The sequence below is a fragment of the Nanorana parkeri genome, unplaced genomic scaffold, assembly GCF_000935625.1.
Source record: "Nanorana parkeri isolate BGI_ZX_2015 unplaced genomic scaffold, ASM93562v1 scaffold322, whole genome shotgun sequence".
NCBI lineage: Eukaryota > Metazoa > Chordata > Amphibia > Anura > Dicroglossidae > Nanorana > Nanorana parkeri.
The window spans coordinates 81,239-153,327 of record NW_017306590.1 but is presented as its reverse complement, the minus strand read 5'-3'; the positions used below and the strand labels follow the sequence as shown (position 1 = coordinate 153,327).

Below are 72,089 nucleotides of genomic sequence, written 5' to 3'. Positions count from 1 at the left end.
GAGCTAGGAACTCGAAATTGCACCTCAGCCCATTGCAAGAGTGCATGCTTGCGTGGCTTCCAGCACCTAGTTTTGCCATAAGGCACAGTGTAGGTATTTTTGCAAATTGCTTTTTGGCTGGTAATAAAGTGGACCTTCCTTTTGACAAGGAAGGCCCAATTTAATCCAGATTTATTTTAATTCTGACAGGGTCACTTTAAATGGATAAACTAGAAGAATGATATATTCAACAAAGGCAGATCTTCCATGATTATACACTCAATAACCTTGTATACCTTTTCCTGCTACAATGTTTACAGCAATCATTGGTAATTGTATTTAGGGGTCTATTTAGCAGTTTTCACCCAAGATTCACACAACTTTAACCCAATATTCACACATTCACCTAAATTCAATAATTATGTGAATCTTGGGTGAAAGTTTAATAAATCTTGGATGAAGACATTAACAAATAGACCCCTTAGTCAAAGATATGTTTTAAATGTACAATTTAAAGACAAGCAAAAGCCATGCAAACAGAAGAAAAGCTGTCCGCACACCGGATTGAGCTGCGATAGTTTATTTATTTATTAATACAGGTATTTATATTGCGCCGACAATTTACACAGTGCTTTACACGGTGCACATTCAAATCATACCCTGCCCTCAAGGAGCTTACAATCTAAGGTCTCCATCTCACATGCATACGTACAAGGGACCATTTAGACAGGAGCAAATTAACCTTCCAGCATGCCTTTGGAATGTAGGAGGAAACCAGAGTACCCAGAGGAAACCCATGCAAGCCCAGGGAGAACATTCAAACTCCTTGCAGACAGTGACCTGGCTGGGATGTAAACCAGGTACCCCCCGTGCTACATGTACCACATCCCTGGTGTCCTGCCCGAAGTCCGACCCTCTAACAGATTTTACGCAATCACGGGCTTAGTTGTAGAAATAACATTGATAAAAAAGGGAGCCTGACTTACTGTTATGTGAGAATTTACTTGGTTTGTCTACCTTGTCAAGCATTGGGTGGTGACCTGATAACTTGGGGCCTACTTTCTATACTTTTTATGCATAGATAGTATATGGTTAGTATATTGAATTTAGACTGACAGTGGTGATAATGAAATACATTACTTTGGGGTGCTTGTTGCAGCGACAGGTGGCAGATGTGCCTTAAGTGAGCTTGGCACTTCTCAAGCAACAAATGCATCATAACGCCTGCCAGACCCAGCTGAACACCCCATCCTGGCTCACCAGACCTGCTCAAAAACCAAATGCAAAAGATCCATCATTAAAGTGACATTAAACCCTCAGATTTTTTAACATAAAACAATAGTGTAATGTGTGCCTTACTGTAATCCATGGTTGTTTCCCTTCTCTTTGCTGCTCTTCCTTTTAAATCTGTATCTCTTCTCATGCAGGGCAGAACTTCTGTTTTGCAGCAGACTGCCTTGTCTCTGAAATGGATACATGGTGTCTGTGTGTTGGTTTGAAACCTGAGCCAGCACTACAGGAAGAGGCAACCAGCTGCAAAAGGAAGTTCTCCCCCAGCATGAGAAGACATGAGGATTTAAAAGGAAGAGCAGCAAAGAGAAGGGAAACAACCATGGATTACAGTAAGGTGCACATTACAGTATTGGTTTATGTAAAAAAATCTGAGGGTTTAATGTCACTTTAAAGATACCTTGGCACAGGTTGCAGCCAAAGTGACGCCTGCAAGCCCTGAGTCTACCTCCAAACAGCAGGCAGCATCTATCACTCATGGAGAGGATGATGAGGACAGGTGTGCAAGCTCTCCCTCATCAGTTAGATTTGTACCTGTCTAAAGGTGCCCATACACTGCACGATTATCGTACGATAATCGTATGCGATCGGTTTTTCGTACGATAATCGAGCAGTGTGAACGGAGACGTGCGACCGTTTCTACTGTACGGTCGCACGTCTTCTGTCGAACCAGCATGTTCGAAAACCAGCCGGGAATCGTACGATTCTCGGCTGGTTAGAACGGTGCTCGGAAGACAAATGCCGAACGGGCCGGTGTGCGCACGCGCACACTGCCCGTTCAGCATTGCGGTCATCGGAAGCCCGCCCCTCAGGGGGGCGGGCTTGCGATGATCGAGAGTGCGATTTGCCTGTCCAAGATAGGCAGATCGTACGTTTTTTTAATCCCTGTACAACTAAAGTCTTGCGATGGTTGTAGAGTGTATGGCCACCTTTAGTCCACTTCCACTCCAGACCATCAAGCCATTGAGTGCCAGAGCTGTTCTCCAACAGCGGGGAACTCACTTGCCTCCTTTATGTCTGCTCAAGCAGTTGGAGCTACTCAGCGCCACCTTCAATTCCCTTCATCCAGATGTGACTCAGACCCAGCTAAGTGATCTACCACCATAGCTTCAATTCCTGTGGCTACTTCTTCATGATTTTGGTCAGATAAGACTTTTTGCTGCTATGTGTGTTTTACCCATACCTCTCCCCCATTATTCAGACAAACCCCTCTTCCCTTCCTCTCTCCCCTTCCTCTTGTTGCCCTATCTTCTTTATGGTGCTACAATTACTGTATTTTACTTTTAAAATCCTACCCTATGCTCAGCGCCAGAACTTGAAATGAAACTCTCTCTTGTCGCTCATCCTGCAGCAGGATGTCTCTAATGGCATTCTGTATGGCGGTCTCTGATGGGTTGGCACCATATAATGCCAACCGCTCTCAAACTCGTTGCTGAAACAAGACTTCAACTGACCGGGGTCCAGCATCACCATCCCTCTGATCCATCTCGGCTAGTTCACTGATCAGGGTGGCCTTGTTCTTTGTCCCAGCGGTCCTTCCTCGGCTCTCAAGTAGGTCTTTCAGCGTGTCTCTCTTGCAGGCTGCATAGCTAGTCATTCCCTGTGGTGGTTTGGAGTGTCCCAGTAACTGGAGAGCAGATCCCACCGCTGCCACCAATGTAACGAGCCCCTTGCTCGCTCGGTTCCACTCTCCCGGCACTCCTCAGATTTCAGACTGCAGCATCTGATATTTAGGTCGTCTGATAATTCGCGATTCGATCTACAGCTATGTGCCGTTCGTATCCAGTGGTAATAGCTCAGAACAAACACCGGGCAGGCTGTATGTAAGTCCAAACAGGAATCTCCTTTATTGGATGCACACACACTTATATAAAACAACAGTTTGAAGGTGGCCCAACCGACCACCTTCCTATTGGTCAACTGCAAACTATCCTCCAGTCCTCACCTAGGTCCTCTAGGCCATGCAAATGAGGACTCGAAACAGGGCAAGCAGCGATTGGTCCCATATGTATAATGACACAGAAGTCTCAGGAGATAAAGTATTCCAAGGACCATGACACCTACCCTATGCTCAGCGCCAGAACTTGAAATGAAACTCATGAGGCCACAATCTAGTCCCACTTTCATGGAACAGTAACGCTGCTGTGAACACTGACCTACTGGTCTGGACTTTTGACCATTTATCTAAAAGCTCACTTCCAGGTCCATGTCCCTTCAAAGCTTTCAGGTCCTAGGGGCTTACTGACCATGGCACACTCAATCATATGCACTGGTTCTGTACCAGAACTGTTCCTTATTTACTCCCTTTTTGTTTATTTATTCTAGTTAACAGAAACTTTTCTTTGATTGGGGCACTTACATTATTTTCTAGACTCTCAAACCTCATTTATTATTTGCCCCTTTTACTAACAATTTTGCGCACAGTCACACACATGCTCTTATGGTCTCCCACCTCCCTTATTCCCTCCTAGGGCTTCTCACTATAATGACAGTGTGGCATTTGCCAAACATTTCGCATTGCAGGCCCTCCACTGTGGGTGTTACGCCACTTGGCTAGGCATAATACTGTATTATATTGACTTCATGTGAACAATGTATAACTATGTAGTAAAGTATATCACCAGCACACCAAAGTAAAATCTTCAACGAGTGTTGATTTTATTGATGTACACATATCTCATCATAAAGCAATGTTTCGGGGCCACTTGGGGTCTCTTCATCATGCCCGTTTTCCCCTTGTTTTTTGGGTGAATTCAGGACGCATAAAATTTCAGGGAGGTTTAATTATGTAAATCCACGTGTATATGTATATATATCAATCAAATTTGAGAAAACCTCCACTATGCGTTTCCAATCACTAAGCATACCGAGAAATACGTTTTCAAAAACAACCTTTTAGATGTCTTTGTGTAGCAGGCCTTTGTGCAGACTGCACGCTTATCTGTACAATTTCAGGAAACTCTGTCTGTCCCCAAGACTAGGGACACTCTGAGCTTCATCTCATTACCATACAATGCTTCTAGATCTTTAACCCTTTGTTAGGCTAGACAGTTTAAATCTAGTTTGCAACTGATAATGAGATCTACCAGCACAATACAGACAGGGTGAATTATCAGAAACATTACCTCCACAGTCCCCTTGCATTCCAGTAGAAAATTTTGTTTGGAGAAAAACATTTCTTTCAGAAAAGGGCAAGTAATAACAATTTTATTTTTTTTAAGTTATGCTATGATAATGGGAACATGTTACAAATACAAAATAGGTGTTGTCCCAATTGGCTGCAGAAGTGGAAATACACTTTAGGTCAGACCCATTCAGAGGCGGCTCTTTAATTAGGCAAATTAGGCGGTCGCCTTAGGCCTCGCGCTCCCGAGGGCCTCGCGGCCGTCTAGTTTGCTCTGTCAGGACGGCAGCCAGGTAGCGTTGTCAGCTCTCATCCACGTAGCTGTCAAACTGAGACTCTCAGTTTGACAGTGACAGGGCTGAGAGCTCATCCGTTACCTCGATCGTTGGTGCGGATCATCGGCTCGTCTTCCGCACGGAGCTCCGCCCACCAGCCAATAAGAAGAGACCTCACCCCTCCCATCCACCACACGAGGATCTCTGGCTGGGAGGGCGGAGTTTAACTGCAGAAGCTGATGGAGACGCCCTCAAGACACGGCCAGCACAGCACACACAGTACTGGAGTGGCAGCCTGGAGAGCCTTGTGGAAAGCAGGTGAGAGCACTGTGGAGAGCCCTGGTTTACACAGAACCCTGCTACCCTGGTGAGGCCCCCTCAGAGCCCTGGTGAGACAGCACAGATGCCTGGTTTGTGGGGTCTCACCAGGGCCCTGAAGGGGGCTAACCAGGCTGGTGAGAACCCACAGAACCTTGCTCCCCTGGTGAGGCCCCCTCAGAGCCCTGGTGAGACAGCACCGATGCCTGGTTTGTGGGGTCTCACCAGGGCCCTGAAGGGGGCTAACCAGGCTGGTGAGAACCCACAGAACCTTGCTCCCCTGGTGAGGCCCCCTCAGAGCCCTGGTGAGACAGCACCGATGCCTGGTTTGTGGGGTCTCACCAGGGCCCTGAAGGGGGCTAACCAGGCTGGTGAGAACCCACAGAACCTTGCTCCCCTGGTGAGGCCCCCTCAGAGCCCTGGTGAGACAGCACCGATGCCTGGTTTGTGGGGTCTCACCAGGGCCCTGAAGGGGGCTAACCAGGCTGGTGAGAACCCACAGAACCTTGCTCCCCTGGTGAGGCCCCCTCAGAGCCCTGGTGAGACAGCACCGATGCCTGGTTTGTGGGGTCTCACCAGGGCCCTGAAGGGGGCTAACCAGGCTGGTGAGAACCCACAGAACCTTGCTCCCCTGGTGAGGCCCCCTCAGAGCCCTGGTGAGACAGCACCGATGCCTGGTTTGTGGGGTCTCACCAGGGCCCTGAAGGGGGCTAACCAGGCTGGTGAGAACCCACAGAACCTTGCTCCCCTGGTGAGGCCCCCTCAGAGCCCTGGTGAGACAGCACCGATGCCTGGTTTGTGGGGTCTCACCAGGGCCCTGAAGGGGGCTAACCAGGCTGGTGAGAACCCACAGAACCTTGCTCCCCTGGTGAGGCCCCCTCAGAGCCCTGGTGAGACAGCACCGATGCCTGGTTTGTGGGGTCTCACCAGGGCCCTGAAGGGGGCTAACCAGGCTGGTGAGAACCCACAGAACCTTGCTCCCCTGGTGAGGCCCCCTCAGAGCCCTGGTGAGACAGCACCGATGCCTGGTTTGTGGGGTCTCACCAGGGCCCTGAAGGGGGCTAACCAGGCTGGTGAGAACCCACAGAACCTTGCTCCCCTGGTGAGGCCCCCTCAGAGCCCTGGTGAGACAGCACCGATGCCTGGTTTGTGGGGTCTCACCAGGGCCCTGAAGGGGGCTAACCAGGCTGGTGAGAACCCACAGAACCTTGCTCCCCTGGTGAGGCCCCCTCAGAGCCCTGGTGAGACAGCACCGATGCCTGGTTTGTGGGGTCTCACCAGGGCTCTGAGGGGGCCTCACCAGGGTAGCAGGGTTCTGTGGGGTCTCACCAGCCTGGTTAAACCCCACAGAGCCCTGGTAAGACCCCACAGGCCTGAGTGGGGCCTCATGTTTAGGTTTTGCCTAAGGCCTCGCAAACTCTAGAGCCGCCTCTGGACCCATTATTCCTTAAATAGCAGTGGATTACTAAGGAAGATTGTTGAAGAAAAAAATATAACTCTTCCAAAGTGCAAAACAGGATATTCTAATCTATTTCTGTCAATTGTACTGCTTTTCAGAATTTGTAAATCTTTTGACCAGTTTCAGGTTGTTCTTCATGCAGAACCACTATTTGACAATGAGCAAGACACCCACTTCATATCCTATGCATTCTTGAATGTTAATGGCCCTGGTTATAATATTGTAAAGGCCCTTTGTTTCAGTTATTTTTCTCTGGTTATATCAGCATTCTTAGTCACTGGCAGAACACTCCTAATACTGTGGGGACAATCACTCTGTGTCTAAACTCTCCCAACCCCCATCCAGTCCCCTTCCAGCAGCATTCGGTGACAGTCCGTCAGCTGTTACATGGCATCAAGTGTCTCCTCATAGAGATAGACTGATATATACAACACAACTGTCACATCCAAGAATCTCCTTCTACTGCGGCTGCTGCTGCTTTTACTTGGGTGCCTAAAATGAGGAAGCTATTCAGAGGTCCCCCTCCTGTCTATGAGCTGGAAGCACTTCTAGACAGCTACAAAGGGGGTACGCATCACGTGGACCAAGTCTTTCCCAACCTTTTCCTGGGAGATGTGTAAGTGGCAATGCCAAAGCATAATACAGGTCATAGCCAGCTAACTAATTCTATATAAAATCCATTTTGTCATTTTTCATCCCCATCTGCTAATAATAGTAAGATTCCATTAAAAAAAAACACAGCCTTGTCAGCTTATTACCTTGTCAGGCAGTATGCGTTCATTAGCAATTCTCTTTACTTTTTTTTTATTTACTTTTTTTTCATCAAGCATTTAAATGAAGTATTAGTGTTGACAAACTAGTATGCTGAAGCAGAGACTGTTTTCTGAAAAGATTTCACCAATGCATTTCCCAGTAGTGAAGACGTGTTCTGTATTTCATGCACCTGCTCTACCAGTGCTAGCTGAAAGTGATACCATGACTTAGTAGTTATTATTATTATTATTATTAGTTACCCTGACTTAGTAGTTGAGTGAATACGCAAGGCAAGTTCTTAGATGTTGGGTATTTTATGCAATGCATTCATATACTTTCTTTTCTATATGTGGCAGAAACATTGCAAGGGACAAAAAACAACTGAGGAAGATGGGCATCACCCACATCCTGAACGTAGCCCATGCCTCGTGGGAGTGCACAGATACTATGGAGTACGGTCCGTATATCCAATACTATGGCATCACTGCAGAAGATTGTCCGGAGTTTGATATTAGTGTGTTCCTACGCCCAGGGGCAAAGTTTATTCACAATGCCCTGAGTACACCTGGTGGTGAGTATTTAACAGCCCTATACATATTGCTTTATATATATATATATACACACACACACGCGTTTCTCAGCCCTTTTTCAGTCATGGCAAAAATAAAGTATGCAAATTCTCGAGGCCCCTTTCACATCAGACTCCCCCTTAAATCAGGAGGCCCACTTTACACATCAGAGTCCCCTCTCATGTTAGGAGCCCCACCATTACAACAGAGCCCCCTCTTTTAACATCACAAGCCCCCTTTACAAAGAGCCCCTTTTACATCGGGATCCGTCTTTACATCAGAAGGCCCACCTTCACATCAGAGCCCCCCTTTCATATGAAAGTACCCATTCACATCAGTGTTCCCCCTTCACATCAAGAGCTGCCTTTCACATGAGAAGCCTGCCTGCACCATGTAAAGGCATTATGCTGTGCAAGAACTTGAAGGCTTGGAGGGAAGAAGCCACCCCAGGGTGGCATGTCACCCGGATGAGGCAGGCGGTTCTATATACTGTAAATATAGACCACACTGAAACCACATAAGTAATCAACACAAAAAAATAGATGAATAGTACCAGCAACAGTAATATTGCACAATGAGATGTAAAATAATATTTGGCCTTTATTCACATCTCTCCAATGCGGGAGCACATGCGATGCCGCATGTGATCCCACATTGTATGTTGCAATGTTAGGTGCGCTGCATTATTTCCTAATGGCTCCGCAATGCACCTAGCCATCTCATACTGTATGTGCTGAATCGCACCACATCGTATGGTAACCTTTTACCATGCAATATGGTGCAATATGATTTTAAAAAAGTGCACACAATTTAGCTATGATAGGCAGCCCATTCAAATGAATAGGCTGCTTTACAGCAATGCACCCTGCAGCACACCTGCTGCAGAGGGTGAATGGGGGGATTATTATACAGCCAACAGGTGCAAGCTCTTATTCTGATGTATTTTGTGCTAGGCCGCACAGCACTTTCTCAAGGAAAAACAAAACAAAGAAAAGATGGATAAGTAAATAGGTCCATAGTAATGTTACGGTCACCTTCATGAGCTTAATTGTACAACCCCAATTCCAAAAAAGTTGGGACGCTGTGTAAAATCTACATAAAAACAGAATGTAATGATTTGCAAATTTTATAAACACAAATTCTATTCACAATAGAAAATATATCAAATGTTTGAACTGAGTAAATTTTCCATTTTAAGAAAGAAAAAAAAAGGTAATTTTGAAATTGATGGCAGCAACACGTCTCACAAAAGTTGGGACAGGGCCATATATACCACAATGTAGCATCCCCTCTTCTTTTAACAACACCCTGTAAACTTCTGGGAACTGAGGAGACCAGAGGAATGTTGTCCCATTCTTACCTGATATAGCATTCTTATTGCTCAACAGTCCTGGGTCTTCTTTATCGTATTTTTCGTTTCAAGATGCACCAAATACTTTCATTTGGTGAAAGGTCTGGACTGCCGGCAGGCCAGTTAAGCAACCTGACTCTTCTACTATGAAGCTATGCTGTTGTCATAGATGCAGTATGCATCTATATTGTAGAGCTGTATACATCTCAAAACTAGATAGAAAATGATAAAAATCCTTTATAGACAGCCTAATGCATGTATTGTTACATCTGTACTTTAAGAAGTGGTTATAGTATCTTTTTACCAGCAAAATGGGGATTTATGAAATCAAGCTGAAATCCTTCTGCTCCTGCTTTGCACTGCCCTGCTGTGTGATAATATTGATACATTGATAAAGCTCTAATGTTTTAAACCTTTTTTTGTAGGAAAAATTCTTGTGCACTGTGTTCTGGGTAAAAGCCGTTCAGCTACAATGGTCCTTGCCTACCTAATGATTTACCATCACTTCAATCTGGCAGATGCCATTCGCCATGTCTGTCAATACCGCTGTATTGCTCCTAACCGTGGATTCCTACAGCAGCTGCAACTGCTCGAGTTGGACTTAAACCACACACTTTGGAGATGCTATATGTTCTGATATCAGAAGAAGACGTGCAGCAACCACATCAAGTGGAGAACGTATGAATGTCCCAAAAAAATACTCGGGAGGCCTATGTCACAATCTTAGAAGGAAAAAAACATCCATTTTAAATTGCATTATAGCTGTATAGCATATCCTAATCCAAAACCAAAAATGAATATATTACCACTCACCAGCCCTTAGATGTGGTGGCTGCATTAGCTTTCTTTTTCCCTTTATTTTCATCTGGTAATCCTGTGAATAACACACTTCCCGTCTCTTCATGGCTACACTCATTTCTCCATTGTATCTAGCCATGGTTGTCACACAGGCTTATAGAAGTACTCTAGGAATTTTAAAAACATTCCCTTGCCTTGGGGTTACCCCTGCACTGTAAGGGCTAACTGCTTGTTTTGCCTAGGGGAGGTAAATATAATAGATATACTCACCTGGTTCCTCAGGGCTGCTAGACCGCTCCCCGCAGCCTCTTCCCCCTGGGCTCCGGTGGTCTAAGGACATCTAATGTAGGTCCATCTACTTGCATTAGACGCGTGGACGTCCAGGGACATTCCACAGCCAGTGTGGAAGGGGAGAGAAGTGATATGTCTGTGAAGGTTCTCATTCATGCCGGTCATGGTATATCTGTAAAAAATAAGTCAAGGCAACTGGACGTGCTGTATTTTTCTTGAAGACTTTTCACTGGTCATCCAACCAGCTTTCTCAATTCAGAAATTGAAGGGAGAGAAGTGAGCACGGAATGCTGCGGGACCAAGGATTGGGTAAGTAAATCTGCTTTATTTAACCCCCCCTAGATTAAAAAAAAACAGCAGTTAACCCTTGCAGTGTGGGTGGTAGCCCCACTGCAAAAGTATGTTTTTTTTAAATACCTGGAACTCTTCTTTAACCACCTTGGTACCGGATACATTTTGTAATTTTTGCACACGCATAGTACACACTGGATTTTTGCATAGAAAATGACCTTAAATCCCCAAACAAGTATATATTTTCTGAAAGCCGAGGCCTGAAAAATAAAATAAAAATGGTAGCTGCATTTGTTTTGTTACATGATATTTGTGCAAATGTTGTATATATTTTTAAGAGAAAAAAAAGGTAAATGAATTTTAGTGCACACAAACACAATAAAATACCTTTTTTTGGTAATATATAAAAAATGGGGTAAAAAGATACCAAACATGTCAAGCGGTAAAATTGTGTGTCCCATGCATTGGTGAAAAGCAATGGTTCTCAAAATTGCCCATAGGCGACATTTTAAAAGCCTATAGTGCTCCATCAGTTTAGGGTAAACAGCACATTATGGCCTTAAATAATTGCTCTCACTCCGACGGTCACGGTGATACCCAACATGTGTGCCACAGACGTCGTATACTTAGATATGCATGCCCTATGAATGTGTTTTCATTTGCATGCAGTACGGCGGTCATGAAGTCGTCAAATGGAAATGCCACCTTTTGCAAAAAAATAATAAATGCACACTTATTTATTTTTTGCATAGAAGCCAGTAAAGCATAGTAGATCGTGGGTGCAATGCTTTGGCTTCTGTAGACTTTCTCCCATCTAGGTCTGTACTAAGGTATGGACATTAAGCAACATGGGCAAGAGGTAGTGTCAATGGACTAGAAGTGTGGTGACATCACGGTGTCACCACATTCACAGTGGCGGAACTACCAGGGTCACAGAGGTCACGGCCGCGACCGGGCTCTGGAGTTCGGCCACTTGGAGGTGGCCCAGGTGGGGCCCTTCATGGGATTCTTGCATGGGGCCCTGAGGTCACTAGTTACGCCACTGCCCATTCACACCTATATTTCAGGTGCTTGCTTTGCTGCGCCTGTGTGTATGTGGACTGTTCATATCCCTTCGCACTCCTGACTGGAAACGTATCCCAGCTAATGATGGGTGGGTGCAGCAATGAAAGCAGATCTAAATTTGGAACCGAGTCCATAACAGTGCCGCAAAATGTTTGCATTTTGGAGTGCCTGTGATTTCTCCACTTAAATATTAGTATGTGTGGAGAGACACGCACACACAAGGATGGATCCATAGGATCCTGCAAGGGAAAGGAGACACCCTAAAACAGGATATCAGTGCAAGGCTCAGGGGGACCAGCTGATTCTGCAGGAAACTAACTTTTAAGCATCAAGGAGCAGTATCCATTTTAAGTGATGTAATCTGCATTTGAAATACTGTAGCTTAAAAACATTTTTACTTTAATATCACTTTACGTAATGTGATTTTATTAAACATGAACCCTTTTATTTATTTAATAATAATTGTCCTCGTAACAATTACAAGGCACAGGGAACTGCAGTAAACGATCCTTTGACTAGTTATTTATAGATTATGGAAGTCATGCTGGTGCTCTTTAACAATATATAAGCCCCTAAATGTCTCATTCACAAACAGTTTTTTTATAGGTGCATTAACTACCTTACACCTGTCACAAGATGATTATCATTGACATCCGGGATCCAACACATCCTACAAGGCAGTTAGCACGAGAGACAATTGGATTCTTGTACTCATCATAAAATCCTTCTCTTGGAGTTCATTGAGGGACACTGGACAATTGGGCTATACTGCCACCTGCAGGAGGATTTGGACACTGGCAAGAGTGACCAGCCTGGTTTAACCACTCCCAGCATGCCTCAGGTTTGTAACAAAGCAGCACTGAGCGTAAGACTATAAAACACAGAGGGATAGGAACTGTGTGCCTCAATTAACTCCAAGAAAAGGATTTTATGGTGATTACAAGAATCCCATTTTGTTTTTTGTCCCCTTAGGGACACAGGATTCAGAAACATTTGGAGCATCCAAAAGCAGTCTAACTGAGGTTGGGCAACACAGCAAACAAATGCTAATAGGCCCAAGTTGTCACGCTACTACTGATGTGAGCCCACAGGCAAGCAGGTGACACGGGATCCCCCAGGGCGTGGAATCTAAGGGCCAGCCGGTGTTCTGGCAGGGACCCCCTCACGGAGTTTGGACTTAGCTGCATGCTGACCCCAGGTCATGACCCCCAGGTTCACCCTGCTCGCAAGGAGAGTACCCAAAGTCACAGTGCACGATGGATGGATGGAGCAAAAAGAGAGCCGGATAACGAGCCACGGTCTGGGCGGGCAGCAGACAAATGTAAACGGGAGAACTAGCCGAGTCGGTACACAAGAGATCAGTCCACAAGTCAGATTAGGAATAATTGCACGGAAGGGGCTCAGGAACAAGTGTTGCTCAAGCAACCAGAAACTTGGTCTGAGTGGGATTTTAATAGGGAGGCTGGACAGGAAGTAGCAGGAAGGAAGGTATATTAACCATCAGGTGAAGCGGCTGATACCCAAAGCTGCTAAGTCAGTGCAGCAAGAGCAGAACAGCACTTGTGGAATTGAAACATGCACGTGTCACTCTGGGAGATACAACTGGGGGAGTCAATAATTGAGAAGTATCAGAGAGTTCTGATAGATCATAGACTTAAAAATAGCATGTGATGTCAAGCTGCAGTTTCTAAAGCAAGCAAATATTTTCTTGTATTAAAAAGCTATTAATGTTCACTTTAAGGTCATTCCAAAGTACAAGGGGGCACAAGAGGTTCAATCTCCACAAAACTAAAGGCTTCTTCACAGTTAGTGCTGTGAAAATATGGAATAGGCTACCTCAGGAATTAGTTCAAGACAGCTCAGCTAATTGTTTAAAAAAAAAAGCTGTATACATTCCTAAATGTACCAAATATAACTGAATATTACCATTCATAATTAATAACACCAGAGCTTTATCATGTAAATACTGTACATCAGTTTTGATTTTCTGCTCTGTACAGCAGAATTTTATTACTGTAAAAAGAATTATATCCTAGTTAGTTTGCAATTTGAACAAATTCGGAACCTGTTTCCTCAGAGTGGGCATCTTCCAAAGATCAGTTTAAAGGTGCCAGTATATGAGATGACAGTCTCTGGGTCTGGCTAGATGGAAAACTATATTATATTATATCTATTGCCATTTGCTGACAGATCTCAAGAAATTTAATTAAACGGGATGAAAGGAATGTCAGATCAACTCCAATAGCCTAAACAAGTACATCTTATGTGACCTTCATGTTACCTCTAAAGCAATCCCTTTAGGATAGAGCATAGAGGTGCTAGAGCTGCCACTGCTAAATAGGTACAGGCTCTGGGGCTGTTATCCTGGATTTATTACGGTACCTAGAATGAGCATCCAGTGAAATGTCTGAGCTCCTACTTATCATGCTTGGTCTCTAGGTCATCAGCATTTTAGGCTCTCCCAGACAAAGTATTGTTCTTCTATAGCCTCCTGTGGCTTAAACGTTGCATAAGCCATAATAATAAGCATAATTTATAAGCCATTAGAATGTAGTTATTGGTGGCCATGAGGAAAGGACTTCTGTAGTGTGATGGGAGTCCTGTCCCCCTAACTGTACTTTGTCTTATGGCAGGAGTGGCATGGAGGGTAATTCGGTCAAGTAATTTGGCCAGTGGTCAAAAGATGGAACAAGGAAGCGCTATATGAGGGGCTAGGAGTTGGGAGCTGCTGCACATTTGTGTGTTTTTGAGTTGTAAAGATGCAGTGTTCTGGTGAAGCCAGGCAGTGGGTGACTGGAGTTTGCCAATCCTGAGGGTATCAGAATTCTCCTCATACTAATAAGCACACATGGTCACAGATTAAACCATGAACAGGACTGTCAATTTACAGTACTACCGTATATAGAACAGCATAGGTGTATAATTCCTATTGAGAGCAGAAGGTTCTCTCATTGCCTGTTTGTGCCCTGCAGCTGGATTACAGAGCACTAGAGGGCACTAAAGCAGAAGTATTTGTCATTGTTATAATTGTTCTACAGCAAACTGTTTGAAGGGGACCTATCTGTGATCTGCACAGTTCTTAGTAATCCTAGTAAAAAAGCAACTTGCATTAAAAAGATCTACTGTCAAGTCGACATCTACACGTCCCTGTTAAATAAAGGGGGCACTGAAAGTTGTATTGTGAGTTGTCCAGGGCTACACGGAGTTCCTGACATACAGGCACACTCTATATTTAATACAGTACAAAAAGACAAATAAATACCTGCACACAAAATATTATTCTTATGTTTGTTTTAGTGCACAATGACTTTTGTAACTTTAAATTAAAAATGGCCCATTTGAAATAAAACAAAGTTACAAATCAAAAGTAAGCAATAAATTTCATTGATGCATACCGCACAACATTTTGTCTTGCTAACACTGCCTGTTTATGGTCATTGGCTGGGCCTGACATATAAGTTTTATAGAGTGCAGGCACCCAAAAAATGCTGTTATATATGTTGTAAAAGTATTGTTTCCAATTAAACACAGACTGCCAGACTTGTCCAACTATACAGGTCTTCTTCTCCTAATGACCCGTGAGAGTCAGTGGCGTAACTAGAACCTTCAGGGCCCCGGTGCAAGAAACCATGAAGCCCCCCCCCTCAACCCCCCACCGTCATGGCACCGCATGGTGAACAGGAAGGCTGCCGAGGTCCCCAGCAAGCGCGGGACCTCAGGCAGCCACTTGTTTAAAAATTTAGTGCTGGTGTTCTGTCCAGAACGCCGACCCAGTATCTGCGTTTGCGCACAGGTGGGATTAACGAGGAAACTGGCATTTATTTACAAAGTATTCGTTTGTAATTGTTAATTGTGATCATTAATAATATGCCGTCCATGGCAGTACATGATCGCTGGAATATTAACGGTCACAATTAACGATTTAAACGAAATACTTTGTGAATAAATCCCTGTTTCCTAGATAATATTGGTCTGTGCGAAAGCGAGTTGCTGAGGTCGACAAATTTGACTACGTCGGCGTTTCTAGTCTAGTATCGGGTCTAGTATCAGGGGCATTCCCAGTATTGGCACTGACTGGTGCATCCCTACTTAAAAATATAATGCATTGATGGGACTTGTAGTCCTACATAATTGGTGCTATTCTGCATTGCTGCATAATCATCATGCAGCAATGCAGAATACCACCAGCTATGCAGGACTACAAGTCCCAGCAATACATTATAATAAAAATCAGCAATGTTGAGTGCCACCAGAACCCCTTCCCACTCCAGACTTACCTTTCTTATCCTAAAGGGCCCTCTTCCGTGTCTCTGCGGCCAAGGGGCAGAGCTATGAGGAGAGGGTCCTCACGAAGCAGAATGTGCTGCCTGCAGCACATTCTGCAAGACTAGGGACAGCCTCTCTCTGGGGGGCCCTCTTCTTCCTCGCAATTGCGACCCTGGTAGTTCCGCCAGTGGTGAGAGTGTAATGCATTTCTGTTTAATCTTGGAGAGACAGTGGTCTGTCTGAAGGACACCCTACACCTGATAGCTGCTGTGCAAGGCATTGTTGAAAGATAACATAAAGCAGATTTCAAACAGAAATAACCTGAATGCTTTACAATACATTTAATTGGAGAAAATTTTTTTTTTTGTTAAAGTTTTCTATAAAAATAGTATAGGGCAGTATAGGGCATTTGTAAAACCTGAATCTCTACTCTTATCCCATATATTATTATATAATATAATTTCTAAATTCTACTATCACTACACAAATCAGCCTTTTCCTATGACGGTGGCATCGCATCTCTAGCACACAATTGGTCTTTCCTCTGTATCTCTCCTCCAGCACACACTCACATTGGTCTTTCCCGTGTATCCCTCCTCCAGCACACACTCACATTGGTCTTTTCCCTGAATCCCTCCTCCAGCACACACTCATATTGGTCTTTTCCCTGTATCCCTCCTCCAGCACACACTCACATTGGTTTTTCCCCTGAATCCCTCCTCCAGCACACACTCACATTGGTCTTTTCCCTGTATCTCTCCTCCAGCACACACTCACATTGGTCTTTCCCCTGTATCTCTCCTCAAGCACACACTCACATTGGTCTTTTCCCGTGTATCCCTCCTCCAGCACACACTCACATTGGTCTTTCCCGTGTATCCCTCCTCCAGCACACACTCACATTGGTCTTTTCCCTGAATCCCTCCTCCAGCACACACTCATATTGGTCTTTTCCCTGTATCCCTCCTCCAGCACACACTCACATTGGTCTTTTCCCTGTATCTCTCCTCCAGCACACACTCACATTGGTCTTTCCCCTGTATCTCTCCTCCAGCACACACTCACATTGGTCTTTCCCCTGTATCTCTCCTCAAGCACACACTCACATTGGTCTTTTCCCGTGTATCCCTCCTCCAGCACACACTCACATTGGTCTTTCCCCTGTATCTCTCCTCAAGCACACACTCACATTGGTCTTTACCCTGTATCTCTCCTCCAGCACACACTCACATTGGTCTTTTCCCTGTATCCCTCCTCCAGCACACACTCAGATTGGTCTTTCCCCTGTATCCCCCCTCCAGCACACACTCAGATTGGTCTTTCCCCTGTATCCCTCCTCCAGCACACACTCACATTGGTCTTTCCCCTGTATCTCTCCTCCAGCACACACTCACATTGGTCTTTCCCCTGTATCTCTCCTCCAGCACACACTCACGTTGGTCTTTCCCGTGTATCCCTCCTGCAGCACACACTCCCATTGGTCTTTCCCCTGTATACCTCCTCCAGCACACACTCACACCGGTCTTTCCCCTGTATCCCTCCTCCAGCACACACTCAGATTGGTCTTTCCCTGTATCCCTCCTCCAGCACACGCTCACATTGGTCTTTCCCTGTATCCCTCCTCCAGTGCACACTCCCATTGGTCTTTCCCCTGTATCCCTCCTCCAGCGCACACTCACATTGGTCTTTTCCCTGTATCCCTCCTCCAGCACACACTCACATTGGTCTTTTCCCTGTATCCCTCCTCCAGCACACACTCACATTGGTCTTTTCCCTGTATCCCTCCTCCAGCACACACTCACATTGGTCTTTTCCCTGTATCCCTCCTCCAGCACACACTCACATTGGTTTTTCCCCTGAATCCCTCCTCCAGCACACACTCACATTGGTCTTTTCCCTGTATCCCTCCTCCAGCACACACTCACATTGGTCTTTTCCCTGAATCCCTCCTCCAGCACACACTCACATTGGTCTTTTCCCTGTATCCCTCCTCTAGCACACACTCACATTGGGCTTTCCCCTGTGTGGGGAATTCCCTTTTGTAGGTGCAATTTCTGCCCTGTTGCTAGGACAGTAAGTGAAGAGAAATCTTCCCAGCGGGAAACAAAGAGCAAAATAAGGCTGACAGGGGTTTTAACACTCTCTACCTATCCAAATCTAAAAACAAAGTTTTGGCTATACATACACAACCATTAGAACAGGCCGTGTCTGCAAGTGTCTGAAATTCTAAGCATAACTTTTTCTATATACCTAGAGAGCACCAATCCTGGCCATTCACAAAACTCAGTGCTAGATTTGAGCTCCAAGTTGGAGCTCTATAATTTCTTCTTGTCATACCAGTGCCACCACATAATGCAGATATTTTAGTGGCCAACAGAGAATTGCTTGCATTGTTGCAGGAAGAACAGCCACAGCTGTGATTTAAAACTCAAGTTGAGAATTATATGCTTTGCTAATTGCAGTGTCTGCTTGAACATGCTTGTATTATCTGCAAGCCTATATTTTATAAACCCCTTTTTGCACTCAGGGCTACTTAGGCAAAAATGTGGACATGGAGCAATCATAAAATCAGTGAGCCTATCATTTTAAATCCATTAGGCGTTAAGGGGCATAGAGATAAAGATGTGAAAAGGAGCCAAAACTCCATTATTTTGTTATGTTGCAGCCTGATACTACAGTTGTTTTCTCCTTAATTTACACTCAGTACCCCATAATGACAAAGTGAAAACAGAATTTTAGAAATGTTTCCAAATGTGTGAAAAAGGAAAAACTTAAATATCACATTGCATAAGTATTCAGACCATTTGCAACAACACTCAATTTAGTTCAGGTGCCTCCCATTTATACACACAAGGGATTCTTATTGTATAACAAATAATATATCTCAACCACATATAAAGTATTACAATATCATTTTAATCTCATATGAAAAACAAACCATATTGAACTAACATTTAAAATACTAAAAACTGGCTTTCCCTTCAATAGCTTAGCAAGGTGATAGCGTGTTATACGATTACCCAACACGGGTGATGTAGATCCAGGGATAGTGGGTTAACGGCCGGTGTGTCTGTTGTATCTTTTTATAGTGTCCATCCATGTGATAGATGCCTCTGTAGCGCTCCAGCTTTGGCTATGATCCTTTGATATATTGTATCCATGCAGTGATTCGTGTCAAAATGTTATTAATCTCATTTGTATCTTGGGAACAATAATATAGACGACTTTGATGTCCACTTGAAAAGAAAGCATACCAGGATAGGAGCAATCTAAAAACACGGCTACAAGGATTAGAAGGTGACCCCCTGGTCAAAATGTAATACTTTATATGTGGTTGAGCTACATTATTTGTTATACAATAAGCTCTGTGGTGGGATCTCCCTTGTTTTTGAGGGATTAAGGATTCGATATGCCTCCCATTTATCTTGATCGTTGCTGAGATGTTTCTACACCTTGATTGGAGTCCACCAGTGGTAAATTAAATTGATTGGACATGATTTGGAGAGGCACACACGGGGGAGAAGAGCCTTAGAAAGAGAGGTGACCAATAACCCAAAGGTCACTCTGACTGAGCTCCAGAGATCCTGTGTGGAGATGGGACAAAGTTCCAGAAGGACAACCATCACTGCAGCTCTCCACCGATCTTTCCTGTATGGCGGAGTGGCTAGACAGAAGCCTCTCCGCAGTGCAAAACACATGAAAGCCTGCTCAGTTTGCAAAAACCAGCTGAAGGACTCTCATACTGTGAGATACAGGATTCTCTGGTCTAATGAAACCAAGATTGAACTGTTTGATCTCAATTCTAAACGTTATGTCTGGAGTAGGGCTGCAACAACTAATCGATTTTGAAAATAATCGTTAGCTGCAGCTCTAGTCTGGAGGAAACCAGGCAACCAACATCACCAGCCCAATTCCATCCCAACAGTGAAGCATGGTGGTGGTAGCATCATGTTGTGGGGGGTGTTTTTCAGAAGCAGGGACTGTGAGACGGGTCAGGGTTGAGGAAAAGCTGAATGGATCAAAGTACAGAGATATCCTCACTGAAAACTTGTTCCACAGCACTCAGGACCTCAGACTGGGCCGAAGGTTCACCTTCTAACATGACAACAATCCTAAGCACACAGCCAAGACACCACAGGAGTGGCTTGGGGACAACTCTGTGAATGTCCTAGAGTGGCCCAGCCAGGGCCCTGACTTGAACCCTATTGACCATCTCTGGAGAGACCTGAAAAGGGCTGTCCATCGATGGTCCCGTCCAACCTGACTGAGCTTGAGAGGATTTGCAAAGAAGAATGGCAGACAATCTCCCAATCCAGTTGTGCAAAGCTTGTCGCGTCATACCCAAAAAGACTGGAGCCTCTAATTGCTGCCAAAGGTGCTTCAACAAAGTACTGAGTAAAGGGTCTGAATACTTAAGTGAATGTGATATTTCAGTGTTTTCTTTTTAATAAATTCACTGAAATTCTGTTTTCAATTTGTCATTACGGGGTACAGAGTGTAGATTGATGAGAAAAACAAGAATTTAAACAACTGTAGTATCAGGCTGCAACATAACAAAATTAAAAAAAGTGAAGGGGGTCTGAATACTTTCTGAATGCACTAATATATATATAGTTATCAACTACTGTAGAAACCAATCCATTTTCAGTAGGTAGATCACTGGAATATTCTTTCTGATTAGCTGCTATAGATTACTATATATTGCTCATAGCATCAGCTCATTGCAGTACCCTCCCTCCCAGTCTGCCTATTATGATACCAGACAATAGATATACTCCAGTGCACATTATACAGTAAATTGGTAGGTGCAATTCCACTATCTAATAAAATACTCAAGTGCCTTTTGGGGGTATGACTGAAAAATACTTTCAGTACCTATTGATCCTGCCAGTAGGTCTGTGATTTTTTTTCCACTTCTTGTAACAGGGTTTCCTCTAGTGAAATCACTGCCACATTGTCAACCGGTGGACAGGTTTTCCTTAGATGGCTATGTAGGATTAAATAGAATTTAAGCAAGCAATAAACAGAAATAATGCGCAACTCTAGCTGACAATTTTTAAACAGTTACAGCAAAAAACAAAACACACCAGGTATTGCTAAGTACCCCCAGCAGTGTTTTATGGCTTATTCCAACCCTTGTAGCTGTCACTTTTACCATACAACTTGGTCTGCATGTACATTTGGAGAAAATTATAAATAAAGGCATGTAAAAATGAAAAGGGGAACTGATACTGTGTAGTATTGTTACAGGTATTCTATGCAGTTACCAGAATACAATTCTTTTTTGCTATAGTGGTGCTTAAATGAGCCTCAGTAGATATTCAACTCACGTGTCTCATTAAAAAGTCTAAAAAAGTTATAGCTAAAGGCCAAATAAATCTAAATGATCATTGTATATAAAAACCTAACATTTATATGTATACATGTATATTTACATATACACATAGACATATTTATCTGGTATAACTGATATCTCGAGCCAATGTTAGCTTCTGGTAGTGCAGCAATAAGAACAAAGTGAAACCTCCTGAGATAAAATTATCACGGATCAAAAATAGAAGCTAAGTAAGATTGCCCTGAGTCACAGTCCAAGTGTTTGGCCAGAGGATCCATCTTGTGATGGTGGAGCCGAAGGGAGTGTAGTGTGACAGTCAAGCACTTAGAAGAAAGAAAAACATCAGAAGAATTCATAGGACATTTGTTCTCAAACGACTGCTACGCAGAGGTTACAAGGTACAAAACCTCAATACACATAAAAATTCAGTACATTCTACAATACAAGTTACACTATCATTCTTGCTACCATAATATTCATATAAACTTCATATTTTTTTTAGAATTATTGACAAAGTTACACTGATGAAGTAAGGTCACCATTTTCTTAACAATACTATATTTTAGAAATAATGTGTTATCGGGAATTTCTACAATCTTATTAAAGTTTTTATTTTTCTAACAGTACAAACTACTGTTCCAAAAAGGATAAATATAGATACTAAAATAATAGATAATTTCTATTTAAGTATCTGGATATTTCCAGTAGGAGAGATTCAATATTTGCTTGATAGAGATTAGTAAACAGTGCAATATTTTGCATTTATGCTGACCTTTGGTCATAGGTACATTGCAGTCGGTGATCTGAAACTTATTTGTTGGTATCAATGTTTATTGGCAGTTTATCATGGATATAAAGTGATGAGCCACAGATTAATTTTAGGGATGGGTAATATAATACGGAAAATGTATGAACAGAAGACCTTGTTTGGACAAATGTACTGACCATATTTACAAGATTATTATCTATAGATCAGGGGAAAAGGAATCTTTTAGGGACAGATGTACAATTCTCATAATTGAAGATAATTATAAAAAAAAGAAAGGGCAATCGCCCCACCTCTCCTATACCAGGCCACATGCCCTCGACACTGGGAGGGTGCTTTTCCAGGGTCACCTCTGGAAAAGCACCTTGTCCCCGTGCTGATTGGGACAAGGGCCTCTTCCCCACAAGCCCTGGGGCGTTGGTTGTGGGGGTGTGGGCAGGGGGCTTATGCACATCAGGGTACCCCTTTAATAAAGGAGCACCCAGATGCCATCTCCCACCTTTGTGAATGAGTAAGGGGTACTTGTACCCCTACCCATTCACTAAAGGGAAAATTAAAATTGTACATAAAAAGTCGAGACGTTTGAAAAAATTCTTTATTTGAAAAAAAAACCAAAAGACATGTTTGTGACAAGTCTTTTATTTAAAAAAAAAAAATGGATCCACTGACGTAATCCATGGTCAATCACGAGGTCCAGCATTGTCCATGACGATGACTCGACGAAATAAAAAATAGAACAATAAAAAATTAATAGAAATATTTTTATTTTTTTTAAACCTACCGACCGCCGTCCCATCCACTCGCACGAACACCCGTCGCATAATGGCATTTTGACAGATGCAGGCAAAACAGAAACAATTAGGCAGAACTAGCGGTGACAAGTAGCTCCGCCCAACTGTGTAGTTTTACATCATCTGACAGGTGAGCCATGAGTGGGCAAAGTCATCATGACTTTGCCCACTCATGGCTCTTACAGAGTACTGAGCCCTGATTGGGCAAAGTCTTGCACCTGACCTGTGGTCAGGTGAAAGCCTTTAGCCAATTAGGGCTTCACAAGGTGCATTGTCTTATTGGGCATTTAGCAGTCGAACAGACCACCGAACACCCGAACTAGGAGAAAGTAGATTAGTTTCTCATGTAGAAAACATGCCACATCCCAAATGGAGATTGGTTGTAGCAGGCCCCGAGCAGTGGATCACTGAGAAGTAAACCCTAGCAACAGGTCCCCCTCTGGCTAGTTCAATAGGGGTTTGCTAATAGTCCCTGGAGAGCTACTAGGTCATCACACTCCAGGAGTTTCACATTATCTGAGGAAGAAAACGGAAAGAAGATGCAGAAAGGGCTTATAAATAAAGAAAGAGCTCAACCAGAACACATGGTAGCTAACTGCAGGGAGAATTGTGCAGCGTATAAATGGGGAAGCTGTTCAACAAAGCGAACAAAAGTACAGGCAGAAAATGAGGATGGGACCAATTGAACAAGTGGATAGAGATAGTAGATGTACAGTAGTGTGTATATACTACTTCTGCTGACTTGCTTTAAAAAGGTGCATTTCAGAAGTTGTCATTCCGTACTTAGTGAGTCACTGACCCAAAACTGGTATACAGTCTCGGGGGGCCCAACTTCACTGTCTGCATACCATTTCCTAGTAAGTTACTTGCAGCAAAGCAAAGGGAAGGATGATAGGGTTCAAACTTTAAAACATTTTAAAAACAAGTAGACAATGGCAGATCCCATATTTATATTCTGTGACATTCCCTGTTTGTAAAACCATTTATTCCCCTTATAATACTCCCTTAGGATGGCTGATGTCAAGTGTCACTATGAGCCCTTGCCTGTCCATGACCTGCAGCGACTTCTCTGGAGTCACAGATCATCCACAGGACATGTCAACCAAGTATGGCCAAAACTGTACCTGGGAGATGCGTAAGGAGACTGAGCATTCATCTTGATCCTTTTGCATCCTTTCTGTATATTGTCCCTGTAACAGTGTAAAGTGTGATGTCAAGTTTGTGCTTTCAAACCAATGTTTTGTACGTCTCTAGTAATGATTGAACCGAGGTGTCATCTGCTGTTAATTTATTAAAATCTATTGGTGCTTTGCTATTACCAATGCATGCTGTATGATCAGAAAAAGGGCATTATGACAATTTCAATAGTTTTAGCATAAGGTAAAGACAATCAAATTTAAAGAGTGTATTTATAATTGTACTGTAAAGACCCTGGGAACTGGGAAGTTGGACTATGATGGGGCAGGTGGTGTTGTGACCCTTGTTTGAGCCTATGGGGTTGATTTACTAACCTTATAAACACACCACGAACATGTATACACCTCTGTAGTGTGTTCCCTCCCAGCATGATCTATGGTGGAATCTAAACACCTTTGTAGTGTGTACACACCCAGCAGGTGTGTTGTGCAAAGCCCTGCATGAATTGCAAGGTGATGTTGTGTAAATTAGCTCTATGTTGTGTTGCTTGCGTTGATGAATGCAGGAATGTAAATGCATGAGCTAACCATTTTTGTCTAAACTGTGAAGCAGCATTATATATGCATCATGTGCATGATTTTTCCATATATGGCATTAGTGGAAATATGCTTTTAGAGACTTTTTGGTTGATAAATACGTTTTGCTGTGTGAAAATCACACGCACCTGGTGCGTGCGTGTGTTCAGGTTAGTAAATCACCCCCATTGTATTCCAATGGAATTTTGGGCTCTAGTTCACACCAGAGTGTTCAGTACCAGAGCATGTGGAAAAACTGCAGCAAGCCCTATTTTTTCTGCTCTGGAACTCCCCAAAACACATGCAAACGCATCAAAAAAGCATGCAAACACCCTGGAACTGCATATGCAGAAACTCATCCAGATCTGGTCCGGATTTAGTGTGAACAAGCCCTAATGGAAAAAGCTTTCAACCTTCAGACTGCAAAGACCTCCGGTAGGGCCAAGCTACACATGGGCTTGTACATACAGGTTCAGAGAAAGATCGGCCTTGTGGTACAGAGTAGGTTGTAGTTTCTGGATCACCTGCTGATCTAAGTCAAAAGGTGTATAGCTAAAATATGAATAGATGGCTAACATTGTTAGAATCCCGTTATTTAACAATATACCTATACTTTAAAAAATGGCATGTTTTCCCATTTGTATGTGTTGCTCTGTGTGCAGTATAGAAGTTGTGAGAAGTTGCTTTTCCTCAGATAAAGAATTATTCATAAGTAATTCTAATGAGCTCGCTTCACAAATTCCCTCATCCTCCTGCTTGCCGTGCCGGTTTCCAAAATTCCCAGCACTTAATCAAGCATGTATTCTCTTTTTGGTATTTTTGCACATAAATATATTAGTTATATTTAGAAAACATGCAGCCCTATTTATTCCTGAAGGTTTATAAGATTTAATACAGAATCTATCCCTTTAACTGCAAAGTACTTTATGTTCTGCAAACGGTTCTCTGTGTACCATAAACCTTAATGGGGTGTTTATTTTTATTTCAATCAGAAAATCATCTCATGTCTATGAAATACTAGAATACACTGCCAGCTGTCAGCTATTGGGGAATAATATTGCAACTACTGACATAAGGGCCTCAGTACAAAATTTGCTTGCAAGGCATTGTGCCACCTTGCTTCTTCATGAGTACCCAGCACTTTTGTCATTAGACCTGATTTGATATCCCATGACAAAGCACAGGGGATGCCTGGAGAAGTGTCCCAATGCCTGACCATTGTTTTTCCTGCATAGTTCTGCAATTCAGCACATTCATGCCACAGATGGGCAGTAAAGGGGGCATGTGAATGAACCTCACCCCTATCTTCTAAGGAGCAGGTCATTTATATCTAAAGTAAAACATCTGCAGAGCTTTCAACAGTTTTCTTTAATGTGACATTCAGTACCAGGCTTATTAAACAAAGATCTTTTAAAAGTGCTAATTGTCGCTTGTTTTACCTGCCAAACGATTTGTATTTCTGTCCATTCAGTTAGGAGGTATACACAGCTCCGCCACGCAACACAGCCTTTTTTGGCATGGAAAATACTTAAAGGGTTATAGCCGTACATCGGCTTGCTTCAGCTGTCTTTGGTTCAACCGAACATGCTCAGCATGTTCCGCTGAGCGGAAGTGCAGAAGGAGTTCGAGCCAACATCTGGATCAGCTGAGCCGAAGCTCCGGCTGCTCACTCACTGCCGTTCGCCCCTATTAACATAGTGAGCTACGGCTGATCCTTCGGCTAACTTTGTGAATAACCCTCTTAATTTTTCCTCCTTGCTGCATTTGCAAGTGCACCTGTGCCCAGACTATGAGCATTAAACTATTTTCATATTCTTAACAAGAAGCAAAAGAGATATAAAACAAGCCCTTACATACATCTTTAGCTGCTTTCTTGTAATGTCAAGTAATTAATTCCCAAAGATCAAGTTGGGTTTTAGTTAGTTTTTTAACAAATTAGACATATCTGCTGTATGTTCACATTATAAGGTTGGATTTCATAGGAAAAGCTGAGCTTTCTATGCTTCTATTTCTGAATTCATTTTTATTTTTATTTTGCCACAATGGCTTTGGCAATAGTGATAAATGGTGTCTTGTTTTAATGTGCATTTACTGCTTGTTCAAAATATGTAAATACTTTAGTATACATAGTCTGGGCACAGGCTCACTTTAAGAAATACTTACAGGCCTTGTCTCTTCCCCAGCCTGTGGCTAGACAGTTAAAGGAGAAGCAGAAAACCGATCAGCTTATCTCTCAGTGTCACTCTGCTCCTTCCTCCTAACCAGTGGCGTAACAATCACCATAGCGACCCAGGCAGCCGCCATGGGGCCCGTGTAAGCGATCTTGGAGGAGAAGGAGGCGGACAGAGGATCGGAGCAGACAGGTAAGAGGGCTTGTTCGTGAGATAAAAGCTGGGCGGGCCGGTGTGCGCAAGCGCACACTGCCCGTTTGGCATTGCGGTCATCGGAAGCCCGCCCCTCAGCAATCTGCCTGTCCAAGATAGGCAGATTGTACGTTTTTTTTAATTACCTTACAACCATCACAAGACAAAAGTCTTGCGATGGTTGTAAGGTGTGTGCCCAGCCTTAGTAACCAATTCTTTTTAATTTAGCCAATAAATTAAAAGTGAAACCTAACTGGGCAGATTTAATGAACAAGCCCTAAAATGATTGGTTATCAGTGATCACGAATATGTGATTGTGATGTTATTGTATTTGGAAAGGTTTCAGAGAGTTAATTGATTAACTTAGGTCAGGTTGTTTACTTCCTCTGATATACAGTATATAGCTGCATTCTGTAGCTTCATTTTTCTTTTCTCTAAGTCATTGTGGCTGCAACTTAGAAGAACTGGTTGTAGCTTTGTTTTCAGTATGTCTAACTATGTAACTATGTACATGGAGATGACTCCGAGTCTCAGCATGTTCTGTGCTTGCTGCTTTCTAAATACAAAGCTATGACTAACCATCCACCTATCAGTGACCACATGTACCCAAATCAAAAAATCAAGGTGCCCTTCCTCAAGAAAGCTTCCGTGATTCTTACCATTAGAGTTTGGTTTTATCATGTACCAAATGCTCTGCAAGTGCTCAGGAAATATTATCCAGAAGACAGTCTACCCCAGTGTCCAGTAGAATATAAAGGAAGGGCTGGCAAGCGGGGAAAGGGTGTAAATATCCTTAACAACTGAAGACTGGCAATGACAGGGTTAGGCAGCCAGGTTAATGCAGCACATTCTTAAGCACCTATTTATAAAATCTTGAAATAAGTTTTTTTGTGAAACATATCTATTCCTATACTTGCACTGATTTGTATATCTTTTCTGGCCAATTTCGGTATTTATTTTCATCATATTGAATCAGATAAAAAAGATTACAATAATTTTAAAGGCTCTATGTCTATTTGCTAAACATTTTCTAGTATTTAAACCTCTCTAAAAGGGGAGAAGCCACAAAAAGGACTTTCCTCAAGGTGGACTAATTTTTGCCAAGCTGCCTACTTTTCCACATTACAAAGATCAACATCAGCCCTTTGTAAGCTTGGGGAAACAAATGAAAATGTTCCATTAAATTGGTTAAAGTGTCCACTTTAAAGGGTAATCATGTCTGTCAAGTTTTCTACTGCTATGTTCCCATCCATGAGATTGCCCTGTTCATCCTTTCCCCAAATACACAACAGAAAGTAAGCAGAAATGTCCCCACAATGTTGAAGAATCCCACATTTCACAGGTGTCACCAAAAGAAGGGACTTAGGAAGATAACCCCTCTACTCCTGTTCCCATGACAACTACAAACATTTTAAATCCAATAACTTTAAAAAGAAGGTAAAACTCACTTACTTTGTTTCTCCATAAAATGGTCACCAGGACAAATACCGTGGCTGTATCACCCCTGTGGGGGCACAAGCAGCAATAGATACTGTAACTTGACAGGTCTAACCTTTCCCTGGACGATAGGAAATAACACTTCTGTTCTTGTGCTTGCTTTGTAAATATTGTGCTGCTTTAACATGAACCGTTTAACTATGATTTTCTCTGAGGCCACATGCAGTCAGCTTAATCTGATTCAACTAGTTATGCATACATTTCTTATACAGGTTTACTGCCAGAGATAAATCTGTTCTTCGTGAACTGGGGATCACCCACATAGTGAATGCTGCCTCTGGAAAATACCGCATCAACACTGGACCTGAGTTCTACAGAGACCTTAACATTGATTACTTTGGAGTAGAGGCAGATGATCATCCTTATTTTGACTTGAGTGTTCACTTCTTCCCAGTGGCACAGTTTATAAGGGCTGGACTGCAATCTCCTAATGGTAAATAAAAATAAAATGGCATAAGTAGGGTTGTCCTGTTAAGAAACTCCTTTCTTTTTCAGTTAATTCATGGATACAGTTATGTGAACTGCAGTGAAAGCTACATTAGGACATACAGTAAGTGGACCTTCATCACCTTTGTAAAACAAGAGTTAAAGCTTAGAAGAAGATGGAGAGCATAAAGGAAACCAATTGCACAGACTAAACCTTACATACTGTAGCTATCCATAATCTCACAACTGTAAGGCTTAAAGAGAATCTGTCTCTTTGCTCATTCTGGGCAAAGTGGCAAAGTCTCTTCATAGGTCACCTACCACCCACTGATACTTAACTTCCCTGTGCTCCCCTACATCATCATTGGTCTGTAGAAGCAGTAGTTTAATCCCTATGACAGTATTGAGGCCTGATGAATCCATCACTTCATCTGGAAGCACTAATGCAGACAAATTGAGTGGCACGGGAGTGCAGCAAGGGTGAGTATTAGTATATTGTGGGGGTGGGTTCCTGAACATAAGCACGTCTATAAACCGGCCCTTGAAGATAAAGCACTTATTTCATCTTGGCATAAAAACAGCTCACAAAACTGCTGATGCATTTCAGCCCGTACACTGGGCCGTAGTCATAGCTATTGTTGCTTGCTTTTATGAATCCAGTCCCCAGGAACGGATTGTCTACCGTGTAACATATGCCTCTTAGAAGGACTTACATCAGGGCGCCCGGGGCTTTAGATTCAGCCTCATATTCTATTGTTGTTTATATTGTCAAGTTCACCTCTTTGCAATATAACAGCACATACAGAATCATTATATCCAAACAGATGAGCCATGGTAACAAATGAACATCAATAAAGCTGCAGCTCCATTGCTCTTTATTTATTATCATGGCTCATCTGTTTCCAGGTCCATTCCTGGAGCACTGTGGAGGTTGGGGTTACCAGTGAAACTACAAAGAGCTCTTAGGCAATTTGAAGATACAATATATTTAAAAGAAACCAATGCTAAGAGAAACATTGGGGTCACCATTTCTGGCCTACATCTTAAAGTACTAGCTTCCTGACTATTTTTGGCCTTGAACGAGCACACAACAGCCAAAACCAGAGTGTATTCAGAATCCATGATCTGAATAATTGTGTTAAAAGTTAGTAATGACATATACTGATGAGGACAGCTTCCTATTAATAAATTACCACACTCGGTTCTCTTTTTCCATTGTCTTTTCAGGCAAGGTGTTGGTGCATTGCGTAATGGGGATCAGCAGAGCAGCCTCCCTTGCTCTTGCATTTTTAATGATATCTGAAGGGTTGAGTTTAGTTGATGCCATACATACAGTGAGCGAGCACCGAGGCATCGGCCCCAACCCGGGCTTTCTTGAACAACTGCGTCAATTGGATATAACACTGGAGATCAAGAGAAGAAGCCGGAGAGAATAGTTTAATGTATCACTTCAGATTTACTACTTTTACTACTATTGTCTATTATTTAAAAATCATTTTAGTTTAGCCTTTATTTCCAACACCAATTTTTAGCAGAAGATTTAGCATAACATCCTTTTTATATGAACTGGTAACCTTTTTCAAAATCAGAGGTCCTGCAGGGGGGTGAGGCCAGTGCAGAGTTTATCAATCTTTGTAGCAAACCAGCAACATGTCTCTTTCTTTGACTATAGATTTATCTGCCAAATAACAAAGGCACATTTTTTTTTCTATCAAAAGCTGTTGTGTGGCTCTCTGGAAAATGTATTTAGACAACAACAAAAAATGTAGAAAAGATTGGGATGTTTGGGGATTTATTCGTATATCAAGTATGATTCCAAGTATGTTTTACTGAAAAGATGGATAGATACAGTTTAATTAAAAAGTACACACACACACACACAGTGGAAGTCATTTCACAGGGAAATGTAAGGATTGTAAATGTCATGGCTCTTTGCCTGGCTCTCTATGATTCATCTGTAAGATATACATGTGTGATTATATAGCATACTGTACATGTTAGTGTATTCATTTAAATTATATTTGTTGAAACCATCTTGTCATAATCCTGTAGAAAATATTTGAGCAAGGTTTGTGCTATCTATATTTCATGATCTAGAACATGCGGGACACAGTTATATTTATCGCTGGTTTCAGAATATTTATGATATGTCCACATGAACATTTCAGTGTAAATAAACAATTTAATTCAGCACCAGTGTAATAATGATCTGAACATTCAAGCCCAGCATAAAATGATTCAGTAACAGATATCAATGAACCCAGTGACAAATAATGTAACATAAATATTATCAGTAAAAAAAATATTATTAGTGTGTGCTTTCATCTATGACAGTGAGGTAGGATAGAATTCTATTTTCCTCAAGCTAGCATCAATAAAATAAAATTCTATCCTGCTTTATTGTTGCAAATGAAAGTACACAATGCTCCAGAGCATTCTCAGGTTAGTATCTGTGTATATTACAAAAGTAGCCATACACACAACCACACATACACTTAGTGGCCAGATTATTATGACCACCCCCATCAGTACTTCATTGGGCTACGAGAGGACTTCGTAGGGCCGCCTCGTGACTCCACGAGATGTTGAAAGGTGATGCAAGGAATCTGACACTGCACTGTTGCCCTTCTGTTGTCTTGTACCAGTCTTGCTACTCTCCGTTCTGCACTAACATTGGCTAGTCGCTGACGGCCACAATTCGCACGTTCAGACCCAGATTTTCGGCTGATAGTCCAGTCTTTAAACACTTTAACAACAGCTGCTCTTGAACATTTAACGAACTCTGCTGTTTAGCTGATACTCGCTCCATGGCTCGGAGCGCCAACAATCATCCCACGTTCAAAGGCTGTTAAATCGCATTGTTTACCCATATCTTCAGAAAAAAATCACTTCTACTGTCGTGGTAAACAACCTGCTTCCCTATTTATAATGGTCTGGCCCTCTAGCAAGTTCAGCGCAAAATTATAGCTAATTATAGCTAATATGCCTGCATGTCAGGTGGTCATAATGATCTGGCAACTCAGTGTATTATGACAGGGTGTTATCTGCCAACCCTTGAGCCCATAAACTGGCCAGAGTTGTGTAGTGCAGCATTCCTGGTCTATAAAAAAGGGTAAGATACCCATTGCATCAGTGATTTTCCAGAAGTCTAGTTAAGATTATTATAATAAATTATTCATATGCAAAATATGATTCCAAGTGAATTTTTGGCCCAAAAAGTTAAAAGAATGCGCATCGGTGCTCAGACTGTGGACATTAAAGTATTTACATAGTTTTAACAAGCAGTAAAAGAGTTTTACGACAAGCCATTCCAGACCTCTCTAGCTGCTTTTACTGTGAAGTTATTCTGTCTTAAAGTGGCCATACACTGTACAACCATCGCAAGACCTTAGTCTTGCGATGGTTGTAAAGTAATAAAAAAAACGTACGATCTGCCCATCTTGGACAGGCAGATCTTACTTGCGATTTTCGCAAGCCCGCCCCGCTGGGGGGCGGGCTTCCGATGACCGCAATGCTGAACGGGCAGTGTGCGCGTGCGCACACCGGCCCGTTCGGCATTTGTCCCCCGAGCATGCCACAAACCAGCCGAAAATCGTGACATTTTCGGCTGGTTTTCGAACATGCTCCTTAGACAAAAGACGTGCGACAGTACAGTAAAAACGGTTGCACGCCTTCCATACACTTTGCGATGATCGTACGATCGAGGGATTTCCCGCGATTATCGTGCGATAATCGCACAGTGTATGGGCACCTTTAAATATTCTCAGATTAGAACAAAGACTCTGCAGTCAGGTTTGCATTGGTTTCTCATAGCTTACAAGCAGCTGTTTACATTAGAAGCATGGCAGGCTGCCAAGCTCCTGCCCTCCATAGAAAATAAGGGGAGAAAAGTTGTGATTTTACTGCCCCTGTTGTGATCTTTGAAGATTAATTTCTCTACAAAGTCTATAACTACAGAGGTGAATGGCAGATTGATTTAAAGTGTTTTGTAATGCTCATCAAGAATACGTTAATACTTTACTGTGCACGGTCTGGGCACAGTTTCACTTTAAAGTTGATATAAACCCTAAATGAATTAAGCCTCGAGCCTACATGTTAACCAAACTGAAATTTATAAGAGACAGATTAACATTTCAGACCTCACACCTAGACCTATAAAATAGCTTCTACCCTGGCACCCCACCGTCTGGATTATATGGCATGTTCATAATTTATACTTTGATTGTAAGACATTTGCAAAGGTCCGAAAAACCAACTACATACCAGCAAATTCAATGTAATTAAAAGAAAATACACAGTGATACTAATTCATCAGCAACACGTGAAAATATGTGAAAGGGGGTCTTAGTCTGCTGAGATGCAGTAAAAGCTCAGCTCCTGTATATATATTGAGCGGCTGCATTCTGTGCTTGACTTTGGTCCAAACATTACCACCTGGAAAAAGCTTTGGTATGGATGTTCCAAAGCATTAGTTATAAAAAAGAAAATTGTAGGTTGGTACCACACAGGGGAGATTGTCATGGATGCCCACCATCAACTGCTTTAATGGCTGTTTAATTGTATATTTTGATCACAAATTATTTTTTTTGTTATTATACTACCTCAATACCCATAGTTCATTGCTTGCTCTTTTCCTGCTTTGGGACTGCAGGAACAGATTGTCTACCATGTACCATTTGCCTCTTGGAATGGACTTAAATTAGGGCACACAGGGCTTTAGGTTCACCCTCATATTCCATTGTTGTTTCTATAGTCAGGTCTTCTAATCTGAAATCTAACAGCACATACAGAATCATATCCAAATAGACAAGTCCTGGTAACAATTGAACAAAAATTAAGCTGCAGCTCCATTGTTGTTTATTTGTTATCATGGCTCATTTGTTTCTAGGTCCCACTCTTGGAGCATTGAGGATGTTGGAGTTACCAGTGTATCTACAAGAGACCTTAGGCAATTTGAAGACACATTATACTCAAAAGAAACCTATGCTAAGAGAAATATTGGGGCCACCATAGCTGGCCTATATCTTAAATGGGCTAGCTTCCTGGCCATCTCTAGCTTCCACACTTTGGGTTATTGACCCGGAACAAGCACACAGCAGCCAAAGCCAGAGTGTATTCATAATTCATGATTTGAATACTTGTGTTAGAAGCTAGTATTGACATCTATTTCTCAAGAGAGTTTCCCATTAATAAATAATCACTAAATAATCACTTTTATTTTCTATTTCACCAAATTTCATGTTCTCTTTTTCCATTGTCTTTTCAGGCAAGGTGTTGGTGCATTGCGTAATGGGGATCAGCAGAGCAGCCTCCCTTGCTCTTGCATTTTTAATGATATCTGAAGGGTTGAGTTTAGTTGATGCCATACGTACAGTGAGCGAGCACCGAGACATCTGCCCCAACCCAGGCTTTCTTGAGCAACTGCGTCAATTGGATAAAACACTGGAGGCTAAGAGAAGAAGCCGGAGAGAATAGTTTAATGTATCTCTTGTCAGGCAAATCAGATCTACTACTTCTTTTTAAAGGATTTTAGTCAGCTTTATTTGAAATACCAACCTCATTTTGATCTGAAGATTTTACATAACATTCTTTTAATATGGACTGCTGAACTTTTTCAAAATCAGAGGTCCCTCAGGAGGATGAGGTCAGTTCAGAGTTTGTTAATCTTTGTAGCAAACAAGCTACATGTCTGTTTCTGTGACTGAAGTCTTATCTGCCAAATAACAAAGGCACATTTTTTTCTTTCAAAAACTGTTGTTCTGCTCTCTGGAAATTTGATTTAGACAACAAAAAAGAATGTAGAAAAGATTGGGAATGTTTGGTGATTTCTTCATATATCAAGTATGAGTCCGAGTATGTTTTACTGAAAAGATGAATAGATGCGGTTTCATGAAAAAGTCTACACACACAGTGGAAGTCATTTCACAGGGAAATGACGATATTGTGCACGACATTAGTGTATTTAAAATGTATTTATTGATACCATCTTATAATAATCCTATGAAAATATTTGAAAAAAAGGTTTGTGCTATTTATATCTGATCATCTGGAGCCTGCAGAATATTTAAACGTTATTTATGATATGTCCACATGAACATTTCAGTGTAAACACTTTTTCTCAGCACCAGTGTAAAAATAATCTGAACATTCTAGCTAAGCACGATTTAGTAACAGATATCTGTAAACCTAGTGACAAATAATGCAACACAAAATATTATCAGTAAATAAATATTATTAGTGTGTGCTTTCATCTATGACAGTGTGATAGAATTCTATAGATAGAATTCTATTTTCCTCATGGTAGCATCAATAAAATAGAATTATTTGCTGCCTTATTGTTGCACTGTCATAATTTATATTTTGATTGTAAGATATTTGCAAAAGTCCAAAAATCAGCTACATGCCAGCGGATTCAATATAATTAAAAATACACAGTAATAAGTAAATTCATCTGTATCACGTGAAAATGTATTCAAGAGGGCCTTAGTGCTTAGATGACGTAAAGTCCTTAAGGTCCTGTATATGGAATGGTAACATTATCAGGATTATTCACAGAAGGGTGAAGAGTTTTGAGAAGGCAGGAGAAGTGAACAATCTAGGAGAACATAGCTGAACTGGAAAGGGAGCTGAATTGGAGAATTTTTCCAAATAGGCTATTTTGGCCTAGATTGTTAACTTCTCCTGCCTTCTCCAAACTCTTCACCCTTTTGTGAATAACCCTGTGTGTGTTTGGCATTGGTCCAAACATTACTACCTGGGATAAGCTCTTGTATGGATGTCCCATATAATATAAATAATATAATACAGGGAATTCTAGGTTCAAAGGTTTGTACTACACAGGAGAGATTGTCATTGATGCCCACCATCAAGAGCTTTATTGGCTGCTAGGCTTTGTTCCCCATTTGTTATAAATCGTATGGTTGTTTCCACTACTAGGTAAAAGTGGGGAAAAAAATTGGGCAGAAAATACTTACAATGTCTCCTCTACCACACCTCCTAACATCTTTTAGGTTTCATTCCACTTTAAGGAGCCCAAAAGACCACTTTACCAATTAATCGGTTTCTCACAGAGGCTTGAGAACAAAGTGTCTGGAATTAAGTGGAGTTAAAACACAGGAGTTGTGCTTCTATATGAGATACGTTGACTGCTAAGTGACTGTTTTTGAAACAAGTGTTTTTCTTCTGTTTCTTTTTTTGAAATTGGTAAGTATTTAAAACACTTCCGGTTGCCCTCCTGGAATCTTACATCAGAGATCTTGAGGAGCAAATTACAACACTGAGAAGACACACCTGAGAGGAGTCTTCTGCTCACTGAGCAGGGAGTTAATGGGGCTGATGTGGAGGGTGGAGGAGAAATTAATGGTGATCATGTAGGAAGTTTGGTTATTATAGTTAGGAGTGGCAGGGGCTCACAGAAAAGGAAAGCCAGTCCTGTGTCTGGGCACCCAAACAAATTTGCTAAGTCAAGTGAAGGTGGCAAACCCAGAGGTGGCAGCCCTGGATATCACTTCTACCCCTAACAGCGGGGAGGGCAGCCAATATAGTAGGAGTGGTGAGGCTAAAGGTGCCCATACACTGCACGATTATCGCACGATAATCGTATGCGATCGGTTTTTCGTACGATAATCGAGCAGTGTGAACGGAGACGTGCGACCGGTTCTACTGTACGGTCGCACGTCTTCTGTCGAACCAGCATGTTCGAAAACCAGCCGGGAATCGTATGATTCTCGGCTAGTTAGAACGGTGCTCGGAAGATAAATGCTGAACGGGCCGGTGTGCGCACGCGCACACTGCCCGTTCAGCATTGCGGTCATCGGAAGCCCGCCCCTCAGGGGGGCGGGCTTGCGATGATCGAGAGTGCGATCTGCCTGTCCAAGATAGGCATATCGTACGTTTTTTTAATCCCTTTACAACCATCGCAAGACTAAAGTCTTGTGATGTTGTAGAGTGTATGGCCACCTTTATGCAGGAAGATGACAGACAGGTGCTTGTAATAAGGGATTCTATAATCAGGAGGACTGATGGAATAATTTGTCACCTGGATTGCCTCAACCAAATGGTTAGCTATTTCCCTGCTGCCAGGGTTCTGCATGTGTTGGACCAGGTAGACACATTACCGGTGGGGAAGCTAGGCATGACCAGCTACTGACCATCAATATAAGGTGACATTTTCCCCCAATTACCTCCAATGCAGGGCATTCTACTGGTCACTGAACAGTAAAGCATTCTCTTATAAAAAGACATAACTCAACCCCAATACACATTTATCGTCACACATGTGACACTCTTGCTCATGTCTTGCACAGTAGCAGGGGCGGACTGACCATTCAGTCAGTCGGGCACGGTTGGAGCAGACAAAATCTGGAGCCGTTGCCTATGGCAACCAATCAGCTTCTCTCTTTAGTTTGTTCAGTTATGGTTTGAAAATGACAGAGGGAAGCTGATTGGTTGCCATGAACAGCTGCCCCAGATTTTGTCTGCTCCATTTTGCTATGTCTATGCAGGTGGGGCGTGTGGGAGGGACTTGTATATGGGCGGAGCACAAGGGGGCCCCATAATCTTGTATTGCCCGGGTGCCCCATGTGTTGTCAGTCCGCCCCTGCACAGTAGTTTGGTAATTTAGTGAGTTCAAGGACAGCAGCATATGTGTACAGTCTACAGAATCTTCTCCTTCCAGTGTGCCCTGGGTCTTGCACAATTCTAGCAATGCCCAAGCTCTGCTTATAATCTCACACATACTAAAGAGTCAAGACAGATATGTATACGTGTATCTGTTACATAACAATATCAGGGTGATGCTGTATACCAGGATATATTTAGCACACATATTTAGAAAGCAGCATATAGATTACACAATGGAAGGTGTAGGATTACTCTATAGCTGGTGACTAGTACACGTGATGTCCTTCAGACTATATTTAATAAAGCCAACAAGTGGAGATCAGGAAGGTTGTTTTTAAATAAGAACTTCATGTCATTTTCTACACAAGGGGATATGTCTTTAAATTCTTTATTAGTCCTTACACAGTTGACAATTGTATCTACTTTTGTATCACTTACTAGGCTAGGTTCACACCTGGGCGACACCTGACCGCACGGCAATTGTGCACAAAACTGTGCGGATTGCCACGCGGTTATGGAGTCGCCCCCCTCAGGCAATCGCTCTGTGGGTGCCATTATTTTCTAAGCCGCACGTCGTGTGTCGGGAAAAAGGTACATGAAATGAATGGGGCTGCGTGGCACCCGCTGTGTGCACTAGCACACGATCGCGCGTCCTGGGTGTCGTGCAGGTGTGAACCTAGCCTTATAGTGAGAATAAAAGATTGAAGCATCAAGCTATGACCATTGATGATGTGGCTGTCTCTGAATCTCATATGATTGATCAGGTTGGAGCACATATCAAACTGTGCAAATTATAATGATGGTGCCACTGGTAGAATGAAAGGGAAAGACACACATATTCTTAAAGGAGGCAAAGGGCTAAATACACAGATGAAATACATATGAGAGCCATTTTAAAAAGATTCGTATTTCTGTCCATCCAGTCCTGTGATTTTCACATCTCTCCCCCTCTGACTGAGCAGTGAAAGGAGAAGCAGCACACTGTGAAGCTCATCTCTGTCACTCTGCCCTCTCCCCTTATCAATATGCTCCTCCCACTGCAGCACACAGGATTGACTTCTTGTACTGATATTAGGTCAAATTTAGGTACTTACACTGCTTACATTTAAAAACATACATTTAAAGTGGACCTTTACCCCTATCTTTAAAATAGTAGGCAGATGCGGCTGCCGTGGATCGCACTTACCAAGGACCTCGCAGCCGCATCTGCGAGAAAATTTAAAGTGCCGGTGTCAGCAGAGTGTCTTGTGTACGGTTGCCCGCTGGCTGGACACCCGTACACAAGACGCCAAACCCGGACTGTCCGGTTGAAAACCGGACGGGTGGCAACCCTATATACGACTCTGTTTATGTCAGTGAGAGGTTAAAAAGGGCAGCTTTCCCTGGCTAGGAAGGAGTTAAGCCTTGCCCCAACAGGTACACCTCCTCTCTATTAATTAGCCTGCACCTGATAGTGACTGAGGGGGAGAAAGAGTTCAGAGAGAGACCCATGCTGGACTGGAGACAGACAGACAGACGGACGGACGGACGGACAGACAGGACAGACAGACACTGACTGACTGACGAGCGTCTGAATATCTGTAGAATAAGGTCTGGCTAAACACTGTATGTATTGGACTGTGGGTTTTGTTCATGTTCGTTTATACTGGAAGCTGGAATAGCCGCTCCAGTAGGACGTAGTGAGGGACACTACTGTTGGTTAGCCTCCTAAGGTGGAATAGGCCTTTTTATTTATGTTACTCTTGAGTTTCTGCTGGAATTTGTTTGTTTAAAAAGAGAAAGCGTACCCTGTTGATAAAAATAAACTTCATGTTGAATGCAATAAAGCCACGTTTATTGCCAATACTGATCACAGACCAGTGACTTTCTTACAGGACATATTAATGATTACAGAGCTCCATTAATGTGTGTATTTTATATCTTGACTTCTGCTAAAGCACTGTGTATCATTCACAATTTCTGTTTTCTTTTAATAAATACTTATGTTTACGCTCTTGCATCTCAGTTCTATTGATTTCCTGCCATCACTGATTGTGTACATTTGTGTAATAAAAGATGGCTGCGTGGCATTTCTCAGGGTGGGTTTCTTCATGATTTTCTGGGTTTCCAAGATGGCAACAACAGTCGACCAAGTCTGTATAATGTGTGTTGAAACAGCCACATGTTGTCCTCATCAGATGTCTGTGTGATGAGCTAACAAAGCAGGCAGACAACTGGGAGAAAGGGAAAGGGTGTTGTCACCCTATAACATGAAGTGCCTGACCAAGGAACCTCATAGCAGGATTACATTTGTATTATTTTAATTAAAGCTGCAGATTAGAAAATATTGAAAGTGACTTAACAGTTTGACTTTACATATAGCACAACTGCCAAGTGTCTGGGAGTTGGTTCTCTGTATTCTAGCACCCAACAGTAAGGTAACGCCAGTACTGTCAGAGTCATCTCCGCCCAACAGTAGTAATAGTCCAGGCTCCATATCATTGGGAGATGAAAGTCACGAGGACAGGAGCGTATGGTCATAAAGTAATTACGAAGCCCCAATGAAAGTCGTTAAATGGCACTGACACTGATCACTAATGTAGGGGGGTTGAATAGTACTACCACTGCATTGCTGCAAGGAGGCATTATTACTGACCACCAATGCAGGTGGGGAGGGGGTTTAACAGTAATGACACTGACCCAAATGCAGAGGAGGTTATTATTGTGGCCAGTGACACCAATACTGGGGGTTATTATTGTACCCATTGACACCAATACTGGGGGTTATTATTGTGCCCATTGACACCAATACTAGAGGTTACCATTGTAGTCACTGACACCAATACTGGGGGTTATTATTGTGCCCATTGACACCAATACTGGGGGTTATTACTGTGCCCATTGACACCAATACTCGGGGTTATTACTGTGCCCATTGACACCAATACTAGGGGTTATTATTGTGCCCATTGACACCAATACTGGGGGTCATTATTGTGCCTATTGACACCAATACTGGGGGTCATTATTGTGCCTATTGACATCAATACTGGGGGTCATTATTGTGCCCATTGACACCAATACTAGAAGTTACTATTGTACCACTGACGCCAATATTAGGGGTCATTGTTGTGGGAAATGATACTAACAATGGGACTTATTTTACTCCTACTTTCTGTTCAATGTACCCCAGACCCTATTTTGTCTAAGCAAAGGAGTCACTCTACAAGGTATACACCATGACATGAGACCCACTTTATAAATCATGCCCCCTTCTTGGCCACACCCACAAGTGCTAATTTTTGAACCCTTCAAGGTGTCCCTCCTAATTACTTTTAAAACATTGGCAACTATGCAAATATTTTGTGAGCCAGAAATAGCCAAAGGCAGTGTTATGTCACTTATCCAAAAAATAAAAACCCTCTAAATCAGTCAGATTATTCAGATGTCCATACTTCAAGGCATGGGACAATGATTCTGTACTGAACTGCAGGTAAGGGAATGAACAGCAGAGTGCAGGAACAGACACAGTAAGGTGCCCGTTGGTAATTTCTGGACCTGTCACACCACCAAATTTGCTGCTGGAGTCCTGACAAAATCCTGACTTTCTGAAAACAAGTAAATACAGAGCGATACCGTGTTTCCTGCCTCCATGTAATGGAGTTCAGGCCTGGTGAGTGTCCCAGAACTACAGACATCTCAACTGTGCCGGACGTTCCAGGAGTCTCCCGCAATAAGATAGCAGCTCCCGGACGCCAGCAAGAGAAACATTTTTTTACCGGAAAGGTTTACTCTGCTAGGTTGCTATTGGCTATTTCAGTTTGCAATAGCCAATAGCAGGCTGGCTATTGTACCTGCCCACTGCTGCTGTCAATCAGCAGAGGTGGACCTGAAGCTCTCCTTTAGGTCCTCCTCTGCTGATTGAACGCAGCAGTGGGCGGGTGCAATAGAAGATGACCTAAACACATCTACGGGGGCTCACTGAACAGGTCAACAGTGTACAGGTCAACGGCCAACAGTGAAGATATTTTCACATGGAGGATGTAAAGATTGGAACGGGTCCCAACTGTACTCCCCAGTTCAGCTCCAGTCCCCCCACCCACCCCCGCTGATTGATCAGCTGTAACCAGGGCATACCCTGTTCCGCAGCTAGATGTATCAAAGAGTCGGGAAATGCCCCGTCTACAGCTGATTGGGCTGGGAAGAGGGTGTGTCACTCACAATTTTGACCGGGCTTGGGTGAACTCAGTTCACACCAAGCCAATGCAAATCCCTAGTCATGATCACCAATGACACTGGAATTGGAAGGGTAAATCTAAAATTCTGAGTGGCCACCAGAACAGGAATAGAGGGGAAATCTTCCAATGGGGACCCCTGTTCCCATTACAAATGTCTAAGAGGTGATTTCCCTCAAACGGGAAAGATATCTTCTCACTTCCTGTTGAGTTTATGGTACAGGAAGTGAAAGGAAATCTCTCTAAAGAGATAGCAGATGGTAAAACATTAGAGTGGTTTTAACCTTCCCCTACTCTATCCAAAATAAAGAAAAACTGCTTTGGTTTTAAAAGCTGGGTACACGTGGATCGAAACCCAATCCGTGTGTGGCCCTTTCCACTCGACAAAAGTCAATCCTTGAATCAACTTTTGTCGAAGGAACATGCTAGAAAATTGTTGGCCATTCAGCTGCAAGTACTGTTCCAGTATTTTGATAGTGGCAGACACCAGTGTCAGAATACGTTGTACACAGCAGCAGATCTATTCTTCCACGCTGTCCGCATGGATGGAGAAATCTGTCGGATTCTTTTGATTCAGTCTGCAGCCTGGACGTAGAACATCTTCTAGTGTATGACCAGCTTTAATCATAAACTATACTAAATGACAGTGAGGTTATATGGTGCTTTTAGAATTTAGCTGATATTTATTCAATTCCTGTTAGCCAACCTCAAATAAAACAGTGGGGCGGATTAAGAGGAGTAAAGCCTGCCATGCCCAGCTCCAATTTTGGATGAATTATTATTCAGGATTTATATTGTGCCAACAGTTTGCTCATCTCTTTACAATATAAGGACGACATTACAGTTACAATACAATTCAAGACAAGATGGTTAGGTGTGCCCTGCCTGTGAGAGCTTATTTCTGCTGAATCAGCCAAAGTTGAAGGCCTGGATTGCCCTGTCGGCACCACTTGACTCAAGAAAAGTCAACCGAAAATTTGAAGGAGCCGTAAAAAATGTGGGCTGAACAGTGACTGCATCCTGTTCCATGTGTACTGTATTCTGTCTGAATTCAATACCCGGCAGTGAAGACTAAACAGTGTGGATCGGAGAATGGAGTGATTGAAATCTACATGTGTATGGCTAGCCTAAATCCCAAAGAGGGGGGGGCATGTTATATCTACTGAGGGCCACGTTATATCTACTAAGGGCCACACATACTCAAATCTAGGCAGAGCATATGGCAATTTGAAACGTAACATTATAGGAAAAATTGCAACTTAGAAATGTTTCATTTCAGAAAAAGCGGCCACAAAACATTTCCTGAAATATTTACCTGCAAAACTATGTGAGGAAGTGTAACTTATCAGCTGATGGGGGGCATTCGTTTTTTTTAATCATTAAACCACTGAGGGCCACAGAGAAGGAGCAAGAGGGCAACACGGGGCCCATAAAACCCCAGTTAGACACACAGGTTGCAGGTTTCCATTCACTTCTATGTATGTACGCTCTCCTTTACATTGTGTGTAAGGAGCACATATCTCTGTAATACTGATGAGTCGGTAACAGACATCTTAACTCTTTCACTTCAGTGCTGTCACACCATGCTGAGGTTCTGATGGCTTCTTACAGTTTAGTGTGACCAGCACATTAAGAGCCTTGACCCCTGTGTATGCAGCCTGCTCCACCCCACCGGCAAGGTCAGAGTCAGCAAATCCCACCCTAAAAATAGCTCTGTTCACAGCAAGTGAGCGCTTTCACAGAGTGGTTCAGTCAGACGAGGGTCTGCCGAGCACACAGGTACATCATGGTCTCCATAAAGGGGTGGTGGAGGAATACAGGTGGGAAAAGCTGGGCCTGGAGAGCCTGGAAGGCCTGAGTGCCTTTAGTCTGTGGTACATTTTCTGCGTGAACTGTAAGTCATTTGTGGTCCCTGAGGATTGTTTAGTGTTGGAGAGGCATTCCTGGAAATGATAATAATCAAGTAGTAAACTAAAACGCAGAGAAATTTCCACAGGTACATGGCTGTGGTTGTAGAAATAGATGGAGCAATGTAAATAATACAACAGTTTTACATGGTCCTTGTCTTAGTAGCTCCATAGGGATTTGTGAGTATGCTCAGTGTAACATTGTGTCATTATTAGGAGTTCAATACAAACGTTTGTCATTAATTTCCTTTAACCACAGAAATCTCTAGGTCACCAGTGACTTCACATTGAGCTGTTTACAAAACACGGTTACCGGTGAACAACTGTGGGAATTCCTGTGAATTGAAGTACATTGTAAGTCAGGGGTTCCACTTTTCTACACAGGTGTTACTGTACATTTTCAGGTTGTGTGCTCCTCTATTGGACTGGCTATGGGAAGGCATGTCACTAATAGGGGTGATTTCTGTGTTGTACTTGAAACATGCCATTTCTAGCATTGTTTATATATATATTTATTATATAGAGGGGAGAATGTATCAAATTGGAGCAGCTGGACATAATCACCAATCAGCTTCTCTGTTCTGTTTGGTCTGTTGAGATCTGAAAATGAAAGAGAGAGGCTGATTCAGATTCTGTCGGCTCCAGTTGTTATAAATTAAAATCTGGCCATACACTCAGCGTTTTTTTCTTACTGAGCTCTGTGGGCTGAATGAGAGAAAACACTCGATTCCCCCATGCACACTCGGTCCGCCACCTTCAACAAAAATTAGTTGAAAAATCAACTGGATTATTTGTACCTTGGGCCCCGGACTGATTTAATTTCATGGGCCCCTCAGCAATTTTTTGGGATCATGCGTAACCGTGGCATTTGTGTTTTGCTTCTGAAGTTGATGTGAAATATTTCTGAAGGATCTGGGATTCAGGGAGTCAATGGTGAATGGGATCTTATGGAGCAGTATACTTTTTGCCAGTGACGCATACACTGGGGACGCAGATAATATGGAAATGATGCTTCCCCTTAAAGGCAATGTGTATTGTGTATGATCATTGGATTACGTGTATCAAGCACTGAGAGAACTATAAATGCTGCATTGCTGTAACCTTTCCAAAATAAAGGCTAAAGATGAAACCCATTTTCTAGAAGTAGCTATAAAGAGCGTAATCTGTTTAGCATTTCCGTGGATTGGAGGCCCCGGGCAGTTGCCCATTCTGCCAATGATGTGCAGGCTGTGCTGAGTGAAGCATTATTTATCCTTTAAAGCAGGGGTGGGCAGACCTTGGCACTACTGCTTCTATTGTGGAACTACAAGTCCCATGAGGCATAATAAGACTCTGACAGCCATGGGCATGAAATTACAGCTGGAGGGCCATCGTTGCCCACCCCTGCTTTACAGAGAGCCTGTTTACACACACTACAGCCAAAGAAAATCGTTTTTCTAATTTTTGGGTAAACTTTCATTGTACTGTGCGGTAGCTTGTTTGGCAGATCTCAGCATTTTGCTGGAAGTCTCAACCCTACTTTTTCTTAAAGGGACATGTGAAATAGAGGACTACAGATCCCATTAATCCATGATTATACAGCACTTGAGTATGGCAACCAGCTGAGATTTGTAGTCTTCTATAGCCGGTTACCATTCTCTATTGCTGTATATTTATTAATTTATACAGCAATGGAGAATGGCAACATTTGGGTCTCCCCAAGGCTGCCTGCAGATCTCACCAGGGCTGCATTTGGGTTTCACCAGGGCTGCGTGAAGATCTTGGCAGGGCTGCGTTGGGGTCTCACCAGGGCTGCATGTGGATGCAGGGCTCTGCGGGTGGGTGCCGGGCTCTCCAGGGCTCTGGGGGTGGGTGCCGGGATCCAAGGCTGTATGTTCCGTGTGGGGCTGTCCTTTGCAGTGCTGGTTTCTGGAAGGAACAGGAGGTCATGTGCGGCCGGACTGGCACTATCAATGACAGCTGCCTGAGGACCGCAGCAAGCGCGGGATTTCTGGCAACTGCTCGTGTTTAAGAATTTAAAGGGCCGGTATCCCTACTTTCTGGGATACTATGTTTCACTTGCGGGCATCAGGGAGCCAGTGTCTAATAGCGGGATACTCCCGGATCGCCTGGGAGAGTTGAGATCTCTGATAATCTCGGCTGCATTTTTCTCCAGAACCTGTAATTGTATTATTGATAATGATGGAATCAGTTGTATCTTTTGTTCATGGTTTTGTTAGTACTTGCAGTCAAAATTTAGGGAACAAAAAACCTCAACCTCATAACATCCTCATATTTTAAATCCGATCGGATGCCCCATGCTAATCGATGAGGAGCCGTGTGTAAACAGACGGGTGTCTGTTTATACTCGGTTATTGCCGACTTTGGCCAGGTCCAGAAAAACAAGCAGACCAGACCTGATTATGCTGGATCGGGGGTAGCCTGATGTAAATGGCACATGTTCATTTACATCTGATTCCCCATAGACCGACATGGGCTCCGGTCATTTCAATTTTTAACTCCATCACAAGGTGGAGGAAAAGAGTGAATGGACAAGGATGTCATAGCAGTGACATCTGATCCATACCACTCCGATCAGGAGGGGATCCCTGCACGCCAAGGACCCCCTCCGCTAGTAAGCTGTTTGTACCACCTACACTAGTTCCTAAGGTTCTGTCCTTCCTTCCCATTGTATTTCTAGTCACCCTGCCTGCCCTCCCATTGCATCACTTGTTACCCAACTGCCCTTCTGTTGTGTCTCCTTTCCCTTTGCCTGTCCTTCTGTTGCATCTCTAGTGACCCTGCCTGTTTTTCCTATTGTATCTGCAGTCACCCTGTCTTTCCTCAATTTTTTTTTTCCCTAAATGAACTGTCTGCCCTCACGTTGTATTTCTGTTTACACTTCTTGCCCATCCATTTTTATCTTTGTGTGGTACCGTATCAAAAGCCTTTGAGAAATCCAGATATATAACCATACCGCAACCTCATCTGCAGAGCAGTTATCCAACTAAATGAATCCCTCTTCTGTTTAGGGTTCTCTTCTTCTCCATGAAGGTTTTATGCAATAGATCACTAGGAGGTTTGCTAACAGAAGGTAAAACTAAGAAAAATAATGACTGTTGGTCAAAAACCACCAGTGCATAGTTAACACATAAAAGTAGGTGTAGTACACACATGGAATTGTGCATGTATTGTGTTGCATTCACTCTTTCAGGACTACCATTCCATGCACATGTTGCTTCTTAGCCTCTACTTTCCCTGTGATACACTTCCAAAATGTGATCTTATGTGTGTCTCCTGGATTGATAAGGCTTGTGGCCATGGACTCTTTGGTTTTTCATACCCTTGATCACCTGCTATAGGCTTTCACCTGCGTCTTCTCTTGCACTGATCTTGCATGGTCTCTCAATCACTTATCTTATTCTTGACCTTGTTCCTCACTCAGTAATTGTCTCCAGTGGGGTGCCTCTTGGGGTCACCTACTGTGAATTACCTAAAGCACAATCCCATTTATACATTCAGAGACTCTGGTGAAGTCCGGGTGTTTCTTAGGGCTTGCTCCTTTGGTAAACCCAGGCAGAATTCAGAATTCACTTCATCCTACTTTACTCATCCATTCGCTGTGACTTGGTCCCAGTCTTATTTTGCTTCAGCTACTTCTGCTTCTGGGGTCATCTTTACCTGTTGTCTGACTAAAGAATTATTCTCAATCTTGTGGTTCAAAGACTCTTGAGTAGCCCCATTTTTAATTTCTTTGGTAACCCTTCCTGATGGTTGCTAAAATGTAGTCTGGGATTAATGACATTCATAGAACTGAAGAAGTCACCTAAGTAATAAAGAAGCCAACAATGATGGGGGGGAGTTACAGTATAAGTTATATAACCATAATGTACTTTATTATTATACAGGATTTATATAGCGCCAATAGTTTGCACAGCGCTTTACAATATAAGGAAGACATTACAGTCACAATACAATTTAAGACAAGATGGTAAGGAGGGCCCTGCCCGTGAGGGCTTACAATCTAAACTGGGGCCTTTTTGTGATTAAGACCACTGTGAGATCTATTGCTATACCATTTACTGCTTAGTCAAATTACAGATCAGATTACAGGTCAGAGTACATACATGTGAAACTCGAATAATTAGAATATCGTGCAAAAGTAATTGCAGTAAGTGCTGCAAAAGGGGCCCAAACCAAGTACTGAGTACATATGCATGCTTGTACTTTTCAGAGGTCCGATATTGTTCTATGTACAATCCTTGTTTTATTGATTGCATGTAATAATCTACTTTTTTGAGGTTGTGGATTTGGGGTTCTTGGGGTTTTCATGAGCTGTAAGCAATAATCATCACAATTATGACAAATCACGGCTTGAATTATCTTGCTTTGCATGTAATGAGTCTCTCTCATATATTAGTTTCACCTTTTAAGTTGCATTAGTGAAATAAATGAACTTTGCACTATAATCTAATTATTCGAGTTTCACCTGTAGATGTTGAACATTACTGGACCCAGTATGTACAGACCTAATTGCATTGCCACTTTTGACCACAATGGCTCTGCAGATACCACTAGTAGTAAATAACACTTGTACCAATCAGTGTGTTTCAACTAAAAAGGTAGACAACATATATAAATATTTATGAGTGCAAAGTTAAACCTCCCACATTTGACATCAACGATAAATGTAATTGTATAAGCATATTAATATAATTCTCTCTATTTATAAAGTGACAAAGTTCCCTGAGCAGCATGTAATGGAGATGAGAATGCTGAGCATGTAACTTACTCAAGCACAGTTAATCTGTGAAACAAACTTCTTGCATTCCATTTGAACTCGGAGTACACAAATGTTTGCTTTCATTAAAACTTAAAGAACCACTGTCATTAAAAATGTTGTATTGTAATAACGGAATGTGATTAAAGTGTATCCAAACACAAGAACAAAAAGGCAACATTTTGCAGTTCGCCGGTCCTTAGATCTGGTTATTATAACAAAGTGTATATGATGTCAGATAATCTTCAGAATTGTCCAGGATGTAGACCGCTCTGATTTTATCCATAACTGATGGCCTGTTTCTGAAAGAGCTTCTATTTTTCTAAATTTAATGAACTACTGCGTTCATCACTAGATTACCTACAACCTTTGGCTGACATGTAGATACATTCACATATTTACAATTCATTTGGAAATCAGTTTAGTACATTTCAGTAATTGTCTCCTATTTATTTTCTTCTATCTCAGCCATTTTGCTTACAGTCTACTCTTTAGATACCTAACTATTTTTACAGGACACCAACAAATGCTGTGATAATAATGTTTATGATGTATTAATCCGTCATGTATTTTATTATTTCGAAACTTGAAGGTGTATCATTAGTAACTGTGGTTCATATCAATTTGTCTTAGATTTATTTCCCTACTGCTAGAACGCAATAGATATATGAAAAAACATTAAAAAAAATAAAAAAAGTTACCAAACAGGTAAAAACTGACCACAGTCTCTGCCGCTCGCTCCATGCTGTATATCTGGAGCTTCTCGAGCGGCTGTGCAGGAGGATGAGTGCGGGCGCATGTACAGTAGAGATCACCAGCAGGGAGAAGAGGAGAGACACAGTGAGAGTCAATGCAGGCAGCTGTGAGCATGGACAGACTCCGTGGGACACGATGAGCCTGCGCTGGATCAGAGACCGGCACCAGCGCTGGAGGGACTGCTGAAAACAAGTGGAAGGAAGAAGATGATCGGATCAAGAGACATCATTTAAGGTAAGTCCTTAAAGCAGCATGGGGGGGCGGGACTGTGACTTTAATGTCACTTTATTAAGGGATAGCTAGGTGCCAATGAGTTCAGTCTCCTACAGCTCTTGCACTTCCAAATCTTTAAAACAGAACTGCTGCTTCAGAATACTGGATGTGCTAGGTAAAGGTTCTCAATGTGTGTAGTGAATGACGCATTCCCTGGGTTATAAATAGAGTGAATAATACAGTGCCATTTTCCATTAAACAGCAGATGTTGGTGAATGATGTTTAATTCAGCAGATGACTCTCCTTTATAAATGTTATTTAATACAGGCCCTGGGTCCTTGAGATGCATCCAAAAAAGCTTCATCTGCTTCCTTCCCTCACAGTGGTATAAGTGGAGACACCTGGCTGTCAAACTAGCAACTGGGTTCAGCTTGGTTTTTTAGGACTCCCCTGAAGATTTTCCTCTATAAGGCCTCATTCACACACGAATCGGCCTGCACATACAGCTCCGTGCGAGGACGTAACCAAGTAGCTGCCGGGAAGGACAGGTGCTGCGTGTGATTAGAACGCAGCCCCCGTCCTTCTCTATGGGGCTACGAGGTCGTACGCCCCCCTACGCCCACCTCATTTGCAGGTCCGTGGGGGTGCGGGTTTTCTGGCCGGGACGCATACAGGATCCATTCCAGCGGCGTATGAATACAATCACCCGCACCCCTACGAACCTGCAAATGAGGTGAGCGTAGGGGGGCGTACGGCCGCGTAGCCCCATAGAGAAGGACAGGGGCTGCGTTCTAATCACACGCAGCACCTGTCCTTCCCGGCAGCTACTTGGTACGGCCTCACACGGAGCTGTACGTGCAGGCCGATTCGTGTGTGAATGAGGCCTTAAGAATTCCTGCAAACAGTGTTTTCAGTCATTATTGATAAATAGTTTATAACAATATTATTGTTACAATGCATCTAGATTTGCTTAGGGAAAACACTATCTTTTGATCTGCACACAATATTCATTCACTAACCCCTTCATGCCCTTTGCAATTCAGTTTTAGCTGATTTCTTTTTAAATGAGAATTCTACTTTTATCTTTATCATTAAAACGTTGGACTATTACAGTATGTATTGTTTTTATCAATTACATTAATCACTCACATATTAAAAAGAGCTCCATTCTAACTTCAGCTGCAGTCAGTCCATACTCTGGGTGCAGGCTATAGTGCGCATCCCACCTGTACAAACCAGTATCCAAAGGATACATATTGAAATAATCCAAACAGGTTCCAAAAAATAAATCCAAGAGAGTGATAAATAACGTGTACATCATAAGTGAACATCTCCCACGCCAATGTCCCTCAAGTGCTTCACTACCTGGGCTTAATCAGATCATAGATTGCTAGATTAAGCCCAGGTGGTGAAACGCGTGAGAGGCGTTGGCGTGGTGTGGGAGATGTTCATAGTGATGTACACGTTTATCACTCTCTTGGGTGTATTTTTTGGAACCTGCTCGGATTTTTTTCAATAAATTTTGGATTACATCTACTCTGGTTTTGTGCGGCTGATCCGTTTGTAGAATAATGACAGTTTAATGTACTTAGTGGCACAGCCTCCAGTCTTCTCCGTGCAGCTTCCGGTCAAAGAGCACTCATCCCCTCTCTCTTCCATTCCCCCCGTCGCCAAACTATATCTCCCATCATGCCTTGGACACATATTAGCAATAAGCATGTGTAAGCAGTTACAAAGTTTCTTCTGGTCTCTCCACCTGACGTGCTAAAGTGTCTCTCATGGCAGGTTGGTGGGGATGCAGACAGAATTCAAGGCCCATTCAGATCCAGCCCCCCTGCTACCTGTGTATGTTGGTGCAAGGAGCAGCTGGACACTTCAGCGTAGTCCATGTGGGGAAGTGTGCATGCAGCGGTGGCTCAATAGACACTTCACAAATTAGAGGAGCCACTTGAATTGGGGTGACTGTATACAACACGGATTACAAAACAAGAATACACGTACATGTTGCAATGTGATATTATTTGGTTTTAAAAACACTTCATTTTTAGCATTATTATAAATGGGAAAAACTTGTAGAATAACATTTGCACATTTAAAAAAAAAAAGCTAACATGTGTAAATGAGATGAAATAAGTTTTTATTTTGTTTTATGTTGATTTACCTGTAGGTCCCATAGAAAATAAAGCAGGCTGCACAGAAACTGCACTTTACTGTTCCACTTTTTCAGTTGAAGTCTATTCATAATGATTGAAAACAATACAATCTGTATGAAACTACAAATCTTATCTTAGCAGCATAAATGGTTTTCATTTGACTAAAACTACGTTATGTGTATACAACGGCCAATTCTATAGTCCAGTAGACTATTTATTGTTAGTCTCCCATTGACAGACTTATGGCAAGCATACATTGGAGAATGAGATGCCATGTTTATTTTCTCTTTATTACAGGGAGAATTCTGACATCAGGAAAGTGTTTGGCAGTTTACAGATGAGGCAAACAAAGTTCCGGAGTGTCCGGATTCTTGATACATTCTGGGCTCAGTTCTTGTCAATTATTCTCTGCGGCGTCTAGAGCTTTGAGCCCATGCAGCTGCTAGGCAACCTTTTCCAGATGTGCTGCAGACATAAAGCCTAACTCCGGTTTTGTTGTTTTGGATACAGTGGGGGAGAAGCAACATTTCTGGCAGGTTTTATTTTTGTGAGTTGTCCCACTCAGGGCCGGCCTTAGGCCTTTAGGCCCCATGTGCAAGAAAGCTTTACACCGCCCCTCAGTGACCACACCCCTTTCCCCAATAAATACTCCCATTTTGTTAAGCCCCAAAGAAACATATTAAAAAGTATGATAAAAATAACACTTTTATTCAAAGGTATTAAACTTGTATGCACAATATAAGTATTCTTATTAAATAAAACAACAGAAGGCAGACAAGTGATAAACAATAAATGTCAAACTAAAATAGAGTCTATAAAAATAAAGTGTTAGGATGTCACGCAGACCCTTTTTTTCAAGTAAGTGCATCTAAAAAAGTAAAAATAAAAAACAGAACACAAAACCCAGACTACATGTTAAATTAATAAACAATTAAGAACAATATGTCAGAACATACGAAAAATGTATTCGGGCACATAATTGTTTGAGGCTGTGCAGCGGCCATGTTGGCTACCGGCGCGTTCTGCGAATGCGTGCCACCATCTTGGAGGCGGGGAGCATGACATTACATGACGCCTTGCATGCGTGACGTCACACGCCGATATAGGCGCCGCCATCTTGGTGTATACCTAGATATACACCAAGATGGCGGTGCCCAACACGTGCAGTGTAATGACGTCATGCGCCTTGCCTCCAGAAAACGCCAATGGCTAAATCCAAAATGGCATAAAAATGTGTTTTGTTTGATGAAACGAATGAATGAAAACGTTTGTAGTTTTCGTTAATTTCATCTGAAATTAATTTTTAGTCTTTTCACATGTCTAATAATACGTGTGTGGGGTGTAATTTTCACTTTTTTTAAATTTCGCACTTTTTTACTGTTGGGCTTCGGGGGAAATATTAGGGGTCTAAACAGACCCCTGACATTTACCTTTTTAAAATAGAAAAGAAATTGAGGATACAAAGTCCTCAATTTCTTTTTCTGCATCCTCTGTTCTAAATGAATGGAAAGCACTCAGTACAGAGGCTTTTCATTCATTCAGAAACTGATATTAAAACATTTACTATCAGCAGTTTATGAATGGGGAGGAGCCTCTGTACTGAGTGCTACTCCCCATTCAGAAATTCTTGAATGAACAGGAAGTGATGTAAAAGTCAGAGAGAGGTTAGATAGGACAGTCCCATGTTTCTGGATTCCACACTGAAGTTGGATTCGCATCTAACCCATACAGTAATGCTCATTTCTAATGCATAGAACTGCATGTGTTGTGTCCATTGCTGCGTGTTATTGTCCTTCTCCATAATGTCACCTAGTATACAAGCAGCCTCTGAACCTCTCCCCCACTCACCCTTGCACCCCCAAATGCATCCTAACCCTCAACCCTCCCTCCCCCCCTCCCCATAGTGTTTAATTGAGATGAGCCAGAGACTTTGATAGCCTGACATCTTTTTGGTTTTTAAACCAAAAATATTGTTTTTTACCTAGTTAAAAATATGTAAATGTCTTCCCTGGAAAAGTTAATTGATGAAAGGTGTGGAATACCATTTGGTTGAAGCCAAATCCCTGTAGAGCCAAGCTTGGGCAGAAGTCAAATCACTGTAGAACCTGGGCCTGAACGCCACTGAATTACCACAGGTGCCTGTTGGCTTGCAGTGCCTGCATTTCAGTATGCTTAGCAATGTTTACAGATAGACACTACATTAAAGTGCACCTATCATGAGTTTACAATTGCCAGACTCCTTCTCAAAACGTTAGTTGCTTGGCTATTTGTATCACCGACCTAAAACAAGCATGCTTTAAATGACCAACCCTCATGTCAATACCAGTCCAATATCCGCGATGCAGAAAGTTTAGACGTCAAAGAATCAACCTAACAGCCAAGAAACTAGTATTCTCAAAGTATTGTTAAAGAAACCCCCTTCCTATTACAAATATGGAGGATGCCATTAGTGACTTCTCGTTCTACAAATGCTAGTTGCTTAAAGTCATGCTTGACCCTCTTGCTTCAGTGCTTTTGAGTCTCTCTCTCTCTCTCTCTCACACACTCTCACACTCTCTCTCTCTCTCACTCTCACTCTCATTATTTGATCAACTGCAGATTTTGTAAGTTTGCCCACTAACAAAAAAATGACGGGTCTATAATTTATCATAGGTGTATTTTAGGGCTGGTAATGATTAAAATTTTTGTGTTAGATTAATCAAAAATTTTTTTTAATTGATTCATTTCGATTAATTATAATGCACATACAGATCCAACTACATTGGCCTATACACATAAAGCACAGCAATGAAGTAATACAATTAACTAGGATCACACTAATCCAGCACGTTATTAACCTCACATGGGGCAACTCAGAATAATAATGTGCTGGATTAGTGTGATCCTAGTTCATTGTATGACTTCATTGCTGTGCTGTATGTGTATAGGCCAATGCCTTGGCTGGCGCTCATGCAGAGAGTTTTAAAAAAAATTAATCGATCAAAAAGATTAACGATTAATCGATAAATTAATAGTTAATTTGCACAGCCCTAGTGTATTTTAATTGATAGAGACAGAAAGAATATCAACCAAAAATCCAGAAAAAAAACACATGATACAAATGTTATACATTGAGTTGCAGTTCAGTGACTCACTGAAACCCAAATATTGTGATATTTGAGAATCAATGACCTCCCAGTACAAGCAGCTAGAGAGATCAGGTATGGCTTGTTTTAAAGCTATTTTACCATTTGTTACCAAAATGTAAATAATGTTCATAGTCTGGGAACAGGTGCACTTCAGGTTTTTAGGAGCTACTCAACCCTCCCTAACCGTAAACAGCAACAAAGGTTTACAAAACATTAATATGATGACCATAGAGCAAATACTTAACCAGGGTGTTGGTTTACAGCCATAGACATTTTATGTCATAGCGGCTAAGACATCTCAGGCATGGATGAATCTCAAACTCTGGAGTAAGAAGGTTATTGACCATGTCACTCAGTACTTTCACAATGATGCGATCCTCACAAAGTGAAGTCCAGACAGTCATTGAAGGACTGTGGTAGACAACTGTCTTCTCAGAAAGACCAATAAAACCTCAGCAGCTTTCATCTGTCCAGACTGTCTCAAATGTTAGGCTTTTCTTTATATGGGTTATGGCAGGGCTGTCACTACAGGACAGGAGGATAGCTACCCGGTCTGGAGAGGGGCTTTGTTTGACACAGGAAAAAAGAAACTATTAAACAATAAAATGTGTTTGGTCTGATTATGAAGCTGAGGTCCTGCAGTGATTGTGTTTTTTTCCCCCTAACAACATCTGCCTACAAGATAACGTAAAGAAAACCATGAGAAAAGGAGAGAAGCCACAAATGGACAAGCTGTGCACCTTGAGACAGAACTATTTTGTGACAATGTGCACGTCTGTCTGATTTGGTTCTGACCATGTTTGACAGATTGTGGCTCATGATCCCAAGTCCGGCATCCTATTTGTTGTCCAGATTCCCACAATACCCAACTGTATACCTCCAAAAGTGTTATGACAGTATACAGTATAGACTGAATTAAAGCTTATATATCAGACTGCATCCCTTTTATCTGAAAGCTAAACTAGTAATTATGAATTTCTTGATGACACAATAGATAAGCCTGAGATGGTTTATTGCATTCATCAACTTAAGTCTCTATTCAAACTTGAGTGTCGGAATCTTTGCTTGTTTTTCTTGCTTTTGCTTTTTGGTGCGTTTTGTACATTTCCTTTTACATCTCCTTTTCATTTTTGATAAATTATTTGGTAATGAATTTCAAATTAGATCACTTTAGGGCTGCAACAACTAATCGACATAATCGATGATAATCGATTATTGAAAAAGTTGTCAACTTTTTCAATAATCGATTAATCGTCTTCCGATCAGTTGGCCCTGTTCACGGCTCCACACACGCTGTGCGCTGCACCTCCTCATCACCTCACGCTCATCGCTGCCAGACCCGCCCGCATCCACGCTCTTCACACCGCACCTCCTCCCCGCCTTACACTCACTGCCCGCCCACATCCACGATCGGCACAGGGACGCGGGGAGATGTAGTAAGGAGGAGCAGGTGTGGGGGGATGACAGCCACCAATAGACAGGTCCAATCCCAAAAGCAAGTTGCTGGAAGACTGCTCAGCTAAGCCTGCACTTTCCCACACATGGTGCTCTATAATGTATTGCTGGGATTCGTTGTATTCCTGTATAGCTGGTGATATGCTGCACTGCGATGTATAGAGTACTACAAATCCCAGCAATAATATATTATACAGCGCAATGCGGAATACCGCCAGCTATAGAGGACTACAAAACCCAGCAACAGTACATGATACAGCGCAATGCAGAATACCGCCAGCTATTATGTACTATTGCTGGGATTTGTTGTAGTTCTCTATAGCTGGTGATATTCTGCATTGTGCTGTATAATATACTATTGCTGGGATTTGTAGTCCTCTATAGCCGGTGCCATTCTGCATTCATTGCTCTATCATTTTACACTTTCCTTTTCACTATATTGCACACCACACTATTTTCTTTCTTTTTTACTTCCACAGCTCCAAGCTTGCTCCTGTGATGGAGTCCCATTTCAATACAAACTAGTAGTCCATCACTGGAGCCATTTTTTAAAATGTATTTTATTGTTTATCCGATTAACCGATTAATCGAACCTAATAATCGGCTAACTAATCGATTTTGAAAATAATCGTTAGCTGCAGCTCTAGATCACTGAAGGGTTTCAGATAATGAGACTTTTTCTAAACTTAGCTGTACAAGGTGCCTGTAAACATTACATGGAATCCCCCGTTTGACAAGACTGAGCAGATTGTGCCCGGTGTAGACAAATGTTACAGTAAATTAAAGCTGGATTGTCAAAGTTAAATGTAGCTGTTGTAAAATAAGTTGTCCAGGGTCACACAGCTGGTCAGAGAGGGGAGCACCAAGCTTCTATTGCTTGTAAAGACTGAAATTACACTCCAAGGTCTTGTCCAATGAGTCTCTGCACACTTGACAAAACTCTCAACAAGGTATTTGGTGATCAGCAGAATATGGAGTTAACCGTGTCTGCGAGCAGATCTAGTAACCACAGACATAGCTGCTCCTTGCACTAGTCTGCTAAGCAGCTGTTAATGAGATAGAATACTCTATAAATGAACTGATTAGAAACAAAACAGGAGATGAGATAGAACTAACTAGCTCACTTTTATATATGCTTTGCACATGCTGGAAAGGGAAATCATTTGTCATTAAAATGTAATAGTCAATGCACATCTAAACCCAGAAACAAAACTGTAATATATTACAGCTTACCAATCCTTAAATGTGGCGGTGGATTAGTTTTCTTTTTCTAGCGTTATTTTCCTTTATTTTCATCTGGAGATCCAGACAGTGAAATTCAAATATAGCCAGAGTCTACTCGACAAATTTCCCCATTCACGCTGTTGAGCGTAGATGAGGGAATTAAGTATTTTTTTGCCCTGCGGGCTGATCAAGAAAATTAAAGATTAGTGTATGGTTAGCATAAGTCTTTTTTTTCTTGTTCTCCAACTTCTTTTAACACGCCAAACTGTCTAGCAAAAGTGTCAGAGGTATAAGCAAAACCATTTAAAGGAGAACTATGGGGTAAGAGCGCATAGTTAGTGCATAGTTAGAGCCCTTGTGTGGCATTGAAACTGTCACACGTCGGCTCTATTGATCAGGAAGCAAGCAAAAACATACAGCCGCTTGCTCACTCCCCGATCGCCTCCCTGCAGAGAGCGTTGACTGGCAGTCACTACTCCCCATGGGGATTCCTCTCCGATCCCCCAGCGCTGACTGGAGGAACGGACGGGGAGGGAGTGGGCACAGCTGGCTCTGCCTCTACATAGGCAAAGCCAGCTGTCAATCAGCCAGCTGGGTGGATCTCTACAATATTGTCGGGATCAGTCCCAGCTGCGGCGCTCTTGGCATATAGCTTGTGATATATACTGAGTTTTGGGTCACAGGAGAACGTTAAAAAATAGTTCTCTTTTGACACTGACGGATAATTACAATGACCACCTTTTTATTCATTTATGTAAACCTTTATCCCAAAAGGAGAACAACTGTTGGTTTGTAACTGCTTAAAAAGTGTTAGCTGGAGTTTTGATTCAGTTTGTTAGTCAAGTCTATCAAAATGTGCTAGCGTATCTAACACTGGTCTACCCACAGGTTGGCAATGCCCTTTCATAGAGGAACTACCTTAAAGGTGCCCATACACTGCACGATTATCGTATGAGAATAGCGGGAAATCCCACGATCGTACGAGAATCACAAAGTGTATGGAAGGCGTGCAACCGTTTCTACTGTACGGTCGCACGTCTTCCCTCGAACAAGCAGGCTGGAAAACCTGGCCTGCTTGTTCGACAACTGCCGAACGTGCCGGTGTGCGCACGCACTTTCAGCACTGCAGTCATCACAAGCCCGCCCCTCATTGCAGTCATCGCAAGCCCGCCCCTCATTGCAGTCATCGCAAGCCCGCCCCTCAGGGGGCAGGCGTGCGATAATCGCAAGTACGATCTTCCTGTCCAAGATAGGCAGATCGTAGGTTTTTAAAATTACTTTACAACCCTCGCAAGACTTGTAAAGTGTATGGCCACCTTAAGGGCTCCATTCACACATAGCGCTTTGAATTCAGCACTTTGTTTGCACACAAACGCAGATTTTTATAGACGCGTTTTGTTTTCTGCACGTTTGTGGCTACAACCACGGTCTTTTGGGGGACAGAACATGCTAAAATCGCCCAGAAAATCACACTTGGACTTTTTGCTGCATTTTTGTGAGTGCGTTGGAATGCATAGCGCGTTTACGTGCATAGAAAATCGCTAATGTGTGAATCGAGCCTAATGCCTCGTTTACACTGAGCGGTTTATAGCGTGATTTTTGTCGCCATATCGTGCATATTTATATAAATATTTATGCGCGATATCGCTCTATGTAGCTTGTCCAATGCATTTCAATGGAGCTGTTCACATCTCGCAGCCCCTTTTTTGCGCGGATGTCGCGCGATTCGGCTCCAATAGACTTTATGGTGGCGCGCAAAATTGCACACTACCGCCGATATGCGCAACATCGTTCTACATTTCCACTGCAAAATGGAAGGAAAGAATGATGTCACATCAAGATCGCTGTTGATTGGTTAGAGCCCAATGTAGCAGCAACGAAGTCCCGCCCAAAAAACGTGCTATGTCGCGCGATGAAATGTGCAATGTCGCTCAAAACTCCCCACGGCAGAGCATTTTCAATATCTCCGGTTTAGGAATTTAATTTCTAAATTCCAGTGGTCCCTTTTCCCTGTTTCCTCACCTTTCTTCCCTCCCTGCTCCCTTTTTTCTTCTTCCCCCTTCCCTCCTCAATCATTTTTTGTTTCTTACTAACTTTCCTCTCTTTCCTGTCTGTTTATGTTTCCTTTTCTCTACTCCATTGAATCTTGTTCTATTTTTCTCCTATGTGGCCAATGTGCCCTCTCATGGTGCGAATGAATTGTCATATTTCAGTTCTTTATGCTCCTCATTAAACAGAGCTTCTCCTTTGCTCTGGATGCCCCACCACTAGTGAGAACAGCCCTGGTGGGGTTTCCCACTTCAATATATTTATTCCCCACAAACACTGTGCATATGTCTATTACCTATTTCTCTTGTACCTGGTCGGCTGTACTTTTTGTGGTGTTGAACGCTATTTGAATAGTTTTTTATGGTTGTTTAAGGTAATAAAAATGTATTGAAAAAGAAAACCGTAGATGAGAGGGTGTTAATGGGAGTGATGCAATAGCTATGTTTGGCGGCATGGAGGAAGGACTTATATTTTAGGAGGTCAGATTTATACAGGGTTCTCCTGTGTAGGGTCCTTGCAGGGACCTAGTTTTACTCTAAGCTGATAAATCCTAGGAGACACAAATCAGAGACACTGGAGGGAAAAAATAAAAATGATGAATACTGTGAATTTCAAAAGAAGAGAGGGAGGTGTAGGATAACCCCCAAAAAGTACTTTGTATGTATAGAATTCCAACTCAGCTTCTTTTTTGTCTACTTGGTTGGAGTGAGTCCAGTGAAAGAGGAAAGCTGATAAAGCAGAGTCCAATTTCTGAAATTGCAGTGGTTTTTTTCAGGCTCTTTCCTTTATTTTCACCTGGTGACCTTGTCAGTAACACACTTCCTGTCCTAGGGTGATAGTAACACACTTACAGTAAGCGAGTACTTTGAGTGACCATTGTCACTCTAGGACAGGATCTATTGAGGATCAGTGTTGTCACCCTAGGACAGGCCTACAGAATACTTCTCCCTCTCCTATATAACATTGGGGGAGATGTTCTGTAGTCCACAAATAGCTAGGAAAAATTTAACTGATGAGTGCAGCAGAGGCAGGGAGCAAAGAAGGATATTAGCTCAGAGGATTACTGGCATGATTAAATAGGTATTTTTTGCATTTATGGAACAGATAGAACAAAACACTTTCAATAGTATATTTAACAGACGAAAAGGGAACAAATAAGATAAATGAATTCTTAGGGTTTATGTAATTCTTAAAAGAACTATAGAGATGGCCTCTGTAAAGTGGAGGAAATCTACTGTTTTTACCGGTCATCCAATCCACTTGCTGTGAGCCATGGTCATCATGGTTGCACTCCCTGAGGGTGCAACATCATGCCAGCTGGGGCTCAAAGTTCTTGCCCAGGAGGTAAGACGGCTTACAGGATCTGTGACATCACTGGATCAGCCAGAAGACCACAGGAAATGGTATGTACAAGGAGTCTCAGTGGGAGGCTTCAATAAGGAAGGCAGTGTTATGGAGTTGGGCTTTATCCATATGAATATTTTCATTAAGCAGATCACTTTACATATATATCTATAAACAAAACTTGTACAATGACTCGTTATTTACAGATTTTAGGCAGGGACAGCATTCACAAACTCTCACTAATGAGGCATCTTTCTCTATTGTTTTTGGCTGTTCAGACTTGTATAATGTGAGGCCTGGGATTCTACCTTCTTTTATTAAAAATAACATCTTTGCTAGTAATTTACAGCCAGAGAAGTGCTAGTGTGCATACCCTAAGAGGTTAGGATGACAGCAGATGAAGTATTTTATGGCTGAGGACAGCACTTACATACCAAGTGAAGTGGGACTTGGCTGGGAAAACACCGGTTTAGTAATCAGTTCAGGACCTTCAAAAAGCTTCTGCAAAGCTGTTGAGACAGGAGAATGATCTCATGACTGAATGGGAATTTGAGACAGGTGTCCAGTGCAGGGAACCATGCCAAATACCTCCAGATTAATAACCACATTAAATGTATAGTTGTCATGACATGTACATGAACCAAATAAAAAAATAGTAAGAAAGTGAGTTAAGCCAACGATGAAGTTATTCTAATATATACATTTCTAATACAGCAAAATGGTATTGAAACCTTCCTTAGGCTGAAAAGAGACATATGCGCCAACTGTATCCTAATAAATACAAATCTTCCTTTCCAGCGCAAGACAAAATATGTGTTCACCATTCCTGACCCCTAGCACAGGGCAGACACTTGCCTATGTTACATGTGCATTTACCCGTTTAGTCCGAGCCTTTTTCCCCGTAACACAATTTAGTCCCCGAGCCTTTTTCCCCATAACACCCTTTAGTCCCCGAGCCTTTTTCCCCATAACACCCTTTAGTCCCCGAGCCTTTTTCCCCGTAACACCCTTTAGTCCCCGAGCCTTTTTCCCCATAACACCCTTTAGTCCCCGAGCCTTTTTCCCCATAACACCCTTTAGTCCCCGAGCCTTTTTCCCCATAACACCCTTATGTGTTACGTGTTCCTATTCACACAGCAGATCTAAAAATAATAATAAAAAGATTGACCTTTTTAGCTGTTTCTTGAGAGGAGGAATATTCATTGGACTCTACAAGCAGCTTATAGTGACTAAAGTAGATGCCTGTGAGCTGATAATGGACTAACTTAGAAACTATTTAAATTACAGTGCTTTCAGGTATTTTACCCTTTTGTTAGGACATACAGTCCTGTTGATCTAGTTTACAAATGATAGTGACATCTGTGAGCACAGTACAGACAGGGTTAATTATTTAAAACAAACTGCCCCCCAGCTACCCTCAGACTGTGAGAACTAAGCAGGATTTTTCAGTCCTGGTGTTTGCAGAAACATCATCGAAAAAATAAGCTGCAGCTTTTAAGTCCTTTTTTTTTTAAGTTAAGCATGTGAATGTGTAACAAATATAAAGAAGTTGTTATCTCACTTTGGCTGCAAAAGTGGAAATGCACACCTAGTGTAGATTGACAAGTATTCATGTTGGGTGGTTAGAAACAAACTACTTCCTGAGAGCTGCAGGCAACTTATTTGCAGCTTCCTAAAAAAGAATAACTTTGTCTCTCACTGTTCTGGAAAGGGGAGAAAGAACTTGTGAAGTATGCTCTACCATCCTGCAAACATATGTAGAAGAACTGTGTGTCAGTTTATCAAACTGTGAAAAAACAATATTGTGCCGAGCTAATAATCATACATATCTAATAAATTGAAACATATATAAATGAGTCACATATATGAGCCTTCAAACAAATGAGGCATAAGAAATATCTACACACATACAAAAAAGCAATATAGGCAAAAAAAGTCCCAAGGAAAAAACAAACGCAAACAATGGTGATTGTGCAAAAAATTCCTCAGATGATTCGCAGCCAATGTGCATATAACTCTCAGGTGAGGATAATCACACAATGCAGGCAGACCTTCACCTCCACCCAGTGAGTGATGATAACAAGTGAATGTTCACCTGGGGAGGTAGACCCACAGAGCTAGGTCAAATGCACTTTTTCCCTTCTTAATGGGGGAGGGAAGCCCATGCACAGAAAAAGGCGATAAGGTCTCCTCAGATCACAGGTACCAGTATAAATCCAGGTGGAAAGAGAAAAAGGACAAGGACATAGTGCGTAACGTCCAATAAAATGCAATTTATTATATAAAAAATGCGTACTCACAATGGTGTAAACAGTACAGGCATTGGGTATTGCTGGATCATACCAGCAGGACAAATGGCAGCAAAGTGATAAGAAAACTGTTTGTCCGGCTCAGCGTGGTGACATCAGGAGCTCTGCCCTACGTACGTTACGTCAAAACACGTGACTTCGTCAGGGGTCTGGCTGATCACCTTTTATTGTTTAGTTTTAGTTTTATTGTTTAGTTTTAGTTTATCAAACTGTTATACATTTTACACAGATTTGTGGAGAATGTTTTTTCATTCTTAGTGCTGTTCCCTGTGACACACTATCTGAGACACTCTACGATGCTCTGTATAATATGGGACTTTGTAAGGGGTTATTTGCGTGCAGTATTTGGCTGGCGGCAGTTGCTCATCTCCAAGAAATATAACAAAGACATTGTTTAACAAACCGCACAGATGACATTCTACATTGACAGCAGAAGTGTGAAGGACTCGGGTCTTCTTTCATTCGACATAACTCTGTAACTAATACTCAGCTTTTCATCCCTGTAGGGACCACAGGGATACAGTACCAATTTAATAGCCCAAGTGAAGATGCCTGCAAACGCCACAAGCCAGAAGAAGCGCAATGCCTATGCTGCAGTTGCCGTAGATCCTGACACTGGGTACAGCACCCCGGGGGCATTTGAGCTGGAGAGACTGTTTTGGCATGGAGCTACCAAATTCACACATGTAAATGAAGTTTTCCCCAATCTTCACATTGGAGATGAGTGAGTATAAATGTCACAATTTCTTTGTGTATATCATTAGAGGAGTGCAGAAGGATTGCACAGCCTAGCTTCATACATATATTTCAGATAAAGTTCTGAACAGCAAATTTGAAGAAACTTTAATTGACCTGCTTATTGCTGAAGTACCAGTATATCAGTCAGCTGCATGATGAGAGTGAATTATGCTTCATTGGTTAAAGGTTGATAACACTTAGTTGGCTCTAGGAGTTCATATGTGCATTGCAGCGATGTGCCATCACAGAGTGTTTTGGGTTCCTGGTTCCCCTTCCAGACTACTCCATCATTACAGGAAACAGTAGCGCTGTAGTAGCTGGTGAGAGTAACTGCAGTGCCCAGCCGAGAACATGTTATTCAACATACCCAGAAGTGCCAGCGATGCATGTATTTCTCCAGGGCAACAAGGAACAGACTCTACAATACACAGAATTTTTCCAGCACACTTACCAGCTCGCCTGCAATAAAACACATTTGCCCTGTCTAACAGTGTGCTTTAAAAACAGAGGTTTTAGTTGCATAACTTTTTGCAAAAAATATGTGGAAGCCACACTGCCTTGTTAAGGTTTCTCTGTGTAGTGCGGTCCTAACCCTACATTTTTGTGAGTCTCCATATTGGAGCATATTTAAGCAGTTGATAAATTGGATGCAGGTGTGCCTGGAGGGAGCACCCTCCTCCTTTAAGGTACAGGAACACATTGGAGGCCCAGCAAATACACGCCAGGGCCCTCAGTGCGTCCCCCACACCAAATACAGCCAAGCTAAAGATAAATGGCAACCGCACAATTTATAACAAGCCTTTGTAGCAAGGTGCACATGGAAGGGCTTACAATACAAAAAACAGAAATTTCCTGCAAAAAAAACTAATTTGTCCTGTCTAACAGTGTGTGTTAAAAACAGGAGGAACAGTCTCTGCGCACTAGAAATGAAAGTATTGAATATGTTTACCAGTGTCTGTTAGTCACATTTTGTGTTCGTAACAATAGGGTCGCTTTAAGACAGCGGTTCTCAACCTTTCTAGTGCCGCGACCCTTTGATAAAATTGCCCAAGTTGTGGCGACCCCTAACAGTAAAATTTATTTTAGTTGCTCCTTCATCGCTGTAATTTTGCTACCGCTCAAAAGCTATTAGATAGCGGCGCCCGGTCAACCGGGAGAGAAACACTTTCTCCTGGAAAGGTTTACTCTGCTTGATCGAGCAGAGTAAACCCTTCTTTTTCCCTGCTCTGGTTTTTTTTCCCCCCTGACATCGGAGCCGCCGGCCGCCGTCAGTCAGAAAAAAAAAACAGCATAGGAATGCATAGCTAGATTCCTATTGGCTATTTCACTTTGCAATATCCAATAGCAAGCTGGCAATTGCACCCGCCCTCTGCTGCTGTCAATCACTAGAAGAGGACCTGATGGAGAACTTCAGGTCCCCCACTGCTGATTGATGGCAGAAGTGGGTGGGTGCAATAGCTAGTTTGCTATTGCAAAGTGAAATAGCCAATAGGAATCTAGCTATGCATTCCTATGCTGTTTTTCTTTTTTTCGGACCGACAGGGGAGCAGGGAAAGGTTTACTCTGCTCGATCAAGCAGAGTAAACCTTTCCAGGAGAAAGTGTTTTTCTCCTGGGAGCCGCTATCTAATAGCGGGAGACTCCCGGAGTGTGAGTTTGGGATGTCTTTAGACGACCCCTGGCAAATCGTCATTCGACCCCCAACCGCTGCGTTAAGACCTTAGCCAGCATAATTCCAACTCAAAGTTGTTCTGCATATTATGAAGTTTAATAAAATGCTTAAGTTTTAAATATGTGTTTTATAGAAAAACTGCTCTGGACCGCTATGGCCTGGAAAAAAGTGGCTTTACTCACATTGTAAACGCAGCACATGGCCGCTGGAATGTGGACACTGGAACAGAATACTACAGTGATATAACCATTGAGTATTATGGAGTAGAAGCAGATGACCTGCCCACCTTCAACCTTAGCCAGTTTTTCTACCCTGCAGCCGAATTCATCCACAAGGCCCTGAACATCCCCAACAGTAAGTCTGTAACTAAAAACCGCATTGCTTGCCATTATGCAACATTTGCTATTTACCTTTCTGAAAAGTATTTATATCTACTCGCCTCTCTTATGGAGAGTGCCGCCATGCTGCTGCTTATGAAAATTCCTGATACCCTCATAACTGGTTATTTCTGTTGGACCAATTTCTGGCTCTAATGCCCAGGAAGTGTATTCTGCCAACGCTAGTCGGTTATCAGTAAGGGAAACGGTCATGTAGCATGCGAGAAGAGAGCAGACTGTAGGAGTCCATCGCGGTAGCACTCAACTAATTTTGGATGCCGTTTTAACATATAATGAGATGAATAAGCTCATCATCATGTAGGGTTACCATTCACCCTACATTAGACATGGCCCTGACAGTAATAAAGGATCATAGGACATGTAGTTCTATTTTTATATACAAAACTGTCAAGGCGCATGCGGACCTGTGCCTAGCAGCAGTGCTCAGTAAAATGAACATATTACCAGCACACGCAATCTTTTGGGAAGCAGAATTTATTTAGAATGGCACCCCAATGCACAAAACTACAATAACAAGCAACAAACCTGCCTTGTAACACATGCCATGTATTGGCATAGTGCACTGCACAAAAAAAAGTCATGGCTGTTTTTTTTTGTTTTTTTTGTAGATTACGATGCACTGCCAGTCCAGTAAAAAATATAATAAGGGCCACATTAACACGTGCATACTTTTACTGCAGTTGTTTAAGTAAATTCCTCCAGTGCAGCCCAGATGGTAAAATATGTCCCTTCATTCCTGTGATCGTTCCTGTGCCCAGCGCTGCACAACCTTTGCAAGCAAAACTTGCAGGTCAGATCCACTTCCTGCTGCACACACATGCTGTGGACCCATTCATTCCTACATTTGAGCCATAATCATGGTGGCCTCTACTCAGGTTTCCCTTAAGAATAAAGGGGCCATGGTGTGCATGTACAGTAGGAAGAGGACCAGGCTGGGAAGATTGCAGGTATTTCACCTAGCAGGCTGCATCCCTGTAGATTTACCTAAAGGACTGAATTAAATTACAGTTGTCCTTTAAAGTCTTTCTCTAGGGACAGAGTGGGAAAAGGCTAGACATACTGTCAATGTTTTTTTTATTACAGTCCGTATTACCCCTCTTTTTGCACTGGTGGCCATTGTCACTAAATCAGACAACTAAAATGTTAGAGTTGTCTCCAGCACAAGAGGTGACAAATCTTCAAATGGGGACACTTGCTCGGGGACAACTGTCTAGAGTGAAATACTGCTTACTTTGGCAGGTTTCCATTAACTTGCTGTTGAATTCCTGGGACAGGCAGTGAAGCAAAATGTTCCCAATGCTACACAGACTGAAAAAAATGGCAGGGGTTTAACCCTTCCCTAGTGGGTCCACAAATACCATACAGAAGACATCCTGACAACATTCAATAGCGCACAGAGAAAGGTGTAATTGTTTCAGAACAGAAGCAGGAAGGAATCTGCAATGGACACAAATATAACTAACACCTCTATAGGAGGGAAATACTTGCATAACTCCACTTACAACTACATTACATGGCAGCCAGAATTTGCAATGAAGGATTAGAAGCCATTGCTGCCTGTTTCTTCTTCTGGGAGATATCTCCTCTCTTCCCATCTGTGCGACACAAGGAAAATACTGTAAATTAAAATCTGCAAATACCACTCCCAACAGGGAGACACCAATAGAAACTTCAAAGATGCTCTAACCCCCCTCCCCCTCTTTTTGCATTCACTGCAAAAAAGTCCATTGAGGGACACAGCATGATGATAAGAAAGCAGCCTAGGTCTATACTGCCCCAGGTAAAGGAGGCACTTTATTTTGCAATTCCTAGTTTGCAAAACCTGACAAATCCACTTAGAAGTAGTGGAGCTGGAAGCCAGAAAACCTTTTTAAAGGTCTTCTGGAATAACAAATAGAATATGTCTACCTATAAAAAAAAAAAGAAAGAAGGTGGCTGAGAAGTAATACCTTATGTTCGTCACCACATGTAGATCTCCTTGGGCTGCACTGATGGCAGACACGGGAAGGTAGCACAATGTCTGCATCAAGGTGATGCAAGATCAAATAGAGCTCCTTACCAGACAATGCTGATAACTCAAACCCTTCTGGCCAAAGTGAGAGCCACACGTTACCTTATGGGATATTAACATCAAGGAGATGTCACAAATAAGTTCAAAAGGAAGTTTTCTTTTTTTAAAAACATCAATAACACAAAATAATCCCACGATTGGAGTGGAGGCCCAACAAGGGAAGCAATGTGTGTAACCCCTTGTATAAAAGCATGAATTAATGAACAGCAAGAAGAAGTTGGAAAAGAACAGACAGTGCAGGTACCTGATCTTTGATACTGCTCCAGGCCAAATGTTGTTCTACCCCCAACTGGAAGAAAAAAAAAAAGAAGAAGTCACAGGGACTACTGAAATCCACACGCAATAAAACGAACATATCCGCACCAGAGGACACCTCGGCTCAAAGTCCTGTGTGAACTGAAACATAGCTGGGTAGTCACTGCCGACTGTAGAACCATCACAGAGAGAACACCAGTATACTTTATTAACAGGGAAAACCTGCGTTTCGTGACTAGAAATTCTTCAAAAAAATCCAGCGCCATTGTGGAGAGAACACCAGAAAACATAATCATTGAGAAAACCTGCATCCATTGGTTGACTAGAGATTTTCAGGGTTTCTGGATGCAGCCTGAATCTACCAGCAGCTGTGGGTCATAGAACCATCTTCCAAATGAACAGAAGAAAAAAATAACTTCAGAGCTGAAGAAGCATGTCCATCTTCCTGAGGCCATTATGGGGGTTATTCACCGAGCTGCTGAAGGCAGTTCACTGTGTTCGGCCCACTTCGCCTCTCTTCTGAACGGAAGAGCCTGGTCACCCCAGCCAATACAATATCTGAATTGGGTGAAGCGAACATTCGGCACTTCATTCTCTGCTGTTAAACCCTAATTCTCCAAGGGGGCCAAACAGCACAGAGTGAATTGCTGAACGTTTGGCTCAGCATTGGGCTCGGTCATTCTGCTTCGCTACCTCACGGGACTCACTCCGCACATTGTCCTCAAATGGCATGTAAACCAGTGAGCTGGCATATAATTAAAACAAATGGGTGGAGCGAGTCGTGATGTCACGACACACTTCGCTCATTTGTTTACATTTGGCCCGGACCTGTCATTTTGCGGCGGATGTTTTTTTAATCTTGGCAAGTCGGCGGGCATTGTATAGCGTGATTGACGAGAATCTACATCCCTGGACGATGTGAATGACCTTTTGGATTGCATCTTTTTATTGTTAAGCATAAAGGCTTTTGTGTTCAACTAAAGGACTTTTTCAAACCATTGTGATTTTTATTTACCATTTTGTGTACTCTTTGGTGAATGATTAGGGGTAACAAATACCCCTTACTCATTCACAAGGGGGGCAGCTTTTATGAAAGGGGGTACCCAGATGCAGATGTCCCCTGCTCACAGACCCCAATAGCCACCAGGCCATGGGGGCAAGGTGCTTTTCCAGGGTGACCCTCCCACTGTCAAGGCCTGGTATGGTGCAGGGAGGGGGGAGGCGCTCGCCTGTCCTCCCACCTTTCCTGCTCTGGCAGGCTACTGCTCAGGTTAAGGGTCTCATATGAATTTTTAGAGGGGAACCCATTTTTTTTGAACGATTTATGGGCATTGCGGTTTCCCTAAAATTCCTACCACACCTAAAGGGTCTGGTATGAATTTGTAGGGGAACCCCACGCTTTTTTTACATTTGGATATCAGGTCTGGTATGAATTAGGGGGGGACCCCAGGCGGGTTTTTTTTTTCCTCATTCTATTTTTTTTAACATTGCAGGGACTCGGTACGCTTTGGCGGACCATTCTCCCCGCTCCGGCTGTTTGTTCGGTTTTGCCAAACCGAAGACTGTTCGTTCAGCTGTTTACTTTGGCTGCCATATTACAGAAGCCCTTCAGTTCAACTGAACCGAAGGGTTTATGCAGCCGAAGGATTAGCCAAAGGTTTGGCTAAATACTTCAGCTCTTTAGTGAATAACCCCCTAAGTGAAACTGAGCAGGTGTGAGGGGTTAAATGTGCCTAGTGTCCATCTCTCCTGTAGCCAGCAGTAAAACCGGAGGTCGTTTAATCATTCTCAAGAGTTGCATTCAAAGAATGATTGAGAAATATGGATGGTTATTTGCATGAATATATACATTAAATTTGGAAATCTTGCCACAAATAAGGTTTATAACAAACCACTTGTTTTACACAGGTAAGGTGCTCGTGCATTGTGCAATGGGACGCAGCCGCTCCGCTTCTCTTGTCCTTGCATACCTGATGATCTATGAGAAGATGACCATCGTTGATGCCATAGCTCAAGTCCTGAAACATCGATGCATTCTTCCCAACCGGGGCTTCCTGAAACAGCTAAGAGAGCTGGACATTCAGCTAGCACTGGACAAACGAGAATCACGCACTATGACAAATGGGACTGACAAGGATTAGTAACACTAAACACAAGAAAGTTACCAGAGCTATGAGAACTTGTGGGGGGTTTCAAAAGAGCACCCAAGAGGGGAAACAAGTCTCATAAGGGGCATAACTCCAGACGCATAAATATGGTTACCACCTTTGTGTTTGAGAAAACCCATCCAGGACTAGCTTTGCTAAAACTTTTATCATATATGTTCAGATTATTTATAGATTTATCACTAAATGACTTTATTGAGTCTGAAAATGTACAGGAAAAGGCAGAATCTTCTAGAGTTGTAACACCAGAACTTTACATAGTGTTAGCCAGTTATAAAAGCAGAAAACATTTAGAAATGGTCACATGTACAATCTGATGGAGCAGATTTAAATTGCAAAGTGTTCAAAATCCAAAAAGAGCAGACAAAACTCTTCATTAGGCTACAGGTGGAACTACATCTACATTTATAAATGGCTAAGAGTGCAACATACCGCTGTAGCTTTGTTGATCTTAAATATCAATATATATTAGGCTTATCAGAAAGGCAGCACCACTGCAGAAACACTCAGTTCTCGTGTAAATATATGTATAGTGCACTTGCAAAGTAACAATTTTCAGAGACGTTAAAGGGCAAGTGCACTTATCCTTTTAGCGCCTCTTCCCAAATGGATACTCAACTCTATTTGGTAGCTGCAGCTCTGCTGTTTGTTTACATTAATACATGCTGCCAGCATCCTGATCTCCTCTGTGTGTTACAACCCCATAGGACTTCTATTTGAGCCATCTTCAGAGGCTGGAGCCCCATAGAAGTTGTAAGAAGATGTGCAGGTGTGACCAGGATGGTAAAGACTAAAGGCACAGGCTATAATCAAGTAGTAGAGCTACACCTGATAGATGGAGATAGGTAAGCATCCTGTCTCGGGGTTAGGTTCAATCATGAGACAAGCTAAATGGATAAAGGACCCTGTTTTAAAGTGTGTTTATCCTCTAATGCCAAACTCCAACCAAAACTTATTTAGCTCTGGCTAGAGAGAGGAAAGGTCAAAGCTTCTGTCAGGTTTTTACTAAAATCAATATCCCTATTGGGGAGATTTTCCCGCACGTTCTATCAGGGTGGGAAATCTCTCCAAAGGGGACAAAAACATTTTTTATTAGAGTGGGGAAGGGGTAGAACGTCTGGCATTGTGTGTTACACTCTTTGTTTCTTCTATTGGCTCCACCTGGACAGAGACTGAAGAAAAATCTCCTCTCAAAGGCAGCAATAAAAACCTGGTGGAAATGTTAACACCCCCATCTAAAACTGAACACAAAACAAGGTTTAAAATGCTTCCTTAAAACATTGTATTCCTGCATTACACAGCAAAAGTATGCAGGCGTTCTGACTTTACTGGCTGAGTTCTTGTTTCAGGTCAGTAATTCAAAGTATTGACCGTCAGGCAACCAGCATTTTCAGAAAGGCCAGTAATGGCCGTCTCCATCCATCTCTCAGTAATAGTGATACTTTAATGCTTGATTCATTAGGAATAGATAAAGCAAAACATTCTTCCTGAACAATAAACTCAGGATCAAAAGTCTTAAATACACGTCTAGTCATATTGTGGCATTAGAGGAGCTGACCAGTATCTTCCTGGGACATCTATGGACCTGTTATGGTGCCACAGATTTAAGAAGACAGTTGGACATGCAGGCACTTTCTGTACTCGGCTTCCTCCTTCCATAGGTCACCAGCCTCGCACTCTAGGCATTAAGGCTGGTATCCTGTTATGGTGCCATAGATGACAGTTGGGCATACAAGCCCTAGAGAAGCTGTCCATTGTCTTTCTGTATTCCGCTTCCTCCTTCCAATGGTCACCAGCCTCGCACTCTAGGCATTAAGGCTGGTACCCTGTTATGATGCCATAGATAACAGTAGACAGTTGGACATGCAAGCATAAGTTGACCATCCTCTTGTCATTTTGGCCTTCCTGAGAGTACATTTCAAGTCAATAGAGGAGGGAA

General features: G+C 42.4%; 3 protein-coding genes across 3 annotated transcripts; all 3 read left to right on the top strand.

Moving 5' to 3' along the window:
* Positions 1-6,824: 6,824 nt before the first annotated feature.
* On the top strand, positions 6,825-9,757 carry LOC108788402 (dual specificity protein phosphatase 26-like). Its single transcript, XM_018558160.1, has 3 exons — positions 6,825-7,061; positions 7,555-7,769; positions 9,544-9,757. The coding sequence occupies exons 1-3, from the start codon at positions 6,943-6,945 to the stop codon at positions 9,753-9,755; spliced, it is 546 nt and encodes a 181-aa protein (XP_018413662.1). The 5' UTR covers positions 6,825-6,942; the 3' UTR covers positions 9,756-9,757.
* Positions 9,758-23,731: 13,974 nt separating this feature from the next.
* Positions 23,732-34,194, top strand: LOC108788397 (dual specificity protein phosphatase 13-like). Its single transcript, XM_018558157.1, has 3 exons — positions 23,732-23,856; positions 28,506-28,726; positions 33,986-34,194. The coding sequence occupies exons 1-3, from the start codon at positions 23,732-23,734 to the stop codon at positions 34,192-34,194; spliced, it is 555 nt and encodes a 184-aa protein (XP_018413659.1).
* A 9,082-nt stretch (positions 34,195-43,276) lies between these two features.
* On the top strand, positions 43,277-70,139 carry DUPD1 (dual specificity phosphatase and pro isomerase domain containing 1). The gene is made up of 4 exons (XM_018558156.1): positions 43,277-43,334; positions 63,359-63,576; positions 65,395-65,615; positions 69,894-70,139. Exons 2-4 carry the CDS (start codon positions 63,401-63,403, stop codon positions 70,124-70,126), a joined length of 630 nt encoding a protein of 209 aa, XP_018413658.1. The 5' UTR covers positions 43,277-43,334; positions 63,359-63,400; the 3' UTR covers positions 70,127-70,139.
* The last annotated feature ends 1,950 nt before the right edge of the window (positions 70,140-72,089 follow it).

Bases quoted from the DNA above. Each gene is read 5' to 3' on its own strand.
- DUPD1 (XM_018558156.1), top strand. From the start codon at position 63,401: ATGCCTGCAAACGCCACAAGCCAGAAGAAGCGCAATGCCTATGCTGCA. The intron at 63,577-65,394 runs GTGAGTATAAAT...TGTGTTTTATAG, and splicing joins AATCTTCACATTGGAGATGA to AAAAACTGCTCTGGACCGCT. The intron at 65,616-69,893 runs GTAAGTCTGTAA...TGTTTTACACAG, and splicing joins GGCCCTGAACATCCCCAACA to GTAAGGTGCTCGTGCATTGT.
- LOC108788397 (XM_018558157.1), top strand. From the start codon at position 23,732: ATGGCTGATGTCAAGTGTCACTATGAGCCCTTGCCTGTCCATGACCTG. The intron at 23,857-28,505 runs GTAAGGAGACTG...TTTCTTATACAG, and splicing joins AAACTGTACCTGGGAGATGC to GTTTACTGCCAGAGATAAAT. The intron at 28,727-33,985 runs GTAAATAAAAAT...TTGTCTTTTCAG, and splicing joins TGGACTGCAATCTCCTAATG to GCAAGGTGTTGGTGCATTGC.
- LOC108788402 (XM_018558160.1), top strand. From the start codon at position 6,943: ATGAGGAAGCTATTCAGAGGTCCCCCTCCTGTCTATGAGCTGGAAGCA. The intron at 7,062-7,554 runs GTAAGTGGCAAT...TATATGTGGCAG, and splicing joins AACCTTTTCCTGGGAGATGT to AAACATTGCAAGGGACAAAA. The intron at 7,770-9,543 runs GTGAGTATTTAA...CTTTTTTTGTAG, and splicing joins TGCCCTGAGTACACCTGGTG to GAAAAATTCTTGTGCACTGT.